General features: G+C 42.1%; 6 protein-coding genes and 1 long non-coding RNA gene across 14 annotated transcripts in view; 4 read left to right on the forward strand and 3 right to left on the reverse strand.

The window, feature by feature from the left end:
- Positions 1 to 6,139: 6,139 nt before the first annotated feature.
- On the forward strand, positions 6,140 to 12,231 carry LOC116044747 (L-threonine 3-dehydrogenase, mitochondrial-like). Of its 3 annotated transcripts, none has more exons than XM_031292198.2 (10): positions 6,140 to 6,277; positions 7,055 to 7,218; positions 7,345 to 7,387; positions 7,675 to 7,745; positions 8,030 to 8,179; positions 8,329 to 8,501; positions 8,659 to 8,749; positions 10,433 to 10,525; positions 10,692 to 10,868; positions 10,982 to 12,231. In XM_031292198.2, exons 2-10 carry the CDS (start codon positions 7,062 to 7,064, stop codon positions 11,119 to 11,121), a joined length of 1,095 nt encoding a protein of 364 aa, XP_031148058.1. In that variant the 5' UTR covers positions 6,140 to 6,277; positions 7,055 to 7,061; the 3' UTR covers positions 11,122 to 12,231. The 3 variants fall into 3 exon arrangements, with proteins under 3 accessions (XP_031148058.1, XP_031148059.1, XP_035854554.1); XM_035998661.1 differs by having other exon boundaries at positions 6,143 to 6,277; positions 7,058 to 7,218; XM_031292199.2 differs by lacking the exon at positions 10,433 to 10,525.
- Positions 12,119 to 15,589, reverse strand: c24h8orf74 (chromosome 24 C8orf74 homolog). Of its 3 annotated transcripts, none has more exons than XM_031292200.2 (5): positions 15,387 to 15,589; positions 14,250 to 14,436; positions 13,572 to 13,795; positions 13,324 to 13,500; positions 12,119 to 12,760 (listed from the first exon to the last, which is right to left on the reverse strand). In XM_031292200.2, exons 1-5 carry the CDS (start codon positions 15,441 to 15,443, stop codon positions 12,557 to 12,559), a joined length of 849 nt encoding a protein of 282 aa, XP_031148060.1. In that variant the 5' UTR covers positions 15,444 to 15,589; the 3' UTR covers positions 12,119 to 12,556. The 3 variants fall into 3 exon arrangements, with proteins under 3 accessions (XP_031148060.1, XP_031148061.1, XP_035854555.1); XM_031292201.2 differs by having other exon boundaries at positions 13,324 to 13,479; positions 15,387 to 15,588; XM_035998662.1 differs by lacking the exon at positions 15,387 to 15,589 and adding an exon at positions 14,760 to 15,089.
- A 2,131-nt stretch (positions 15,590 to 17,720) lies between these two features.
- Positions 17,721 to 34,191, forward strand: rp1l1a (rp1 like 1a). 3 transcript variants are annotated; one of them, XM_035998802.1, is made up of 10 exons: positions 20,496 to 20,853; positions 22,572 to 22,824; positions 23,469 to 23,861; positions 23,969 to 24,233; positions 24,359 to 26,611; positions 26,660 to 29,118; positions 29,641 to 30,027; positions 30,178 to 30,753; positions 30,836 to 32,047; positions 33,165 to 34,191. In XM_035998802.1, exons 2-10 carry the CDS (start codon positions 22,591 to 22,593, stop codon positions 33,606 to 33,608), a joined length of 8,223 nt encoding a protein of 2,740 aa, XP_035854695.1. In that variant the 5' UTR covers positions 20,496 to 20,853; positions 22,572 to 22,590; the 3' UTR covers positions 33,609 to 34,191. The 3 variants fall into 3 exon arrangements, with proteins under 3 accessions (XP_035854694.1, XP_035854695.1, XP_035854693.1); XM_035998801.1 differs by lacking the exon at positions 20,496 to 20,853 and adding an exon at positions 17,721 to 17,899 and having other exon boundaries at positions 24,359 to 29,118; XM_035998800.1 differs by having other exon boundaries at positions 24,359 to 29,118.
- Positions 34,192 to 35,789: 1,598 nt separating this feature from the next.
- Positions 35,790 to 44,470, reverse strand: gckr (glucokinase (hexokinase 4) regulator). Of its 2 annotated transcripts, XM_031291601.1 has the most exons (19): positions 44,022 to 44,470; positions 43,401 to 43,550; positions 42,988 to 43,056; positions 42,840 to 42,908; positions 42,660 to 42,733; positions 41,305 to 41,371; positions 41,157 to 41,210; positions 40,934 to 41,028; positions 40,695 to 40,800; positions 40,488 to 40,606; positions 39,811 to 39,909; positions 39,304 to 39,401; positions 39,068 to 39,135; positions 37,922 to 38,018; positions 37,741 to 37,850; positions 37,581 to 37,658; positions 37,133 to 37,276; positions 36,540 to 36,674; positions 35,790 to 36,455 (listed from the first exon to the last, which is right to left on the reverse strand). In XM_031291601.1, the coding sequence occupies exons 1-19, from the start codon at positions 44,061 to 44,063 to the stop codon at positions 36,342 to 36,344; spliced, it is 1,788 nt and encodes a 595-aa protein (XP_031147461.1). In that variant the 5' UTR covers positions 44,064 to 44,470; the 3' UTR covers positions 35,790 to 36,341. The 2 variants fall into 2 exon arrangements, with proteins under 2 accessions (XP_031147461.1, XP_035854696.1); XM_035998803.1 differs by lacking the exon at positions 37,581 to 37,658.
- Positions 44,471 to 48,709: 4,239 nt separating this feature from the next.
- On the forward strand, positions 48,710 to 56,337 carry LOC116044443 (XK-related protein 6). Its single transcript, XM_031291603.2, has 4 exons — positions 48,710 to 49,951; positions 53,634 to 53,830; positions 54,572 to 54,989; positions 55,588 to 56,337. The coding sequence occupies exons 1-4, from the start codon at positions 49,368 to 49,370 to the stop codon at positions 56,090 to 56,092; spliced, it is 1,704 nt and encodes a 567-aa protein (XP_031147463.1). The 5' UTR covers positions 48,710 to 49,367; the 3' UTR covers positions 56,093 to 56,337.
- Positions 56,338 to 57,516: 1,179 nt separating this feature from the next.
- LOC116044445 lies at positions 57,517 to 65,341 on the forward strand. Its single transcript, XR_004896667.1, has 3 exons — positions 57,517 to 58,965; positions 59,012 to 60,295; positions 65,229 to 65,341. It is a non-coding gene; the product is annotated as an uncharacterized LOC116044445 (long non-coding RNA).
- A 290-nt stretch (positions 65,342 to 65,631) lies between these two features.
- Positions 65,632 to 69,314, reverse strand: part of enpp4 (ectonucleotide pyrophosphatase/phosphodiesterase 4) — a 6,799-nt gene continuing 3,116 nt past the window's right edge. Inside the window, exons 4-8 of the mRNA XM_031291604.2 lie at positions 69,069 to 69,173; positions 67,808 to 68,006; positions 67,474 to 67,644; positions 67,072 to 67,341; positions 65,632 to 66,416 (exon numbers count right to left, since the gene is read on the reverse strand). Of these exons, the coding sequence (XP_031147464.1) occupies positions 66,316 to 66,416; positions 67,072 to 67,341; positions 67,474 to 67,644; positions 67,808 to 68,006; positions 69,069 to 69,173 (846 nt within the window). The 3' untranslated portion in view covers positions 65,632 to 66,315. The remainder of the gene's footprint in view (positions 66,417 to 67,071; positions 67,342 to 67,473; positions 67,645 to 67,807; positions 68,007 to 69,068; positions 69,174 to 69,314) is intronic.

Here is a 69,314-nt window from a genome sequence, read left to right on the forward strand (position 1 = left end):
GATTGTTCTTGCTCTGGCTTTAACTTCTGGATATTCGGCAGCGTTGCCACGACAATGGCTTCGCTCGCATCTTTCTCCACCGCCATTACGGAACTACAAACTAGCGCATGACCTCAAAGTCATCGTTCTCAGCCACTCCCTCTGTTCGCTGATTGGACCGCCAAAGATTTGGCCGGAGAAAACCCAAGAATATACCACAAACCCAGACAGTGTACTGAAGGGAAATGAAAATTAAGCGGAAGTGCATAGGAGAGCGGAGCCAGGCTAGGGTGTTGGTGCTTTCACAAAATATTTTCACAATGAGATTTTAGATAAATAATAATCAGTAATGTTGATATAATGGCTAAGTGGGTAAAAGCAAATTAAGTTCAGAAAATTACATTATTTTCCTGTGATGCAGCCTTCCCAACCAGGAAAAGACAACACTTATGCCATATTAGGATAGACCATATCTAGTCTCATATCACAATATCAATACAATACGGATATATTGTCCAGCTCTACTTTGAATGTTGAATTACAACATTCAGTTACAACCACACGATAACGAATATGCTAAAGGAAGTTTTGGTTCGAAATTAAGTCGAAATTAAGTGCCTGGGTTTAATCCTGTGGCTCTTTATGTGGTCAGAAAGGCCCAAAAAGTAAAGAAAAGAATTGGAAAGCTCCTTCGTATCTGTAAGAAAACCCCAACCATTCAGTGAGTGAGGGGAGTGAGTAGACTCAAGGACCAGCCCTGGACTGTGTGAGAGCAGACCATCAGCATAGGCTCTGATCCAGACTTCCTTTATTATCTCCTCATTTTGGAGCGACCGTCAGGGGACCTTGAAGCATTTATGCCAAAAAAAAAAAAACTCTGTAATAGCTCCCATTGTAGAAGTGTTGCTCCAGCATCAACTGTTGGCAGTGGCTAATGAATGCTATATAAACTGGAAAACTGAGTTCCTTAATCCACTTACACATTTCTTTAGATTCTATGGTGCAGTAAGCCTATTAGGCCATAGAGCTGTGGCGAATCGTGCAATAAGTGTTGAAAGTAACAGTGGTGGGAGACTGAGGAGGAAGGAACAACTGTGGCACAATTGTCATCTGAAAGTATGTAATGTGTGATCAAATCATGCGGAATACAAGCCGCAAAAAAGAAAGAAAAACTTGAGAAAGAAATCAAACTGATTTCTTCATTGCATATAGCCATATAGCAGTAAGCTCGGATTGGTCTCGAGGGTTCTTTCTACATTTATTGAGAAAAAAAAACGAGAGACCAAGGGAGACAGAAAGAGACTGAGAAGGATCAAGGTCTCTCCCTATAATTACAAAGATAGCACGGTCGCACTCTCTCCCCAGCGGAGCCGCCGAGGCGTCACTCCCCGTCCCTTCATATTGTATAAAGACTGTTCTATCAGCCCAGGAACGGCATCATTGCTTGTAAATTAATTTGGGGTTCCTGTCAGTCGGGGCCTTCTCCTCTCTTATCTGGCGGTGTAATATGGGAAGCTGAGAGGCTAGGGAGATACTGCTGAGAGTGCTGGAGGAGCGGAGGGGAGGGTAGAGGGGATGGGGAGAGGAGGTGAGGGGGTGGGGGGTGGAAGTGAGTATTAAAGAGAAGAGAGATAGATAGGAGGAAAGAGAGAGGCAGGGACAAAACAAGAGAGGCGAGTGAGAGAAGCGAATGAGTCCCTGCTGGATGTCAAGGAGCAGATTCAAGGAAGTACCTGACTCAGTGATAAGTGAATATGGTCTGGTATCCTATTACACACACACACACACACACACACACACATACACACACACACACACACAAAAAGCTATTTGTCATCCAGACTGGACTCTACACCGAGAGGCCTTCACCTATCAGCACTATTTGTCCCCGTGTCACAGCAGCCCGCAGATAAATCTTCTCCCGAGGATCCTTGTTTAAATCCACCCCCTATTACCAAAGGTCCAGCCCTCTCATATCCACATCTGCTCAACACACACACACACACACACACACACCTCTGACCCCTTCAGTTGTTTCTAATTAACCCCTCACACACTGTATGTCGCCTCAATTCCCTAATGGCAATAAATAGGCCTGACTACAATCCCATTAGTGGCCGGAGTCATGATGGCGAATTAGGAGAACATTGACTGAATGCTGGGACGGCACGGAGGCTGAGCTCATTCATGTACAATATGAGCACTGTTACTTAGTGACAGTATGTACCGAGAGAGTTTATTTGCAGAAATTGTCCTCTTTGTTACATAATTATAAACAACATCTATTTGTGAACATTCTTGTATCACAGGCTATGTTAATATATTAGGGTTTGTGATGAGGAGATTATGTTGGGCAGAAACCATTGTGGGTGGCTTAACAACGAGGAGGCATAATGCAAAGACAGCTTCTGGTTAATAGAGATGCGTTACATCTAGGAGGCTTTCATTTAGCTAATTTCAAACCCTCGGCATTGTTTTATTATAGTAAAGCCAAATGGTGTAGACTGTTTCAGGAAATTCATAACAGCGCCATTCATTTTAGAGAACATACAATACATAACAATACTCAACATTATGTACAATATTTATAATTAGCTCCACATTCACAACCTAAAAATGCTGCTTACATGTTCATGCATCAACAATAATACTTGAATAATATCTATTCGGACTGGGGCCATTTTGCGTAATGAGTGCTTTTGATAATGTAAGTAAATCATGCCACAAAAACCTTTGTATGTTTACATTAAGATTTTAGGATCAGGACGATTACTTGTGATGGACTAGTTGTACACTGCAGTTTTTACTCAAGTAAAAAGTTCTCAATACTTCTTCCAACCCTGCCAATTACAAAGGAGAAGATTTATGGGGCGCAACACCAACAACTACAACAACAATTAGCCTTGAATAAAATCAGCAGAGCTTGTATTAAATCAGACTGCATAATACAATTAGTTTTCCACTGCTGCTGTGTGGCCACTTTGCTTTAGGGGCAAACATTTTAGCAAATATACTGTAACTTTTCAGCGTAAATGCACTGTATGAGTATTCATGTGAATCTGTGTGATCAGGACGACCCCTCCGTAGCTATCAAAAGTTACTAAAAAAAATGCTGTTTTCCACCATAATACATTGTAGGGAAGCTAATAAGTTACTGTTAACTGTAACAGTGTATGTAAAAGTACTATAGGGTATCACTTCTTTATGTTATTGTAAGTGTAAAATCCTTCATTTCAACCAGGAGGTTCAAGTAATTACATTCATTTGTGTGTAAACAATAATTATTTTCACACTGCATTTCCACATTAAACAAAACATATCTTCTTTTTCAAGAAAAGCCTTGTATTATTTCAAGCATGTACACAAGGCAACAATGAAAAAAAACAAGCCTGGAATGTGTGCATACATCTTGAGATATTTGGCAGACCTCCAAAATGACAAAAACAACAGAGGCTTTTTAAGCAAATGAACAATAAGACATACATCATCTATTGTGGCCCATTCTGCTTGGTTGGAACGAAATCCACAAGAGAAACTGGTTCATATCCAAAAGCTTGGGAGTGCTGAGGTTACAACAGGATTGTTGTAACACTCCTGATGGATAAATCCTGCCCTATTTATTCCTCCAAAAAAAAACAATGTATTTAGGCATTTTTTTGAGTACACTTTTAAGTTCATCATCCAGTAGTTCCTGTAGGGACAGAGTATCAAGCAACTCCAAAAAATACACATGCAAATAACATAATTTGCTGTTAATTTTATTCAGTGGGTTATTTATCATTTTTGATAATTGATAAGTTTTGATAATTGCCTTTTGTGGTTCTCCTAACAACTGTTAGACATTATAGAAAATAAAAAGAACTGAAAGCATGGTACAGCAGACAATTATAAAAACAAATGATAAAATAATTAATTTTTTGCATTTGCTGGGCCAGCAGGCTGGATAAAACAGAGATGCAAGCCTTGGGATTTTTTGGTATGTAGTGCCACCTGGTGGTTTCCAGCAAACAGTGATGCACACTGTATCCAGTATGTACAATACAGAAAAGGCCTGCAGTTTGCTGTAATAAATGTATTTTCTGTGAATGTTTTTCTGCATGTATTATTTTTTCAAAAAGGGCCAATGCTTTCAACTGTGTCATCATTTAAGATTTAAGACTTAAAGACCATTTTATACCTGTACTAACAACTGTAGTAGGCCTGATCCCTCATTAAAAACTGTACTTTTTAAAAGACAACTGGGAGTGTTGATTAGAGCCACTGACACGTTGCTATACAATAAACTTTTCACATTTTCCAATTTCTTACTTTATCAAATATTCTTCTGGCAAATTAAAAGCTGACAATCAAGGACGGCAGGGGGACAGAATATTGAGTCAGAACAAAAGGCTTTTCTGCGCAAAATTATAATGAATTTCTCTGGTATTCTGGAGGCTATACCTCTACTACTGGGGGACCTGCAGGGCTACAGTTTAACATGTCAGACTTGTTTGATCTGCACTTCAATGGGCATGCATAGATGTTTGCATTAGTCTAAGAGGGCACGTATGCATGTGTGTGTACACACTTGTCCACCATTCAGTTAGCAATGCAAGACACAAATTAATCTCCCTGCGTGCAACAGAGTATAAATCACTTGTACATAATTAGCAGGGGCGAGGTTATGACTGACACTGAATTTCATCTTAATTACAGAAGGGAAATGTGTTCCATTAGTTTTATGGGGTGTGCCTGAACACATCTCAAATGAGTTAATCACACCTGTCATTGTTCTAGTAAATATTCACAACAACTGAACGGTCACTTAATTTATTCTTATGGCAACTTCTGATTTTAATAATTAGCATGCATTGTTTTGCATAAAATGAATGTATTGTTTAGCTGACTATTGATATAATGTTGGGCAGCATGTGCTGTGGTGGTTGTGGCATATTTCAATCATGGGGCCCAACTGTCAAGTCAGATACTACTGTAGGTCATCAGAATACGCTATACAGTAGGACCAAGTGTCATTTCACCAACAAAGCAATCATTGCATGTACTAAATACATGACTTACCCAGTCCTATCTATATTCTTGGCATACAAAAGATTGACAACAAGGCCAACAGTATTCTAGTTATTAAAACTAATGACTCATTATGGCACAGTTTAAGAACAAAATAATAAAGGGATTCTCACAAGCAGCTACCTGCCCAGGCTCGTTCACACATCACACAGTGATGCAAATGCAAAACAATCAATAAATCCAAATTATTCAAAGCCTCGGCGGGCTGACAGCAGCAACAACACACCAGCTTCAGTACAATACATAATATAACCTTCATAATTTCAACAACACAGCAGCAAAGAGTTAAATGTGAACAGACAGCCACAGAGAGACATTTAGCCATCAGGAAACAGCTAGCTAAGAGACAGATACAGACACATAGCGTAACAGAAACAAGGTGTAACGTTATCTGACTCACGTTTTTGACGTCCATTCGGCTTTCTTTCAATTAGACGAAGTTTCCATGTCATGTCCTGTCCCATTGCACTTGTTGCTGGTTGTCATATAGTTTTGTTGGTTGACAACGTCCTTATCTTCTCTCTCCATCGCTGCTAGCTTGACGTTACGTTGGTGTTAATGTTACAAACCGCGGTAACGTTAGCTGATATTATTAGCAACAATTTGACTCTGCCCATTCTGTAGTTTCGTTAAATAATGTTGATAAATGTCCATTGTTTGTTAAAAGACCAGAGTGTGGCTGGCTTCACAATTCACTTCAGGGTTTCTTTTTACAGAGACGTGCATTCATAATTTTAACGTCACACGAGACCATTGGGTTTGTACTAAACTTTTTAATGATACGTGATTTAAACAGCTTCGACTTCAACGAAGTAAAATTCTGTGAGGGTGCAATGCCGTCTTTAACCACATAGTGGGCGACATAAACCAGCTTTTACAACTCGGGGGGCGCTGTTTCATCCAGCGGAATGTGAAATATATATATATAAAAAAAAATGTTTGATTCAACTCAATGACAATTTTTAGACTGACGTAGGCGATTTTGCTTCTGAAGTGAAAACAATGTTTTAAATATCTTTCAATGTAGTAACAAAACTGTCTATGGTCAACATTCAAGCAACTAATACTTGTAATACGAATTTTATTTTGAAAGTATAAACAGGACGTTTGTATTTCTCGAGTTGTAAGCCAATCACAGTACAACGAACCATGTTTCATTACAAACATTGGCTGGGTGAAGGAGTTCCAAGCGGTTCCAGGTCGTCTTTTCATTTTACCGATTGACATTAAAGTAAGAAATACAATGTCATTATACTATAGCTAAGTGTTCGAGTGGTTAAGGTAAGATAGCCTATTGGTCAGGGGATAGGACCTGTACAAATGGGGTTACGTTACGGCGAATTTGGGACACTAAACTACACGTATATCGCTAAGTTTTATCTAGCCTGTTCTGCAACCGTTAAAGCCTGGTTTTAGCTAGCGTAGCTAGATAAAGCATAAAAGCTTCAGATCCCTTAAGTTCACGTCAGATGCTAGCTAACGTTAGGCTAACGTTCAGCAGCAGGAGATATCATTGATATCTAGGAGGAGAGATGATGTTACGTTGACCTGGCCCCACATAGTCACCCTATTAACTACTGATATATATAGTAACGTTAGGTTACATTAGCTTGGCACCCGATTAGGTCACTATCCATTGCAGGGCTGTTAACTTGTTAGATTGCATTATTTTTGTAAATATACAGGTCAATGTTGTGGTGTTGGGATTAGGCAAGATTTATTTATATATATATATATATATATATATATATATATATATATATATATATATAAATATATAAAGAAAGAAAAGTACACCCTGTTCTTTTATTAGGTAAACATCTAGAATGACACCTTCATGCTCTAAGCTCAGCCACCTAAATTGCCCTTGACAACACAAGTGCGTTTAGTAATTGTAATGTAACTTAACTGTTGTGCACCATGGTAGTAGATGAACTCACAGTATTTTAAAGTACTTCAGATAAGGACACCGGTCATTGTTGCCGTTAATGCATGCTTTTGTTTATAGGAGGTGGATGATGCTGGTGATGCAGTTGCTGAGGGGTACAGTGAAGCATGCTGGGAGCAGTCCCCAGTGCAGTGCTAAGCGATTAAGCTCAGCAGTACGTGGGATCAGTTCATCCTTACAACAGTCCTGCACTGATACTGACCACCCCAAAGTCCTCATCACTGGTTGTTTTTTTGCACTTTTTTGTTGTTTTTGTCATTGTCTGTTACTAATATAGCATTTTGTTTTTTAGGCAATGACATTTGATCTATATGGAAACTCATTTTTTTCTTTTCTTTTGATTGTTACAGGAGGGCTTGGACAGCTAGGGGTGGGGTTCGCCAAGTTGCTGAGGTACAGAGTTTACATTTACAATTTACAATTATTTATCTATTTCCAAAGGTGGAATAGTTGTTTTGTATTTGAGTTTAGAAGCAACGTCTTCTAGGTTAAGAGTTACCCTCAGAAGGTAACACCATTGCCTGTTGGCCAGACTGAATAATCTGGAATGTGATCAGTAGCTTGAAAATGCTTGTTGTTAAATATGTGACAAATGAAATCTTCTCTTCAGGGTTAATTGGTCCATGTTGTCCCTATGATTTCAGTTCCCAGAACTGACCGTATTGATGTTTCACCCTCAGGAGACAATTTGGAAAAAACAACGTGATCCTGTCTGACATCAGGAAACCTCCCAACCATGTCTACCATAATGGTGTGTATTTTTGTATATCCTACTCTGTGGAATTCAAAGTCAATTTAATTTTGTGTGTCTGTGCTATATTTTAGCACCTGTAAAAATCTATAAAATACCTGACTGATATTTACTTACCAGAAACACCAGTCGGGGTTTGTTATTAGGCCGTGTTCAAGTGAATTTGTCATTTGTCATTCTCATTTGGCCCAAGCAAATATAAAATACATGCATCTAAAGCTACGCTCTTGGGGTAAAAGTGTCTACAAACACGGTAACATTTTGTGTACATGTGTTCTCCACAGGTCCATTCATCTTCTCAGACATCCTGGACTTTAAGAACCTCCGGGAGATTGTGGTGAACAACAACATCAGCTGGCTAGTTCACTATTCAGCTGTGCTGTCCTCTGTGGGAGAGAACAACGTCGCTCTGGCCAAAGAGGTCAACATCACGGGTATATGCACATACATTTCTGTAATATTTATATTACTGTGGAACTACTAAAGATAAGACACTCTTTTTCAGATTTGAAGGGTATGTTACAACAGCATTTTAGAGTCATCTTAACACAGACACTTATGCACAGCCTCTCTCTCTTTGTAGGTCTCCATAACATATTAGACATAGCAACCGAACATGGTCTGCGTGTGTTTGTCCCCAGCACGATGGAGGCCTTCGGTCCATCCTCACCCGGTGACCCCACCCCTGAACTGTGTGTGCAGAGACCACGCACCATCTACGGTGTCTCCAAGGTCCACGCAGAGCTGATGGGTGAGGTGAGACACACACACACAGAGATATACAGATTCTGACAGACACACACAAAGACATCAAGTTTCTATATACATTCCTACGTTTTTTTCATCAGTGTTTTACCACAGATCCCTGTAAAGCCCTGTGTTTTTTAAAGCTTTGCCTGTCACCCTTTGTCAGTACTACCACCACAGGTTTGGGCTGGATTTCCGCTGTCTCAGGTATCCAGGCATCATTTCCGCTGACTGCCAGCCTGGAGGAGGAAGCACAGGTGAGCAGGTCTGAGGAGGAAGTGGTTAGGTGTAACCCCAACCTTTTTGGTCCAAGGTACAACCCACAGCCCTGTCGAGTGAACTGATGTACCCCGTCCTCGATTCCCAATGTATGTTCCAAATGTATAACGCTTATATAAATTATATAAAAGTGGATATTGTTAATTTTTACAATAATACAATGGAACTGTCAGTGTTAAGGTCGGTTTGTTCTGCAATCGTACTAATACTAACCGACTAGGCTACTACTACTTGTAGTAAAGCTGAATGTTTGAACCATTAGTCCATTACCATTACTAGCTAACTATTATAATCGTTTCCTCACTACTTTTAGCTAATCATTGAACTGTTAAGTCATTACGTTTGGCTACCTGTTTGAACTTCTGTGCTCTCTTGCTGACTAGTTTTCACACTCTTACATAACTGCAACATGCCGTGTTCAGGTGTTACAGCTGACTTAATGTTAATGTGTGGATTATATATTCTTTTAATCAAGTCATATTTTCAGTTATTCAATTTACTCTCTAATCTTTCCACATTACCCCCGGCAACTACAGAAGTACCCCCTGAGGCTACATTTACATTGCTACGTTTTCGTTTAAAAAACAAATATCTTTTGCTACGTTTACACCTCGCATTCACACTACTTGGCGTTTCAGAGCCCCTTAACCGGAGAAATTTGAAAACACTTCTGTCCCCGTTTTGGTTTGGAATCTGCATCATCGTGTTAAAGTCTCAACGGCCGCAATCAGAGACCTTTGGCAACACCGACACTAACGTTTAACCGCCTGATTGGGTCTTATCGGTCATGATGTCTCGTTCTCTCAGACTAATGCCGCGTTCTATTTACCTCGAAACTCGGAATCCGCAACTGGGAATGACGTCATACCCGAGTTGAATGCATTCTATTTAAAAGTCGGATTTTCATTGTTTTCATTAGCTCTAGCCCGGTTAGCTATTGTTAGCAATACCAGTTGATAATAACGCATTACGCCGTTTTTTGTGCATGCAAACAGCGTAACAATATGTCCACAGATATAAGTTGAACATGCCTGTGTGAACAACTGATTTAGTGAGACACAAATAAGACATAAGTGCTTATAACTTTATGTTACTGCAGCTTTCACAGCTGTTGATACAGCCATGTTGGATTTTGAACTCGGGCTACTGCGAGGTTGTACGAGTTCCGAGCTCGTAAATACGAGGTCAGGGGGCGTGTTTACGACTTTGACCTTGTAAAAAAAAAACGAGTTGCGAGGTAAATAGAATGCGGCATAAGCTACTAACGTTACCATGGCAACTACCAGCAACGGGCGGAGTGTACATGCTGCCTCCTGTTTACCCCGGCACATGCATGCCCAGTATACGAGAATGTTGATGAGATATGCGGTTTGGGCGTGTTAGTTTAAACGGAGATTAGTTCTTCTACTGGAGCTAAAAACACTGTGTGCACAGAGATCGTTTTTGGCTCAAAACTCTGCTTAGAAACCAAAATGCAGCAGTATAAATGTAGCCTGAGGTACAAGTACCCCTGGTTGGGAATCACGGATGAAACCTAGCTAAGAATGCGATAAAGATGGTGGACCAAGTAGTTGTAGTTGGCAATAGTTTGTACGGATTAAACAAAAGAGATATATTGTGCTGTGGTGTCGTCGGTCTTAATCTGTTTTTCCATTTCCCAGATTATGCTGTCCAGATCTTCCATGCAGCTGTAAAAACGGGTTGTTTTGAGTGTAACCTGCGCAGTGACACGCAGCTTCCTATGATGTACATTGGTAGTGCCAAATCTTTGCTATAGAATAGTGGGGTTTTCCCTGTCAACATTTTAACTCCTAAAGTGATATTCATCCTGTAATCCACCTCTTTGTCTTTCATCTCTTTGTTCTCTTGTCTTTTGCTTTCCTCTCTTCCTCTCCTACTCACCCATGACTTCCTGTTCAGATGACTGTCTCAGGGCTACTTTAGAGTTATTGGAGGCTCCGGCAGACACACTGGTCAGCCGCACCTACAATATCAACGCTATGAACTTTACACTGCATCACCTCATCCAGGAGATACAGAAAGTCCTGCCGGACCTTAAAGTCACCTACAATGTGGATCCTGTCCGGCAGGCTATAGGTGAGACTGCTGGCAGAACGGAGGGATGAGTGGTTTAATGATATCGCTACTTTACAGTCACAGAGTTTTGGCTTGATACCATAGCCACATCTCTCTTCTGTCTCTTTTTTTAGCCGACGGCTGGCCAATGGCATTAGAGGACAGCGCAGCGAGGCGGGACTGGGGCTGGAAGCACGAGTACGGCCTCTCCCAGTTGGTGCAGACCATGCTGACTCACATCACTACGGGCAACCAGCTGGCACAAGCCTACTGAGCCTTTTGTAGCAACTCCATACAAAGCGTAATTTGAAAGTATGTGACACTGAGGTTTTAAGAGAAACCTTTAGTACTTACACTTTAAAAAAAGTTGTCTTTACAAAAATCTCAAGATCCTAAATTATGTTCACACTTGGCGTCTTTTTTTAAGCTGCCAGCGTCTGTTTTACATTTTAATCCTATGGAGTAAACCGTGTTTTCAAAAAAGTCCTGAGCACTTTTTTAAACCCCACCGCAGACTTTTTTTCTGCAGCTCAGGGCTCCTCATCCTTTCCATCTCATCTCTCTTTTTCCTCTCTGTTCTACTCCATCCATTCAGCTTTTAGTGCAAAACTAATCTGATGCAAGAGCATGCTGGATACTATCACTAAGTTACTGAACTTTTAAGGAGTTGAGTTCTCTCTCTGAATGTATTTTATGTATGTATTTATGTGTCATGTTGTATCTGTAAGTATGCAGGTGACTTTTGCTAGCTTACTAAATGTGCATATGTCATCTGTAGCAGCTAAATGCTTGCCTTAAAACCAGAAAACCAGTTGGCTTTAAATAAGAGCTGCACTCCAACTGGTCACCAATATGTACTGTAACCATAAACACTGAAAGACTTTACCTTGGGTACTGTTACTATAGAAACTGATAATTCTAGCTAGTGGTACTGTAGTTAACAGGTGCTTTAACCGTAATTGCCTAGCAGGGCTGTAGGCTTAAAAATAAGTGTTTGAGTTAAAGAAGAATTGTTTTTAAAAAGGTACTTCACCTTTACACTAGGTGCTTTAAATATTTTTAATTTAATGTATTTAAATTATTTTCATTGCTTTCTGTTTTGGAGCTGCAGACTCTGTGCTCAATATATATATGAATGTTGAATCAGTGAATGCATTAGCAGTCATTTTCATGTATTGAGGGAAATAGAGCTCCTCAGTTGTGCAGCTGTACTTTAATGTCTTAAATCTGTGAATGAAATGCATAGAATGAAAGGGAGTGGGCATCAGAGCTCAAATCGTTTTTGTTTCTTTAATATGGATGTTATTTATAATGCTATTCTTTGCAGCTTTTTCTGTCAAATCAAAAGGACGACTTTTTTCTTTTAATAAATATTTGAATGAAACTAGCTCCTTTCCTTTGTAACCAATCACAAGTCTAGTACATTGAGTCTATTGTCATTGCATTTTGATGACAATACATTGACACAATGAATGCTTTTAAATGTCCAGTGCAGTAGCCCACAAATGGATAATTAGATGAACAGTAATCCCATACTGGACAATGAATTAGATCAGAAATGGCAAGAAATGCACACAAACAAAAACGTAAGCATCCACAAGCATGACAGTTGAACATTGTGACATTAAATAACTTGAGATTTTCAGTGTTTTCCTCCAATTAGCTTTACTCACTGAGGCCATGTCCTCACACTGCATTCCCAAAATCCCTCAGTCCTGTTTTTGCTGTGTGCAGCTTTGGCTTTGCGGGTGCGTCTGGATGTAAGCAGGGTTGTGGAGCCTTCTGGTGGCCAATGCTGCCCGCTGCAGTTTGAGCTGCAGGATGTCACTGAGCAGGGAGGCCTCTCGGTTCAGACTCGCCAGCATCTGGCCTTCTGTGGCCTTCACTGCTGCACGAACCAACGCCAAAACACCCTACAAATAGAGACAGAGCGCATCGCGTCATACTCTGAAAGCCACGCCCACCGGAGAGGAAAACAACTCTCCGCTCTCCCTTGACTTGTATTGCGTGGTGCCTCTGTCAATTTCGTCTGCTAGCAAACAACAGAAAATGCCTTAAAAGCTGCTGTGTGCTGATATTAACTACACATGTTGTTAGGTTGGTGTAAGGATCCTACAGTCTTCCCATTCTCTGCTGACTCCTCATGTCTGTATACACTTTTGTCTTCATAAAAGCTGTTTTTTTGGGGTCGGCAGCTTATAAAAACTTAAGTTCTGGGTTCTTTACATTGTTGGTAGTGAATAGCATCACACAGCAGCTTTTAGGTATTATCCTGTTGTTTGCTAGCAGACAGAATTGACGAGGAGGCACCTTCACGCAATACAAGTCAATGGAGAGCGGAGAGTTCTTTTCCCCTCCGGTGGGGGCGGGACTTAAATGCGCTCTGTCTCTATGGCAGACAAAATGCTAGTCAGCGCATGAACGAATGAAATTCCAGAATGCTTTCACTTGTTTTATATCCCTTTGTGAGTCTTACCTCTTCATCCAGTTGATTATCCTCAGGAACATCAACCTCCCCCAGAGTGACCCTTGACCCTTCTCGGAGACTCCGCAGCCTCTCCTCCATCTGTCGCAACGTAGACGTTAGCTCGGCTTGTTGGCGCTGATGCTCCCACTCATGCAGATCTGTGCCCTGCAGCGCATGTACAGTGCACTGATCAGATACATGATATGTTAATGGTAGCGGTGGGGTTTGCCCATCACTGATTACAAGGGCTTCATTACCTGTGCTAGAGGACAAGGTGTGGGCGGCAACTGCACCTCCAAGTGTAGCTGAGCGATGGACATGTTAGCAGCGCCACCCACCACCGCCTGGAGAAGCCTCCGCCGGGTGATGCAGGTGTCTGTGAGGAACTGGGTGAACTCACGTCGGTGGACAGAGGTGAGGTTTGGCAAACACTCAGACAGCGCATCTCTCAGCAAGGACAAAAGTTTGGGTACGTCGAGACCTGATGAATAGAAGACGTAGGAGGTTTATTAAACCTAGAGATGAAGGACAACAATATAACATAACATAAAAAAATAGGGCTCTGTGGGTTTGAATATTTTCATAAGGCACACAGGGAGTGAGTCACTGGAAATGACTCACTCGACTTTGGGTCATCTGTACTAGATGATCAACAATGACAGGCATTCATATGGGTTTTGTGTATTTCTTGTGCAGAAAAGTGCACTGCAATTAAAGCTTTTTCAAAACGGACAACAATGTTATAATGAATCTAAGCCTATTTACTTGTGTTGCCATGCAGGCATTCCAACAGCACTTATTGAAATGCAATGAAGCCTTTGCTGCGCTTTAAAATCTCTCAGGAAACACAGTGCTCTCTCTGACGGTCATGTTAAAGGCTCTTGATCACCGTGTCGCCGTCAAGAACTGTACAGTAAACTGCTGTTGGCTCGGACCTGCGTCCAGCTGTGGGAAGATGCCTTTGGCGATCACAGCTGCCCGGATCACGTTAAACCAGGGGAAGCCACGGGCGGTGGCGAACATAGCGACGTCATACACAAACTCCTGATGGAAGCACCGCCGTTCGTCACAGAACTCAGGCCATGAGAAGTGACAGCTGAGCCTCTGCACGCCAGCCTCTCTCTATCACAGACACAAGAACACACAACTATTATTACTGATGCATTGATGTACAGTATAAGCAGCATTTTAATGCTAGCACTGTTCAAGGTGGAGCGTTTACTTTTATCAATCACACAACTCAAATGTTCTGCAACTCTGTATTTGGATAATGATTGACTCACACAGTTGTGACACATTTTCTTTTGTTTCATGATTTATTTTGTATATGGTGATCTAATCATAGAGATATTTTATTTAAAACATTTTAAAAATAAATGTATTTATATGGTTGAAGCTTAGAAACACTGCAATTTCCTGTGTGGGATCATTAAAGTTTATTTTACCTTGTATAGTTGTGTAGTTTATTGAACGCATCAGATTACATGAGGCCATATTGTTTTGTATCTTAATTTTTCAAAGTAAAGTAGTAGTGGATTAGAACACGGAAACACTCAAGTACACATGCCTCAGAATTGTACTCAAGTAGGGCCTGCAGTATTTGAGTACTACTTAGGCGTAGGCCTGATGGATCTAACAGGTGCCTTGACGATTTACCTTCATTTTCAGAACTTCACAATGGTAAACATAAAGTATAAATGCATGGAAGCTATAATTGTGTAAAATATGAGTTCAGCTAGCTAAGTTAATAATGGTCTCTCTGTCCTGACAGTTTGTTGAGCTAGCTAGCTAACTAAATAACTATAGTAGGCTACAGCCAACAGTTTACATAGTTCTTTTTCTTGAATGTTTACAGTGAGTAGGCTACAGCCGTCAGTTTTAGGGGACAATAAGAGCCAAATTCTTTGCACCTGTGCTTTTTAATTAGGCTAGCTAGCTAGTTAACACTGTCGGTATTGGTAACTTCATGTTTGGGTCAATTTCCTAGCAGCATTTCAAAGCACCATGATAACACGACATTACTCTATATTAATTAAGTAAAAATTCCATGTGTTCATTCATTGCCCGCCTACCTGGTGTCTCGCTATCTGTGCTATTTCCCTCTCTGTAAGGGAATCCTTTGAATCCATCCTTGATAAGCGACAAAATTGCACTTGGTTGCCAATGGAGACGGACGCTGGCACGTGGGCGGGGCGTGCGACGCTGTACGGCGCGATTACGTCGCACGCACGTACGACGCGTAGCAGCTGGCGGAATGTTCGGATTCAGTATTGTTGTTGTTTATTTTGTATTGCATTCTGGAATAGCTTTGAAGATTATATGGTATCTAAAACAAAACATACAATCACACTTGAAGGGAAACATTATTACCTATTTTGAATGTAAAGATTATGTTAGATTATTATTAGAAAGTTATGTAATATTGTAAATCTCTTTATTTTGTTAGGTAAGTTCCATATCCATAAGGCAACATTTTCCAGATCAACACCGTGCTTCAGACTATTCCAGGTTGAATTTGACATGTACTTTGAGTCTCTTAAGTTGGTATCCAATAAGAAAGCTATCTTAATATCTGAATTTCTTTGTTTAAGTGCTCCTGCTGTCTATATTATTAACTAAGTTTGAAAGTCTGTCTCTTTTGTACCTTTGTATCCTTTATTTCCCTCTGTTTAGGTTATTACTTTAATATTTACTTTCATATTATATTATTTCTACATATTTTTGTATTTTATTTGATTACGTACTGTGATGACTGAATATCTGTAAACTATTTTTATTTTTTTGTTTAAAAAAAAAAAATTTTAAAAAAAGGATTCAATATTCTTTGTTGCAAGAACCTTTATTTTTAGGTTTCTGTCATATGACTAAATGTAAAAGGAAATTAACAGTATCATACTATATTTAATTAACTCATTAGTCACAAAATATTCTGAAATAGTCCTAATCACATTTATTCGCTTGAGTTGACAGCTGACAGCTGACACCTGTTGTTTCCGAGGTTTAATGGCGACTGTTCTGGTTGACAGCTCATTAGAATGTGATTGACAGAGGCTGCTGAAGGTAGAGAGAGCAGTAGGTTGGTGTCACCTCAGACACACTGTTATTGTTTTTGTCACTGAGGTTATTACCGGAGCCAGTAACTAGTCTGTCATGTAACGTGTAGGTTTATCAGTCCAGGACTACAGATGGCTCAGGCAGGGCTAATCCTCTTTGTCCCACTCCTCCTCTTCTTCTTCTTCTCCCCCGTCGTCCTCCTCCTCCTTTCTTCTCTTCTCTCTTCTTCTGTCTCTATTCTCCTCATTATATGGCTTTTTAAGAAATAAATCGGGGGAGAGAGGTTTTTCTGATGTAGAAATAACTAAATGAGATTATGTCAAGATAGCCATAACAGCGATATACCATTTCCGGTCATGCCTTTTAAAAAAATAAAAGTTGTATTAGTTGAATATCCCCCAAGCGTGATGTTGTTGTTGTTTGTATCGCTTTTGAAAAAAAATGGTTGTGTAGGCCTATTTATCGCATTAGTAAAGTGAATGTTATTTTAAAACAGATAAAATATAGTTTTTTGTTCCACATACAAACAGTAGTTTATGGAAATGCATCATGTCATCATGTGGAATGATAACTCTGCTAAATGTCAGGTAATTTAATTATAATATGACAGACCCAGACAGCTCTCTACTCTACCCAATCTTCGGATCAAATGTTTGGACTTTTTGCATGGAAAAGATGGAGATATATTCCACTAGGGTTTTGTTATAGAATATAGATTCAGATTTCAGTAGGAACAGTGCTCTTTCCGCATTTTGGAAACAGAAATCTTAGAACTTTTTTTTTGGAACACGTAATAGCCTAATGAAAGCTTTTTTTGGACATTGGGCAATTTACATCTGGTTTAAAGATGAATGGGGTCCCATTATTTGAAATTTCACACATTAAATTATTTTAAGACCATCTTCATTTTAATGTCTGATTTGGTTAATCTGATGTTATTGTATTAGAATAAGATAATGCCACATCCATAGGCCTACTTTAAAGTGGCATCAATCCCTCATGCAGTTTGTTTAATGATTGATTTTGTAAATTATTTGAAATCCCTTAAGTACTATAGTATAATATAGGCTACAGCCTAATGAGAACCAACACAACATGATTACGGTAATGTCTAAGTATTTAGACTTATATTTTAACTGAGAGCTGCTCAACATGACTTTACGATGGTGTTAATGATTACTCAAATGATGTCTAATTTTTTGGCGGTTTGTAAATAGCATACTATGCTCTAATGTTTCCGTTACAAACTAAAATTCACGGGCGCGACGCAATGACGATTTGAAAGTCAAAAATCAGTGTACTTCCGGTCTTTAAAGTGCTGACTTGACACATGTCTGAACATGCGCCTCGTGTCTAGGATCTCCGAGGATAAGTGAACGCGCAGCGCTACTCTGGCCGATGTGGGTGACGGAGCTGACCACTGCTGCTCGTGACTTCACCTGACTTTAATATCTGAAATCTAAATGTGTTCTTCTGGATCTATAATCGGCCATTGATCTTCTAACATCGCTGTCGGTATGCGTCCATAAAGGTAAGAGTAATCTCATTCTTTTCCCTAAAACTCCTGTTGCCTAACAAACAACATGCACCTTTAAACTCTTATAGATCTGGGCTATAAGATCTGGAATAGGTGCAAGTTGTTTATGCTCATTTTATAACTCGCTTCGTGTGTGTGTGTGTGTGTGTGTGTGCATTTGGTCTCACTCTTCTGTAGCAGACAGGCCCCTAGGGGGTTGGGGTGTGTGTGTGTGTGTGTGTGTGTGTGTGTGTGTGTGTGTGTGCGTGTGTGCGCGCAAGTGTGAGAGAGAGGAAGACAGAAAAAGACAGAGTTTGGGAGGAGGCAAGCCAAATAAATATACATATTATTAACATACAGTATGTTTGTTTGTGTAATCCAGTTGTGAGGATAAGGTGAGTCACACACATGCGCACGCACACACACACACACACACACACACACAGACACACCTGCTTATTGGATGAGAAACAGAGAGCAGGAGGGATTGAGCAGGTACAAAGAGGAGTTAGTGCACCTCCTAAAGTAGGCCAAACATTGATCTCTCCTTTGCTTTTTTTCTTCCTTTGTCCTGCTAGCTGAACCAATTCCACTTCAGCACTGACAATAGTTCACTTACTTTTTGGTCTGTCTTTGTATGTTGAATGTTGCGTAATAACAACAAGACAGAAGTGATTTCCTTGATTTATCCTCAAGGAATACTCATGAGCACCAAGAGTTTTCCAGAGATCAGCTGCCTGATGCTTACCTTTGACGCCTGGCTCCTGTCAGCACAGGACCTACTCATCCCTGACTTCCTGTCTACCCAGAATTCTCTGAGGCCCACCTACTCTTTCTCGCTCTCTCATTAAAGCTGTGAAGCAGATACAGGTTGACGAAGTGAGGGGTTATATAAATCTGAATTATGCAAGGATGTTTATATCCTAAATAATAATACAAATACTAGACTGTTATTTAAAACTGCCCTTGGTGTTCTCAAAAGCATAACAAGATTTTATTGTAGCCTATGGTATATATATTTTATTTTAGATTTGTTAAAGCTGCAATGAATGAACAGCTCAAGGGGCATTGCTCTGATCGAATTAGAAAAGTTTGAAGGACTTTCATGGCATTTTTCTGTAAAATAGTCCTTTAATGTGTTGCTTTTAAAAGAAAAAGTTTTTTTCAACCTGAGGCTTAGTTTGTAGGTTTACTTGAAAGAAATAAAACCTTGGGAAATTATTTTTTTTAGTAATTTTAAATTTAGGTTTGCAGAATCTAAAGCAAAAAAAAAATCTTGCATAATCCAGCTTTCGACATATAAGGCACGTGAACTATGTGCTTATTTTAAATGTATTTTGACTTCTAATATCAAATAATGAAACAGAGTTCATTACTGCAGTTACAGTTCAAGTTCTGTACTCAAAGCCGCTCTAATAATATTTTTATAACAATAGACCAAATGCCTACTTTTATGTGAAACCACAGAGATTTAGCACCAAACTCTGCAGTTCCCCTCAGTTTCACGGGGAGTTTGAGCAGCTCATTGTTTTGGTTTTAAGGCCCCCAACTTTATTGTATGGTTTACTCTCACCGCTCTTATCAGCATCGTGTCCAGACTCAGCTGTTCTCAAAGAAATTATGAAAACCCCACTACCTGCATGGCAGCAAACAGCAGCAGACCGAATTAGCAAGTAGCTGGTGAACATAGCGGAGCATTTAGCAGCTAAAGAGCTCGCTAGCTGGGGATGCTTCCTATCTTGAGGCACTTTCCTTCTTCCCTACTGTCCACAAGTTACATTACACAACATCTATACAGAAATAACTTAAACTTTACACCCAAACATAGCTCTTTGTTATATAACGTATGTTCATTCAAACGGGATCGAAGCGGTAAACTAAATAGGGACAAGTGAAAACATAAAGTCAAAATCAATTCTAAATGGTTCTTACTCGTAGTAATGGTGTTTTGTTGGTTGTGATGGCCGAAGCCTCCAATAATAATAACTGTTTTCCTCGACGCAGTTCAATAGGAGCAGTTAGTGTTTTCAGTGATTTCTAAACAGGAGGCACCCTGCTGTCTGACAGATTGTCTGTAATTACAATCCTCTTCGACTACAGCTGTGTGTGTGTATGTGTGTGTGTGTGTGTGTGTGTGTGTGTGTGTGTGTGTGTGAGTGAGAGAGGAAGACATAGAAAAAGACAGAGAACAAGATAAAGAGAGAAAGAGGGAGCAATATGTGCTGAGAGAAGATCCCTGATTTTAGAGTAAAAACTCTGACACCCAATCACACATACAGACTACAAACAGACCACTGGAGGCCACACCACCTAGGCACAGAAGAAGCGTAAAGTTGAGATGAAAATTCAATCCCTAAAAATGATAAAAATGCAAGTGGTTATTATTTGACAGTCAACTGTTTTCTTTCTTTCCACTCCCCTCACTAATATAACTCAAACTGTAGGCACCTTTCAGTTACACGCAAGTCTACCAAATGATCACTAAATAAATACTTTTTGCATCCATCTGATGCTAAGGTTTGACTAAAAGAAACCATCAAAGTTACAAATTAGTGCGACGTACAAAAGAACATCACTTGTCTTGGCCTCACCGTGGCAACCCCCTCCTTTCCCCCCCACACACACAGGTTCTTAAGCAGGCTTTTCTTTCTATCCTTAGCCTCCCCCCCCCCCTCCTCCCATCTCCTGTCTTCTCCTCTCTCTTCATTTCTCCTCCCTCTATCCGCCTCCTCACCCCCTCCGTGCACCGACTGCTACTTTACCCTGAGAGCTGTGGAACCGAGGGGTCTGCTGGGCATCTTAGTGCATGACTAAAGCTGCAGAAGTAGCCGCCACACACACACACACACACACACACACACACACACACACACAATTAAACACTTAGTGCTAATTCCTGGTCTGACTCAGCACGGACTGATTCCCCCTCCAGCTTTTTCTCATCTCTTTGGATCATGTTTCCTGAATATGTGAGTAGTGTACCTAATATACAGTATAGTTGCTAAAGTGAATGAATTGTGGTCAAATTAGTGATATAAGTTGTTCTTAAGTTCTTATGTAAGGATTTAAAAAGTCTTAAATTGGTGAATAGTGGTAAAAATGGTTCTTTAGTTGACGTTAAGGTTTTAAAGATGGGTCTGTAGTTAACGTATAGTGACAATGGCTTAGTGGTAAAGTAATCTGTGGCGATATTATCTGCTAAGAATAGTTCTACAGTTGATATATAGTGGCTCTAGTTATCTTAAAAAGTTTCTAACTTGTTGATGTTATGCTCAAAGGGCTAGTGCTAGAGCTATGTGGCTCATGATAAATGTCTTGTTAAAATGTTTTGTCAGTGTGCTATCAAGGGTGTTTTGTGTCATTTATTGTCTTTCAAATCATGTCAACAAGAAGTAAACTGGGCAACTAATACTGTCATTGAATGCAACTATTCTTTAAATGTATGTTTTCCGACATGTATTCAGGCCCCCAACCATTGGAAATGATTTAAAGTGTCACCTTGGAAACAAATGATTTGTAGCCATGGCTCATTTAAAATTCTTGTGTGGATGTTGTGATATTTTTGGAACAAAGTTGTTAAGAGACACAGAGCTGGAGAGGGATTAGGAAGCAGCGAGTCACGTCAGGTGTCTGCAGCTAAGAGCTGTGATTTGGCCCCGCAGTCTAACCTCATGGGACTTAAAAGCCTGCTAAGCCTGCTGATAACATTCACCTTTTTCATAGGTTATAAAAAGTCATCACAGTTAACAGTCATGACATTATTATCACTTTATTGAAAATAAGAAGCGAAGCAAGTGTTACTGTGCGCTGATCGCTGTAATCTCCTGTCCTGATTCAGGCTACACCTGTTCATATTGCAGTCGTTTATTATTATTGCTGCTCATATCAGGATATATGATTTGTTGGGTTTTTCGAAACCCATGTAAACCAAATAGAAAAGTTAACAAAAGTATCCCTCTGTCAGTCATTATTTATATTTATACATATTGTGAGCTTATAAAACAAAATTAAACCGTATAAATTACGTACTGTACATTATGCAAGCTGTTTTTACGTGCGTTCCAAATAGGATTTCTCAATGCGTGCTAGGCTGCTCCACTAAATATAGCAGGCTTTGGGAAGCTATATCTTTAACATGTAAAGCCTGTATATATATATATATATATATATATGTATATGTGGATGTAGCTGCATTTGATATAACATTATGTGACTATTTTCTGTTGAAATTGATGCCAATCCATTGGTCTTTTGTCCCAAATGATTTTGATAGAACAAAAATTGTAGGGAATCTTTAGGGAATCTGGGCATTTTTTTAAGACAGGTCAGTTATTAAATGCAGAAAAACAACAATTTTAAGTTCATGAGGCAACAAACTACCTGGCAGCTTACTGGTTTGATTTGGATGACTTTGTACAAAATGCTTGTATCCTGTGGAGCCAAATGACATACAGTATGTAACATTCTTATATGCCAGGTAGTCCTGTTAGTGGATGTCCTGTCCTAAATCCTCAGTCAAACAAACACCCTGATTAGGAGTTGTGATCTTGTGATTGGGAACAGAAGGCTACATAACACATCAATAAAATGAAAAATGCATCTCTTGAAAACGATGATAGATTACACTTTTTTTTGCTATTCAATAACTTCTTTATATTCTGTGTTGACGTTTGTGTCTATACCTCAGGTGTGTGTGAGATTGCAGCATGTACTCGGTCGAGGCAGGGATGTGGGACCCCCAGCCCCCGTCTAAACATGCCTCGTCCATCTCCCCGCGACCCCCCTCCAATTTACGCCCTGCCCATGTGATCGCAGCCCCCCCAGCCAAGAGGATCACCTTCTACAAAAGCGGCGACAGACAGTTCGGGGGCGTCAAGATGGCCATCCAAAAGCGCAGCTTCAAATGTTTCGATGCCCTGCTGGACGACCTTTCCCAAAAGGTTAGTGGGACAGGTATCAGAGCTGTGATGTAAAGATTTCTTTTGAAGCTGACTGTGTAGATGCCCCTGTACCGCACTTTAATCTTTTCAACTTGGCAACCGAAAGAACGAGATCCAGGGTACAAGCGGCCGAAATGGGTTTCCTCAGGAGGGTGGCTGGCGTCTCCCTTAGAGATAGGGTGAGAAGCTCAGTCATCCGTGAGGAGCTCGGAGTAGAGCCGCTGCTCCTTCGCGTCGAAAGGAGCCAGTTGAGGTGGTTCGGGCATCTGGTAAGGATGCCCCCTGGGCGCCTCCCTAGGGAGGTTTTCCAGGCACGTCCAGCTGGGAGGAGGCCTCGGGGAAGACCCAGGACTAGGTGGAGGGATTATATCTCCAACCTGGCCTGGGAACGCCTCGGGATCCCCCAGTCAGAGCTGGTTAATGTGGCTCGGGAAAGGGAAGTTTGGGGTCCCCTGCTGGAGCTGCTACCCCCGCGACCCGTTACCGGATAAGCGGAAGAAGATGGATGGATGGATGGAACTTGGCAACCGCATTAGCTCTACTTCGTTAAATGTTCACCTGCTGAATGAAATTTTATCTGAAGACACACTTGCAACAGATTTGTACCATATACAGTACATGTGCATATGTGTGTCCACATATAGGTGCCCTTGCCATTTGGCGTGCGGACTGTGACCACTCCCCGCGGCATCCATGCCATCAAACACCTGGAGCAGCTCCAGGACGGTGGCTGCTACCTCTGCTCTGACCGGCGCCAGGCTAAGCCAGTCAACATGGAGCTGGCCGGCAAACGCCCGACCATCTGGTACCATCACAGCCGGAGGCCCCAGCAGCCCGAATCCTCATCCACAACACCGCCCGGCCATCAGTCTAACAGGCAGCGGCGGATCCTGCTGGTGAAGAACAGCGAGCCGGGGATGAGGAGGAGCGTGGTGCTGAGCAGGAGGTCAACCAGGAGCCTGAAGTCCTTTCTTGATGAGGTGTCAGAGGTGATGCAGTTTCATGTCCGCAAGCTCTACACTGCTGAGGGACGAAGGGTAAGAATTAGCTCGCTTCTGAATGTTTGGTCATGGTTTAGAGTGTGTTTTTATTGCAGATGACAGCTTTTGTACTGGAAACTGACATTGTCTGATATTTTTCCCAGATTGACAGCGTACAAAACCTGATGACTTGTCCTGGTACGTTGGTGTGCGTTGGCCGGGAAGCCTTCAGCCCACTGTTGGTAAACTTCATCAGGAAGAGCTCAGAGGAAAAACTGCCTGGTCTGGGCAGCAGGGGCCCTGCTCTTGGCCCCAGGACTCCTGGAAATGGGGCCAGATCTCCTGCTACTCAAGGAGCAAGATCCCCACCTCGTGGAGCTCAGTCCAGAGCCAGCGAATACAGCGAAGGGCATGAAAGCAGGAAAAATGGTAAGTTGTTAGGGTGAATCCCCGAAACACAAACCAGAAATTTCAACAACAGATCTAAAGTAGTTTAAAGAGTAAGATAAAGTGAAATACTGGTTGCATTTACATTCCCTTTTCTCTCTCCTCAGTTAACTTTGGTCTGGAAACCAAAAAAAGCATAATCCATCCTCGTTCAGATTCCTCAAACCGCTCCACCCGTTTCTCCTTGTCTTCAGAGAAGTCATTCAGCAATGGTGTCAGCGCCTACTCCCAGGCCAGACCAGCTATTATGAACGATGACATTGAAAAGCGTGTCCTGGTCAATAAAGACGGCAGCCTGTCAGTTGAGATGAGGGTGCGTTTCCGACTACACAATGACGAGACCCTGCAGTGGTCTACACAAGTCAAAAAATCCCCATCTCTGACTAATGAATGTTGCCCCCTGAGCCAGGCCCAGCCCCATTACCTGCAGCAGGGCCAATCAGAGAGCTGCTCTGATTCCACATCCTTTGACCCAGAGGGTGTGGATTATTCTAACCAACCTGTGCAGCATGTATTGGAGGGGAACCAATGCCCCTGCTGTTACCAGAGACAGGAACAGCAATACGACTTATGGGAAAACCCAGCACACAGCCAAAAACAGCATCCTGTCCCTCCTCCACATCCACCCAGCCACGCCCACACTCTGTTGAGACATACACACTCTTCTAGCTCTTCCTCGTCATGTAATTCCAGGAGGGTGGTGCGCTGTCGAGCACGAGTCACGAACTGCGGAGCAGGTTCAAAGCAGAGCCAACTGGTCCAGGAGGAGATGTTTATGACGGAGCAGGTCGAGCGCAGAGTAGAGCTGGAGCAAGATGGAGATACCCAAGTCGAGGTGTGCAGGATGAGCCAATGCTGCAGCCGCAGTGAAGTAGTTGCCATTGACAGCAACCTACGACCACTTAGCAGGAAGTCAGCAGAGGATGAGCTAATGATGGAGGAAGAAGGGGAGCGTCCGCTGTCTGCAATCAGTAGCTCCTCACATATCCTTCAATCACTGCAAGAGGACCAGGATGATGACCTGCCACCCAGCGCCTCACAATGCTGTCATAGCAATGAACCATCTCCTTCCCCAACTTCCCAGACTCACCTGAGCGACAAACCAACAAGCAGTGTCGCGGCTGTTTATGTCCACTCTACAGAACACGAGACGCAAGAGGAAGACAGAGGAAGCAGAGCAGTATCTGTAGCCTCTTCCTGTCACTGTGGAGCAGCCACCCCACATTCAACAGCTGAAGCAGAGGAGATGGATCGAGCTCCCAGCTCCAAGTCCAAACCGAGCAGAGCCTCAAGCAGGTCCAGCAAAGTCCGGATCCCAAACTCAGAAGAAGAGGGGGCTGCAGATGATGAGGATGAAGATGTAAAGAGGGTTGTTAGTGGCTTGTCTGGTCATACAGGATGTTCTCTGCAGTCAAGGGGATCCAGTGTATGTCCCAATTGTGGCGGATGCAAACGTGGGGTCAACTCAGAATCCAATAGCAGAGCATCACAGAGGTCCCAGCATTCCCACCGAGCCTCTCCAAAGCAGGCGTCACCTCTTTCCAGCCAAGAGAATGCAAATAATGGCAGTGATGATGATGATGGCTCAGAAGGTTCAGATGGGTCCACAAAATCCAACAAGACCAACCTCACCAACAATGGCCGCTGCTCTGCAATATCAAACATCCTGGAGGACAGAGCATCTAGTGCCATGTCCAATCCTGATGAAGCAGGAAAAGAGGAAGAAAGGGCTCTGAGTGCCACCTCAGCCACAAGCCACAGGTCCAATAGATCACACAAGTCTGGCTATAATGGCAGCCCTTGTGGTATAGCACAAAAAGAGGAGGAGAGAAGCCCTAGTGCCATGTCGGCTCAGTCCAACATGTCTGCCAAGTCCAGCAAGTCACACAAGTCCAACTGCAGCTGCACCGCTGACGCTCCGGACATAAAGACAACAGAGGATGCAGAAGAAGAGAACAATGAAGAAAGAGCACTTAGCTCCTTGTCAGCCAAATCTGGTGCCTCGGCGGAGACCAGTGCTTCAGTCAAGAAAGGAACTAAGGTTGCCTCACCAACTGACAATACAGCTGTGGAGGAGAATGACACAAACAAAAGAACTCCCAGTGCCCTATCTGATAAGCCTGGCGAGGCAGAAAGACCAGATAGTGTCATGTCTGCTAAATCAGCTAAATCTAATGTGTCAGCAAAGTCCGGCACATCTCACAGGTCTACTTGCAGTCACTATGCATCTCGAGCTGATGGACCCGTTATCAAAGCAATAGAACAGGAAGAAGAAATGGAGTCAGAGGAGAGAGCAGCGAGTGCCATGTCAGACAAATCAAATCTTTCTGCCAAGTCTAATAAATCCCATAAGTCCATCAAAGCTGCAGAAACGTCACTTTCTCCTGGAGAAAATGAAGAAGATGGAGAAGATGGAGAAGATGGAGAAGAAAGGGCAGCGAGTCAAGTGTCAGGCAGATTAGTCAAATCTAACACGTCTAACTCTAATGACAATGAAACCGCTGCATCTCCAAGCTCCAAGGAAAAAGAAAATGAGCTGGGAGAAGATGAACAGCAGAGGCCTGAAAGTGTAATATCTGCTAAATCAGCTTCTTCTGCAAAGTCTCACCGCACAAATTGTGACACAAGTTCAAGAGTGGCTTCTCCAGCCAAAGACACAGCAAAGACAGAGGTAGACGGCATGGAGGACAGAACCCCCAGCGCCATGTCTAGTAAATCACACACCTCTGCAAAGTCCTCCAAGTCCCAGAAGTCAAATCAAACCACAGCATCTCCAAATCCAAATGAAGATGCTATGCCTTCTATTGAGATAAATGGAAAAGAGGAGCATAATGAAAATCGAGAGCGGGTGGCCAGTGCCATGTCTGTCAAGTCAAAATCTTCGATGAGGTCCCGTACTTCTCACAAGTCTAGCAAGAATCTCAAACTGGTGTCACCAAGTCCAAATGTTGTCACCTTTCAAACACCAGAGGGGGTTGATGAAGATGGAAATGAGACAACAGAGAGAGCACAAAGTGCTGCTTCTGCTAAATCAGGGAAATCTAATGTTTCGACTTTATCGCGTAAGTCTCATCATAAGAGAACAGCTGATGTTGCTGTTATTGAAACAGCAGATGCAGATGAAAACGTGGAAGACAATTCAACAAAAAGTAAATCTCACGGACAAACGCTCTCACCCAGGAGGTCGTGTTCCCCACTGACCCACTCACCCAAAGCTGCATCCCCCAGCAGATCTGGCAAATCAAAATGTGGCTGTGGAGCAGCTTCAGCACTTGAAAAGTCAAAGGAAGAAAAAGAGGGGGAGAAAAAGGAAAATCCTGAGGAACTTAAAAATGAGGAGGCTTCTGAGCGGGCCGCCAGCATCCTGTCGTCCTCAAGCAGAAGGCAGAGGAGAGAATCAGGAGGCACTGAGCAACCACTGAGTCGAAACTCATCAGGCTCAGTCTCTCTTGGGTTGCCAGAAGACCAGGAAATAGCCGACTCAGACAGTGGCAAGTCCTGTGTTTCTTTTCACACAAATACTGGGGAAAAGGACAGAGTGAAGACAGTTACTCCCCATGCCCCCAAAAGCTCAGAACAGTCCGCTTTGAAGGAAGAAAGGGGGGGAACGGGGTCCATCATGTCTCAAATGTCCAACAGTAAAAGCACTCACAATCATCCAGCAGTTGATATCCCTACTATTAAAACAACAGGGGGGAGCAGGGATAAAGGTGAAGAAGGTGGGGAGCAAACAACAGAGAGAGGAGCCAGTGCATTGTCAGCCAAAAGCAGCAGGTCTCACAAGTCTTCTTGTAGCTGTGGCGTCAAAGCACCTCGAATGCTTGACAGTAAGCCAAAGCAACACACTAGTGCCAGCCCAACCAAAGCAGGAAATGACCTTGAAACAGCAAGTTTGAAGTCAGCTTCGACGACAAAAGCTAGCAAAATGGACGCCAATGACAACAGGACATCATCTGCAATGTCAGCAGCAAGTGCTAAAGCTCGGAGCAAATCCCCTGCAAATGCTAGCGCTGAAAATGCCAATGTAGCTGGAGATTCAGGAGATAATCACACTGCAACTCAGGCCATCAGTAGACCAGCTAGTAAGGCCGAAGGGGAAGAAGATATCGCAGACAATAAGGCGGCGAGTGTCCAATCCAAGAGTCCCCATAGCCTCAGGCCTGATTCGGCAGCTTCAGCTCACTCAGGCTCAAAAATGAAAGCATCAAAGGAGATTAAATCCAATTCCAGACCAAGCAGCAAAGTGGAGACATCTAGTGGGAGCACTCTGCATCACTCTATGTCTGCTGCTGACATGCTGAAGAAAACCATGGCTGCTGCTGCTGCTGTACGTCCAAACAGCCAACAGTCGAAGGCCAGTAAAACCAGTGACAAGTCCAGGAGTAAAAAGTCTCAGAGGAGCAGGAACCAGACGGATCACGAGGAACTGGAACTGTCACCTGCCTGTCTGCCTAACGCTTCCCCCAATGAGGTTGTCAGTGACTGGCTGCGGAACATTCCCGCTAACAGCTGCATGCTCGCACTTGGTGATGGGCTGAATGAGGAGGAGCAGGAGAAGGTGGAGGAAGAGAAACCTGGAGAAGAGGAAGCAAAGGAGGAGGGAAGTCCAGAAGTGGGGAAAGTGGAAGACAAGGAGGAGGATGTTGAGGCTGACGAGGAAGAACAGAAAGAGGAGGAGGCTGAATGTGATGCAGCAGAGGAGGAGAAGAGTTCAGATCCAGCTCCAGTTGGTGGTGATGCAGTGGGGACTCGCCCAAAAACTCTGTTGTCAAGCAGTGACGCTCTGCCCAAGAGTTGGCATTCTTCAGTTGCAGTGATGAAAGTTCTTCTGAGCTCCTCTCCGGGTCGATGTCAGAGCATGCCTGAGGTAAGCCAATGACTTTATGTAACTGATTCGTTGTGTATGTGATTGTATAACATGGAATAAGCACAAAAAGCAATTAAGGTTCAGACTTAATTTCTTCAGTTCTCTTCATTTGTTGCTTCATTTCTGAGTCTTTAAGATGAAACTGTTAAGGCTGCATCTAACAGCTATTTGCAATATGTTTAATGTGCATTTTATCAAATAATCAATCCGTTTAGTCATAAAATGTCTTTTTGTCAAAGCAATAATCTAAAACCAAAAAAATATTGAAATTACCATTGTATAACAGGGAAAAGCAGCAAATCTTCCATTTTGGAAGCTGGAACAGAGAATGTTTGACATTTTTGTTGTATTTGAATAATTTTAGAAGCCTAAAGAGGTAATTCAGAAAGGGAAAAGCTTAGTAAGAGAAACAGCTTAAAATGAATAGACTCTTGTACAGTTTTTTAAGAATCCCTAATTTACCAGGATATACAATCGATTGTATGAATGTACATAATCCGTCTTCTCTGCTGTCATCTGTAGGTGTCTCCAGTTTATGGTCGTAGACTGAGCACATCAGCCAGGGGGTTTCTGGACTGTTTGGCCCAGCTCCAGCTCATTGAGCCTAAAGTGACCCCTGGCTTTGACCAACAGAAGGACCACAACCAGCAGTATGAGGACATTATGGCCATCCTTCAGTCTCTCTGGCTCACTTCACCCAGGGACATTGAAACCAAGGAGGGCAAGGACGTTGGCACAGAGCAGGTGACTCCACCGAGGTCCTCATCTGGGGTGGGAATGAGCAGTGGCTCTGGCGGATCAGGGAAGGAGAATGGAACTCAAGGTGGAGATGAAACAAATCAAAACAAAACAAAAGAGTCCTCTTTACATGAGGAGGAGGAGGGGGGAGCGGAGAAGGTTGGAGAAGAGGCAGAGGAAGGAAATGCAGAGGCAGAACACAAGAAAACTGAGGCAGAACCAGAGGAGACAGACATTGTAGAAGAGGAAGAGGAAGGAAATGCAGAGGCAGAGCTCAAGGAAACTGAGGCAGAACCAGAGGAGACAGACGTTGTAGAAGAGGAAGAGGAAGGAAATGCAGAGGCAGAACTCAAGGAAACTGAGGCAGAACCAGAGGAGACAGACGTTGCAGAGGAAGAGGTACAGAGTGAAGAACAAAGTCCAAGTCTGGACAGCCCAAAAGCCACTGAGAATCCCTCGTCATCGGACAAGAGCTCTGCCAACGACAGCTCCAAATCCCCCACCGATAACGAACACGAGACGGCGGAGGACTCAGGCAGCTCAGGCACGCCCCCGACTGTCCTGCGAGCACCATTGTCAAAACGACTATCCCAAGACCCTGATCCGGTGTGGGTCCTGCACCTTCTGAAGAAACTGGAGAAACAGTTCATGGACCACTACATTGACGCCATGGCGGAGTTCAAAGTTCGTTGGGACCTGGACGACAGCCTCATGTTGGACACCATGATCGGCGAGCTGAGGGAAGAGGTGAGCAGACGCATCCAGAGCAGCATCCAGCGCGAGGTGAGGAAGATTCAGAGTCGCGCCGGCAGAGGGGGGAAGTTGCCCCGGCCGCCGCAAAGTGCGAACCTCTCCAGGGAGTCCACCGTAACAGAGAAGAGGCGTCAAATATTGAAGGTAATGTCACCAAATCCTCTTTACAACATACAAGATGCTGCTGCTTCAAAGGCAGAAAGATAATGTTTGATTTATGTTTCAGGTCATGAAGAACCAGTCAGTAAAAACCGCTGATTGCCTGAGCGATGGAGAGATGACGGCTGAGTTCAGCGACCAGCGAAGCGATGACGAGTTCTGCCCCTGCGACGCTTGTGTTCGCAAGAAAATGGCTGCCCGGCCTCTCAAAGCTAACCCGCTTGCAGCCGAAGCACCAGTGATGATGGAGTTTGACCTCCTTAAGATTCTGCAGCTGAAGAAAACCCCATCGCCTGTGCCTGCAGTTGTGTCGCAATCTGCAGAGGTGGAAGGTGATAGCGAGGTAGCAGACGAGGAGGGGAGGAATTTAGAGGTAGTGCAGGAGGAAGAAGAGGAGGAGGAAACTAAAGAGGATATTAAAGCTGATGTTGTTTTAGAGGAGACGATCCCAGAGGAAGATGAGGAAATAGGGAAAGAAGAAGAAGATGGGGGTGAGGCAGGAGATGATGAGGAGGAAGAAGCTGAAAAGGAGGAAAGTATTGCAGGTGTTGAGGATCAGGAAGAGAAAGAAACAGGTGGTGAGGAAACTGGGGAAGAGGAGACATCAGGAAACGGAGTGGAAGAGGAAGAGGCAGAATGCCAATGCCAGTGTGCCAGAAATGAGGAGGAGAGCGACAAAGCAGAAGAGGGAGAGGAGGAAACAGCAGGAGAGGCTGCTGAGGAAACCAGCGACAACGCAGCTGAGGATGAGACAGGAGATGATGAAGAGAGAGCAGGGGAGGAAGAGGGGGAGAACGCAGAGGATGAAGAGGAGCCAGGGGGCAATGACGGAGAGACAGCAACCGAGAAAGAGGAGGAGGAGAGTGACAAGGAGACGGTAAAAGAGGCAACAGCGGGTGAAGGAGAGACCACTGAAAATGTCGAGGGTGAGGAGGAGGAAGCCGAGGTGGAAGAGTGTGAGGTGTCTGAATTTAAGGAAGAAGATGAAGAAAAGGAAGGAGAAGAAGAAGGAAAGGAAGGAGAAGAAGAAGAAGAAGTAAAGGAAGAAGTGACAGGCAAGGAAAGCGGAGAAGATGAGGATTCTGGGGAAACGGAGGATGACAGTGCTGCAAAAAATGAAGAATCCACGCCGCTGGAGGAGTTTGTGGAGGGTAACGTCAGCGCTTCGGCAGAAGGGGATGATGCTGCCGGAGAGGGGGAGTCACATGAAGACGAAAAGGAAGGAGAGAGTGAAGAGCCAGCAGACGAGGCATCGGAGGAGGAAAGAACCTCATCAAAGGTAGGATGAATTAAATGCAAAATAAATGTATTCAATTAGAAAAGTATTACCCAAACTGTCAGTTTTCTAGCTCAATTTTCACCTTTTGTTCTTGCCATAGTATAGCACACACATCGTTTTCCACGAGCACTTTAGTTAAACCCCTTTCTTTAACCCCCTTATTAGCATTTCAACGCATAAAGCAGATGTAATCAGATATAGCGACATTAAAGAAAGAACAAAAATTCCATCTGTGAAGCATTTGTATCTGGTGTATAGACAGATAATGAATAATTGATACTATAACACCGTATATATGGATATTAAATACATTTTATATATTTCTTTATTAACCAAAAACCCTAAACCCTCTGGTCCAAAAAGACCTTTTACCATAGACATGGCGAAAGAGACAGTTTTAAGTCAGTAGATACATACATGTATTTTGAGCGTCACAACCCCTGCAAGATGACTCGTTTCACTATCAGAATTTTATACATTCGGTCCGATAACATTCAAAAAGTCTAGAAGAGCCGCACAATTAAACCATTTAATCCCCATTCAAGTTAGTGGAGTGCTGAACCGAAAATAGCCGGCTCAGCAGCGCCGATCATTCAGGTATTTTTTTTTGGCTCCGTGATGGCTTCATGCGCCACTTGACTTCTTATTATACATCCACGTCTGCTTAACGACGCAACAACAATTTTTTGGTCTTTTAATTCTTTTAAAGTCAGTTGGATCACATAAGTGTTCCTGAACTGACATTCTAGTTATGAGTACCAAATTGAGCACCACCCATTTTTAAACCCTGAGTACCTGAACATGGACACCGAGTTCAAGTCTACTGCACTTTATAAAAGGAATCTGACCTACTGCAGCCACTAATTCTAACCCTGTGGGAAAAGATAAGCTCGCTATCCAATTAGATGCACTGAACAAATCTGTTTCGTTCCGCAGCAACACAGCGCTTCCACCGATGGACGACTACTGTTATTGTCAGTCTTTGCATTGCAGTCTACTTTTGCTGTACAACAAACATGTAGCTGTAATTATTAACACTTAGCTGCCTTAGTACTACCTAGTTTAGTTAATTACAACTACACAGAGTTAATGTCTTGTTATCTTGTTTGTCCCTCAGGGCCAGGGGGTGACTGTGACCGAGGGAGAGGAGGCCGACGCCGAAGAATCGGACACCGACAGCAAACGTCCAAGCAACACCAGCGTGGCGGAATCAGGGCGTGAGGGGGCCGGAGCCACAGAAGACGAGGAGGGGAGAGAGGGTGGAGAAGATGGAGATGAGGCGGATGATGCTGTTGAAGAATTCAAACCAGAGGAAGAGGAGGAGGAGGATGGAGAGGTGGACAAAAGGGAGAACGGTGCTCTCTTCCATCAGTTCACCAGGACCTCTGTGGAGTCCCAGCCCGGCTCTTTGGAGGACATTGGCACAGAGTCACCCCATAACCTTGTCAGCTCCATAGAAGTGCCCAAAAGGGCTGCTTGTGTATGTGGCCAGAGGAGGAGCCGCTCGCCGGGCAGGGTCAAACGGTCCAAACCCAAAGAGTGTGACGTTGAATTGAATTGACTTTTAACTCACACGGAAACCAAACTTATGGTCACAGACTCCCATAAACCCTTGCTCTGTCAGTGACTCCATGGATAGAGTTATGTAGGTAAAAACAAAAAAAACTGCAAACAGAAACTTGAACACTTGAAGCACTTTATCACTCCAGATCCGATGTAGAATATTGAAACTTGAAACCACCATATTATCCTATTTAATTATATGAATTATATTTGTATATTTTGTAAGTTAACTGGATGTACGAAGGGATATGTTTATTTCTGTACGTGTCTGAATAAGGTATATTTTTGAAATATTTTTGACACCCCTGGGTGTATGATGTAAACTTGATTTTTTGTGTAGTGGACTACAGGTTTAATGATTTATTGAATCATATAGCCATTAATATACCAAGTACCTCAGAGATATCTGATCTATTTATTGCCTGTTTCAATAGTGTGACAGACCCAGTGTATTGATACTTGGTTCGTGAATCAGTTTAATTCTTTGTCTATTTTTTTGGGCTCATCTTATTAAGTCTGTATTCTCAGGGGTTTGGGAGGTAATCTCCAAGATATTACATAACTAGCTGCTTAAATCTGTAGTCTGTAAAAAAAAAAAAAAAAAGCCCTCTGTTTTAATCTTATAACCTTCTGTGATGTAAACGGATTACCTTAAAGGAATAGTTTGACATTTTGGGAAAATGTTTTGCTGAGAGTTAGACGAGAGGATCAATACCACTCGTGTCTGTATGCTAAATATGAAGCTAAAGCCAAGAGACGACAGTTAGCTTAGCTTAGCACAAAGACAGGGAGCAGGGGGAAGCAGCTAACCTGGTGCTTGAGCTATACTTTTAATTTCTTTTTGGATTACTGTCCATTTAAAAAATGACTGATTTTATTCAGAATCACAAACAGTATTTCAGTAGCTTTAATGTATATGATTTGAATTTTTGACATTCATAATGTGTTTCCCTTTAAACATGCTAAAGTGTAAACTGTACCTCATATTTATGTAGTCCAATTACTGTGATCATTTATTTTGCGTAAGTTTTCTTTCCCAGTTACAAAACGTTCACAACGAAGCACACTGAGCATAACTGAGGCCGAGTCTGATTTTCAGGTTGATGTAAACCTTTCTCTGCTGCTTAAATATAAGAGCGTTTCTTAGTGTGTGTAACATGCTGTAGACTCAGGTGGGGTTTGCATAACCAGCCGTGTGGAACAACAGCTTGAAGCGTGTTACTGATGCCTTACTGTATCCATGGTTATACGAAGGTAGATCAACAGAAACGGAGGGGGAGATCATGGTTAAGTGTCCGTCTTTTGTTTCCTGACACCCTCCCTCTGTTAGTGGCTCTCCAGCAGAATCAGAGAGCCTGTTAAGGAGACTGGAATGGATCAAAGCTGCTCTTTAAAATGCTGGAAAATATACTTTTAAAAACCCCTAAGGGCAATTTTCTCTCGTTTTAACTTCTCTCGTTTAACCCTAGGTGAGTGAGCTGGGCTCCAGGTTTAAAGCGGAGATATTCTGTGTGTGTTCAGGACAGTTTGAACGAGGCAAAACGTGCATCTCTTATTGCATAGTTTTACAAAATCCTCCTGTTTGTGGTACACAGAGGGTGTGTGTGTGTGTGTGTGTGTGCCTATGCTGTTATTGGTTTGGCTGTCCGTCAGTCAGTCTGTGACATCACAAAGTAAACATCATGTACCTAGAGCAAATGAATACACAAACATAATGACTAAATAAAAAATAAATAAAAAAGGAAGGGGATTCTTGTGTTCTTTTCCTAATTGGAGCACTGCATGCTTCGTGTTAACTTCAAGTGAATTCCAGAGCAGTATACTGCATTGACTATCAAATGGTTCAGTGGCAGTCCTTGTACTGTATAAGCACTAAGAATGATGTGCTTATACTTCCAGATCTAATGTGCTCTGTGCTCTTCCCTAGCGCATTTGGCTCTGCTCCAAAGGTTTCCAAAGCTGCTCAACTGCTCTCAAGATTCACACACACGTCATGCTAATCCAGCACCTGTGTGTGTGTGTGTGTGTGTGTGTGTGTGTGTGTGTGTGTGTGTGTGTTCAGCCACAGAGGGATTGAGGCTGATTTACATCACATGGACCAACACGGTCTGCACCTGCAGGAAACTGTTACAGCACACAGGGTGAAAATGTCAGTGAAACAATAAACATCACTCCAGTATACATTTTAAACAGTTTATAACATAATTCAGTTATGCAATGCACTGTATTTGTCTGATTATTATATAAACAATCAGGAAAACACAGATTTTTGTGTTTGCTGATCACTGAAAAAGGTGCATAAAATTGAATATTTATTACTATATTTTCCTGATTTTATTGCGCACACTATATTCTAACATCTTTTATCTACATATTTAAAACAACTTTTTTCAAAACACTGTCTCTTCTAAGAACAGTAGAAATTGACAGTACATTTGCAGGTTATTATGCTTGTGTTGAGGTGTCAAGTCTGCCCCTTAGTGTTATAACATGGTGTTGCATGGTGCAGGTGACAAAATCCAAACTATTTTCAGTGTAGTCAATATTAGCTCATAATCAAAGCAAGAACCAACAAAGCATGACCTTTAATTAATAATTACACTAAATATAGTAGTGATCAGTTGATCTGCTGACCTGTCACCTCTCTGTAGAGGGAAAATAGAGGATTGATTGAATACATGAATGAAGTGTATTTGTGTAGGGACTTGACGATGACATCATGCCATGTCAATTATGACAGGCACGCCTCCACAGCCTCCCTTACGATTGGCTGTTGCTCCAAATGAGTCTCTGCCTCCATGAGAGAGCAACCGGTCAGCAAACAGACCAAAGCCAGAGGGACCACCTTCACACAGAGAGAAAACATATAATACAGCCAGCCACCACCATACATTCCTCCAGTGCTTCATGCACCCTACAGTCTCCTCACCTTGGTCCTGTTTCTGGCAGTGCGCGTGTGTGTGGCAATGTCGGAGGACGTAATGTCCGCCGTCAGCTTGTCCACACGGTAGATGGTCTTCAGGAGAGCTTCCTCACATTGGGACTCAGGACAGCCAGACATTTTCTGGAAGGAGACAGCTCTAATTTAGCACCAAAATCTACTGATTCTTCTGTCTGGGATTACTTTTTTGCACCACTAAATAACAATATCAATCGAGACATGTCCTGCATTATTACATAATCTCGTGGCTCTATCTTTGGGAGGGAACGTGGGTCAAAATGGAAATCTAAAACCTGAATTGTTTCAGTTTATTTAGGAAAACGCACCATGAGAGCACAATATAACGCTGTGTCATCACATTACCACAAACAGACTGACACACAGAAAACCTGTGGTCAGACAGTATTCATAATAGGTCTCTTTGCAAAATATATAATTAAGCTGTCATCATTTTTGTGCTGTGCGTGCACTGTCCTAAATGGGAACACAGAGGCAAAAGGGGCCCAAAAAGCATTTTATTTTGGTGGAGTTGTCAGGTTTAAATCCTGTTGATCGCACATGAATGGTGTCATTGCATATACCTGGAGTAAACGTGCGGCTCTGCAGTAGAGTTTGCTGTTGGTGACCTGCACGTCGATCATGTAGTTCTGGTAAATCTTCCCCTTTAAGACGTGAGCGCCGGTGCTCACAGCGTTCAGCAGCAGCTTAGTGGACAGCTCCCACTGCTGAGAGAGAGGCAGAATTGATTTTTTCATCTTCTCTGCATTTACATAATCTAGACTGAAAGGAAACAATGCATACACAAATAATAATAACCTGTCATCTAAAATAAGACCTATAGAACATGAGGATTAAGAAAAACTGAAAATCGATAAAGACTGCATTAGTGGAGGGTGGGGGACAAAGAAAAATGGAGTAAATGAGGAAAAACAGTTATTTATCATGCTCCAATGAGTCACCGAATCAATGTGTGTGTCCGTGTGTGTGTGTGTGTGTGTGTGTGTGTGTGTGTGTGTGTGTGTGCTGTACCAGGTGTGCTAAGATCCCTGAAGCAGGTGATGACCAAGTGATTTCTAATGAGGATAAACACAGCTTATTGATGTCCTCCTGCAAAAAAAACAAAACATGCAGACTTTATTAGATGGATGAATGGACAGACGGACAGACAGAGAGATAGACAGATAGATACTTGTTGTACAGCAGCTTCATTGTCTCCATCAACCCGGTGATAAACAGCGTGGAGGTTGGACGTCTTTTCTCTCACTCTGCGCGCCAACTTTGCCACTTCACTGACATCGTCTGTGGAGAGAAGCCGTCAAGACCCACGTGTTGATTTGGGACAGAATCCAAACACGAGAAAGATATCTCACCGGAGTGTGTGTAGATAAGAAGAACGATGTCCTGGTCATTGAAAAAGGGCAAAACTAGATGCAAAAAATCCTCATGTGCTATGCAAAAGTCAGGACCCTAAAGGAAAGTAGAAACATTATATGTCTAAAAATCTCCTTAAAGTATACACCATGTATTTTTGGAACGTGTACAGTAGTTTTTGTAGCAGTTGTTAACCTCCTGTGTTGAAATACAAAACTTTATCTTTGATTGTTAGTTCTTGAGTCATGGATATTAATGTTGTCAAGAGAAGAAAATGTTGAATTATAGGGCTTTAAAGTTAAAATTATCAATATTTTCATATTAAACCCACTTTTTAAAGCTTTTTATGGCTGGCATCATTTGTTTCCTTTATGTAACATAGATTGCATCGTCAGTGGCGGAGTCCGCCATTCCTGTGCTGAAATAGTGTGCACATGCACAATGGATTCACAGGAAATGACACATGCACATACAAATTGAACTCTGGGAGTATTATTAAGAAGTTCTCAGCATTACCACGTGTTGTCAAATCAACCAGAATTGAAATCTTAAACATTATAACTTTTAAAACAGTAAATAATAATAATAATAATAATAATAATACATTTAAAAAAAAAAATCTCAATCCACAAAGTGGATATCAATAGCACTTGCAAATCCAAGTAGTAGCCCTTGACTGAATGAAGACCACCCAGCAGTATAATCAAAAGATTAAAGCAGATTAATTGAAAACAGACAAGTCCTACTGGGTTTCATAAAGCAGGTACAGGATGTATTTCTTGTTAATCCTGCTCTGGGTTAATCTACAAGTCAGACACAGCAGAGACAGATGTGTCATTACATGCTGCAAAATAAGAGCTGGATTTCACTTAATTGGATTTTACTGGATTTCAGTCATATTCATATTTTGTAAGGCCTTCTAAGGATTTCTCAGACTTGTTGAACACCCATAGACAAGCCGGAACAGAAATCTCCATCTTTGGTGTCAGCGTGTACTGTACTGACAGCACGAGTGTAGTTCAGAAAAATGTTCAATCTCCTGTACAGTGGCATTGTACTTTGTTAACAAGATTTACTTGCTCATTCATTCTAATTTTTTCTCTTTTGTTTAAATAGATGTTATTCCATTGTTTCCTTTCACATACCAGTGGACCCTCATTGTTGTTTAGCTCTCTGTATCCTCCGCTGATGAAGCCCCGAACATCTTCGTAGTCTTACACACACACACGCACGCACGCACGCACGCACACACACACACACACACACACACACAGTTTTGGTGTATTCACACTTTGTGATTTTGCACAGTATAATCTCATTCATTCCGGTGCAAATGAAGCCGTGTTGTTTGCTGCTAATGAGTGCATCACACTCCTCTCACCTGCTCCAAACGTGGGGATACACTCGCTGGCGTCAATGAGGCCCAGCGTGGCCAGGGAGCCCCAGCCCAGGTAACACACACGCCTACCACACTGCAAACTGAAACATAGAGTAGCAGATAGTTCGGTTCCAAATAGATCAAATCTTTGCAGAATAGTTTGTATTGCTTAAAACACAAATTATATCATCTTATATAGTTTAAATGTCTGCAGTACTGTCTGTTAAATGAGATGCATCTGTGTGGGCTGCCAACATGGTCATTTTCTCTACCAGTGGATGTCATTATTCAATGGAGAGATTCAATGCATTTCCACCATGCAACAAATACACTTGGGTATACTGGGTTTTGGGTTCTTTATTTCAGTGTATTTGTGAGATGTTTTGATGAACCACTAGCAAACTGGCAGCTTAAGAGAGCCAGGATGCTGCTCTGAATCAGAATGAGTCTGTTTGCCTTGTTAAATAAAATCCAAGGTTACAGTGAAAGGTGTAAGACAGGATGTTTCACCTCTTTCCAGCTGCCTCCAACAGAGCACCTATCCCCTCTTTCTGAGCAAAAGTGACATCCAGAGTTTTCTCGTATGCTCTCATGTGCTGCAGGATGCCCCTGTTGGAAAGAAACACAAAGGAGCAAACAACTGCTGTGTTTTACTTGTGGGTGCAGAGTAGGGCTGTGCTATTCATCAAAAAACATTGTAATCGAGAAAAACAGTTATTTTGCACATTACGTTTTGCAAGTAAAACTCTTATTTTGTCTTGTGTTCTGAGTGGGGAAAAAAGTAAAACAACGGGAAAAGTAGTAAAGGGAAATTTCACTGTTCTAACCCTTTTCACTGTTGATTTTGTCTAACTGTTTTACTGATTTTTAATTTCAATAAAAGCAACATCTTTCCAAAAGTCTATGAGTAATCGTGTTAAATAATCGGGATTTCAATATTGACCAAAATAATTGTAATTATGATTTTTTTCCATAATCGAGCAGCCCTAGTACAGAGTAGGAGACTAGAGGACCTAAAGTGTGTAAGATGGAGTTTCATTATAATCTTAGAGTCTCTCTAAGATCTTAGAGTCTCTCTAGTCAGCGTATACTGTCCAGATGTGTGAATAAGTAAATCAACTACACCAAGATATTCAGGTAACTGCAGACAAAGCCTGAGATCATTTAGCAAGCCTTTTCATGCTTACTTGTAAGTGATGGGTGTGTTTGTGAAGGTGGCAGCATGAGCAGCAGACAGGATAACCTCCAGGAGAATCTTAGTGGCACTGCCTCCTTTCATCCTGGAGGAGCCACTGATGGCCTCCGGCTGAACACATTCACACACACAGTCACTGGCCAAAGCATAGACACACTGGTCTCTTGAATCACACAAGAGTACAAGTAGAGGTTCTTACCCCAACCGCTGGATTGATGAGGAAAGCCTTTTGACTTTTGGAAAGCTCCTGCATCCTTTGCACCACACTGCGAAATGTGAACGTGCAGCCTGGAATGGACTCATCCCTACACATTGTTATTTTGGATGTTAAATAAGCTTTACTTTTAAATCAGAATGGACATTTCATAGAAAATTATCCCCGATTTACCAACATCATAATGTTGAAGGAATAATAGTGAAGTACACACAATCACACACCTGGCCTGATGTGTAGGATTGAAGCCAACCAGTACAGGAGTGTAGACCTCAGGGTGCTGCAGGCAGAGGTCCAACTGACCCGCCACAAATGGAGCCTACGCAGCCAAAAATCAAATATACACAAGCTAGCTTAAGTTATATGCATGTTTGCAAGGTCCTGACTCATAAATTAATATTCTGTCCCAACATTGAATTCAGATTCTGGCCAATTAGAGTGGCTTACAGATAGTCCACAGGAAATACCAATGAACAAGACACGCTTCTTTCCCTCACAGACCTGCAGGGCGCCAAAAACATGAAGTGGTCAAATGCATGTTTTGCTTTAAAAAACATCTTCGTGCACACGCAGACGCACACGCAATGTCCCTGACCTTCTTTAGACTGAGCATGCCTTGTTCGGGGTCATCTTCAGGTGCTTCTTGAGAGGATAACAGAGCCCTGTGGAAAATGAGAGAAAGAAAAAGTAGAAGAAATAACACATTCTTCCTCTTACAAATGAAAAGATGAATTCATGAGCCATAAAACACGCCCTTGTTTACCTCATTACACTCAGGCGTTTGGCTGCTACAGCTTTATTTGGTCTGGTATGACCAGTAGCTTATGGTGGCTAACGTTAGCAAACTTCAGCTAGATATTTCTGATTATCACTGATATTACTGAATTAGTTTGCTGACGTTATTACTCTTCTTTGCTTGTGCCATTATTGCAGTATGTTTAGTATGTCATAGATACAATTTTAATAAACACGGTGTGTTTACTGTTGTATGTTTGTGATTGTTTTAAATGTTCAAATGCTAAAACATAGTGTAGCACAAGAAAGATTATAAAATCAGGAACTGCCTCAGTAATGTAGTAAAGGTTTTCTTGCTTACTGTGATGGCCTAGGCCACACAGGGTAAAACAGCCAGCAATGGTAATATAGTACACAATTTCACCCCATGCTGTTTAGTACACATATTAATTTAGTGTGCAGTCAGACACACCGCAAACAATTCAGGCATCAAAACAAACACATTACACTATTTGGTTAATTCATAATCCACATTTATTTCATTTAGCTTTACATGGTTTAAATGGAGTGCACTCTCTTCTACATTGTAAGGTTCTCTGTTATATTAATCATTATTTTCTGTCTTTGTTACCATGCTGGTGGTGAGGTCCTTCCCTTTGCAGTAAAGGGCCAAGGGTGAAGGACTGTTATATACTATTGCCTGCCAATTGGGCCGTACCATTGGCTACCATGCTGGAGGGGGGATTTAGGTTTAGGTTGGGTTTATTTGTATTAGTTGCAATAATGTCCATTTTGGTTTTCCCCGTGTGTGTAATTTGGTTTGGCCAAGTCGGTATATATGTCCCCTTTTTGTCTCATTCAGGAGGTCAGTTTTGGTGAGTTCATATCTTGTTTTGTTGTTGCTAGTTTTGGTTAAGTTATATTGTGTTGGCCTCTTTTATAGGCCTAAATATTAAGTTCTTAGTTTATATTGTTTTTTGCATTTCTTTGGGTAAATAAAAACCCACTTTACAACAAACTCCTGTTTTTCCTCATTGCTTTACTGCTTGGTCTCTGACACTTACAATAGCTAACATTAGCCACCATAAGCTAAAGCTAAACTAGTTTTATTACGTACAATTTACCTTTTTATTTTTAAGTGGAAGAGTGTATTAAAAAGTTACATGTATGTTTGAAGCATGTTTCTTGTTCAATGTAACAAAAAACCCAGCATACCTGTCTCCTCCTGCAATGATGTACGAATAAACTGAACTCTGGTTCAGCTCCCTCAGCGCTCTGTTAAAAGTCGACTAACAACACAAACACACAACACAGGTCATCACTTTTCATTCTTGAAAAAAATTGTTTGCTTCCTGGCGTGCAGTGGGTTAAATCACATTTCAGGACAGCTTTTACCGTGATGAGGAAAGCCAGTCGACCAGAAGTTCCACAACCACTCAGTACAACGACACTGTCCCGAGGATCCTGTAAAAGAAACAGAAGACAGGCTTTAACAACATACCTGACTGAGCAACAGAAACACAGACAGTCACAGAGTACATACCTTGAGAATGCGCTCCACTTTCTTAGCAACCTCCATCAATGTTTCCACCACTTGTTTACTCAAAAGCCTCTAAAAATGACAATTTAAATAAATCACTTCCTTAAAAGAAAAATTTCAGAATAAAGTTTTGTAACAGGCTACTCATTGTTTATCATATACCTGTACCTGGTTATTATTGAACCCATGCAACTTCTAGGCAAGACCCGCCCTTCAATAGCATTCACACGCTACTATTGGCCAGGCGTCCATGCTTACGCTAGGTAACGTAACCTGATTTGTTCAGGTCCTATCCACTGACCAATCAGCTATCCTAACCTTAACCACTCGAGGCCAATGCCTAACCCCAACCAATCGGCCTGCTTCGTAGGGTGGGACTTGCCTAAAAGTTACGTGGGATCCATAATAACGTGTACCTGGTAGGTGGCTCCTGTCTCTTCCTGAAACATCTGGGCGTCACAGGCCTGCAACATCCTAACAATACAATTGGCTGAAGCCTGGTCGATGTCACGCGTCAGGGGGTTGGACTTCTCTGAAACAGGAAGTGACGGTTCATAATCTGGGGACTGAGAAGCATAAAATGTAAATTTTAAGAATAATTCAAGGTATTTGCTGCATTCAAACACTGTTCTACCAGCCAATCCAAGAATTAGTCAAATGTAAATTGAAACTACATATTCAAATAATTTATTTATTCATTTATGTTTTTTATGACAAGCAGGATATAATAATATAGCTTCATTTGGAGGAATAGTTTGATATTTTTGTGACATACATTTGTTTGCTTTCTTGCTGAGAGATGAGAAAATTGATGCCAATCTACGCTAAGCTAGAGACAGCATCGGGTTAGCTTAGTTTAGCATAAAGATGGGAAATTTATGAAACAGCTAGCCTAACTCCAGTCTTTATGCTAGCTAAGCTAACCAGTTTCCTGTCATGTTGCTTCATATTTAGAGTTATATTAGTTTTGTCATCTAATTCGCAGCAAGAAAGGAAATATGTATTTCCCTAAATGTCAAATTATTCCTTTAACTCACCTCCCATTCATGCATTGTGGCGAGACAGGCAGATTCTGCCATTGTGCAAGAGTCTGTCCTTTTCTGCCAAAAACAGTTTGTCACAAGAAATGTCCCTCCGTGCAGCCAGTTTCCTTTTTGTCAGTCACAGGATGTGAAATGAAAACCACAAAGTGTTTGACTTTATCTGTGGTGACAAAGTTCACTTAAGGACCTTTGTGACTGAGGAGTGAAAGGAAGTAGCCTACTATGGTTTCCTCTGTCGCACACCAACACAAATGCCCAGTATATCTGTGGATTAATAGCAGCCAGGTTCATTCTTGCAACTATTTTATAAGAAACAAGAAAGAAATAAACTGCAGTCACTCAAAATGTATCACCGCAAAAAGATTTGGAACACGGAGATCAAAGTCAGCAACAGAATTCTTTTTTTAAAGTGCTCATATTATGGTCATTTTTCAGGTTCATAATTGTATTTAATTAAAAAAAAAACACCATATTTTTGTTGTAGTAGTAGCAGTTTGTGAACAGTGTTTTCTCTGGAAGATGGTAAGTCCCTTTGGGGTGGACTTTGGGCTTTTTCACTTGGTAAACCTATAACATGCACAAAGAAGATATATAACACAATAAAGGAAAGGGAAAAAGCCAAAAAGAATAATAGTAGCACTTCAAAGAAAATCATCCGCACTGCCTCACAAAAAAAAACTCAAACAGTGAATGTGCTCCATCCTTCTCAAACGTGCTTTCAGCTCCACAGTGTACAAAAGATCCAACTAATTATCAGCAGTGCAAAAATATTTACACCCCAGCAGATTGTGGAGTCTAACATTTCATCGCTTTCAGAAACTGTTTGCTGCAGCGTGCCTCACTCCTCCAAACTCCCACCACTGTCTGTCATAACTGCCGGCTAATTACTGTCAGTGACACAGCATCTGACATTTTTCATGTTCCATCAACGAAGACTAATATTATTTCTCCACACAGTTTATATATAACTCCCTGTCACCTCTTTGTTTTCTTTTACACAAAATATATTTCATATAGATGTACACTGGAAAGGTCAGAGACTAGAGTGATGCATGTGTATAGCCTCCTACTCATTACTAGCTCACGCTGAGTATTAGACATCTGAAGTACATTTGGTGTTAACCTCTCTGAGTCAGTCCAACACCACACCTGCATAGAGCTGAGTGAGAAGTCAAAGCCAGGATAGAGTGCCTCCATGGTTTTTTTTTTTTTCAAAGATTATTTTTATTTTTTTTTATTTTGGCATTTTAGGCATTTATTGGATAGGACAGCTTAGACATGAGAGAGAGGGGGACTGACATGCAGAAAGGGCCGCAGGTCGGAACCGAACCCGCCACCACTGCGTCGAGGATTGAGCCTCTGTATATAGGCGAAGGCTCTACTCTATGTTTTTATTTTCAGGCAATATCAGTAGATATACATTGTTTTTTTCTTGTTTTGACTTTTACAGAAATCTAACGAGCCATTTAAGATGTGGAGCAAGTGTCTTGTTCCTTTTGCTTCTCAGTAACTGTGTTTAGGTGCCTTTGAAATACAACCGATTCAACCCATGTAGCTCTTCATAAATAATAAATTCCTGACCTGAGTGGACCCTTGTGTCTCGACTCATTCAAAACCTGCTGCAGCGCTGCACTGCACATTGAATTTGGCACCAAACCATGAAAGGTCCTTTCGATTTAGAGCAAGCCGCAGTTCTAAGTTTCTAATTCCTAATTCTCCTCCCCAAAGGAGCAAGAAAGTCACCAACACTTAAGTGGCTCTTCTCATAATCAGCCATAAAACCCTGGAACAGGAAATAGTTCATTCAGGGTGCAGAGGGAAAAGACGGTCAGAATTTTTTTTGTCAAAAACTGTTGTGAGCTCTGCAGTAATTCTCTGTCTGACTCTAAGTCAACTCCAAACCAACTCGTTTGATCACTGATATCTCAGATTCTTCACTTTCTGCTGATCACTTATTACTATCTGCATTTGTGTGCCTTCAAATAAACTCCAAACATGCCAAAGCCCCCCCTGGTTTTGACTTCAAATGAGCTCTAACAGCTTGAAATGATATTTCTTAGACTGCCAACACATTTAGATGGCGTCACATCAATTTTCCATTGAAAAAAAGGTATACGAGTGCCTCTGTGAGCTGAATGAAATGAACATGGAATATACAGTATATATAATAATATATATATAATAATAATTTTTTTTATAGCTTTAGTCTGTTTGCATCCCTAGGTTTTGGTATACATTCACATATTCTGCTGCACAAAATGTATTATCATCTACATTTTTCAAAGACTGTCTCTTCTTCATGAATCAATAAGCTCATGATAAATATTCAATTAGTCCCACCATAGCAGGTACAATTAATGATGTCAATTAAGCACAGTCTGGTGTGAGGTCTAATCAGCCAAAATAAGTGAAATCAAATGTGTATGTGTGCAGGGCTTTACATTTAGCTGATAATACTTCTGTGATGTAAGTGGGGGTGAAGGTAAATAATAAAGAAAGGAAAAACATGGAAGGAAAATTGCTATGAAAACCCCACTTACTTTTACTTTTGTAAAAAAAAAAAAAAAAACTTACATAGTGGGATTACTACTGATTCGGAATGCCTTTTCCACCACTGTCAGACTCTATTTAGCGGTTGGAAGTAATCTGTGTCCTCTCCAGTTATCCTCCCTACTGTGCTCACATTATCTTTAACTGTGGTATCTCTATTCAATAAAATAAGCCACATAAAGCTCCAGTTAACCTTGTGTTTTGGTTGTATTTTGTTCATTGTTAGTGCTCCCCTAATTCCCTAATCTCCCATAATTAGTCTCTGAATGATGACAGGCTGGTAGGGTTTGTTAATAAACTGAAACTCAGGACTTTTCCACAAAGCCCTTGTGGCACATTTCTGCATATTTGTGGTGTTCTTATCTCGCTTTGTCCTCACAGTCATTCACTGCTTGATTAAAACTGTCATTTTGTGCCTGTCTGGTTCCATTCATTTCAGAACAAGATCATTGTTCTGATGTTTTGAGGTTTGCAGGAGCTGCTGCCGCTGCATACTTTTGTCTTGAACAGCACGGCCAAATCATCAACACGCAGGAAGTATTTGATCTCAAGTCCTCTGGCTTTTTTATAATTCATTTGGATTACTATTGTATAGTGGAGAGACTGCAACTGCAACCTTCACAAAAAGAGGGTTGTTTTTATTGCATATACATTATTTTCATACATTAATTCTTTAAGTTTTTTCTTGCATTACTGTTTATCAAGAGCTTTTTGTGGCATATTGAGCCTCATACTTTCAATAAAACAGAAGAAAAGTTTCAATTTCTTTACTAGGAGTGTAGATGTGACACATTTTTTAATTCATGAAAAGCTATACAGTCATTTGTGGACAGTAGTGTCAAACATCTACCATACATATGCCTCTGCAGGGTATATTTCTCTGCATTCTTGAAATATTTGGTGTAATTAGCCATTAGTTCAAGTGTTAATGATGTCACTCACTATAATTGTCTCTTGCTCACAGACAAACAAACATACACACACAGGCATATATACCACCATCGACTCTCTCTCCCTGTCTTTAAGCTGCACAGCTACAGTCGTCATGACAACAGAGAGGCTAATCTCCAGTGGACAGAGAGATAGAGAGAAAGTGCAAGTGCTTGCACAGAAACGTGTTTTTGAGAACGAGGAGCAAGTGTGTGTGCCATGGAGATATGCAGTGCATGCTTGCATATTTCTGATTATATGTGCATTTTGGAAAAATAAATGAAGGGTGTGTGTGTGTGTGTGTGTAAGCGCACTTGTGAGAGGGTGGCTGAGTATGCACGTTTGTGATGTAGTCTGTGTGTGCATGTATTTCTACTTCCATTAAATTACATTACTGAATACATTTTTACAAGAGGAATCACACAATCGTTCATCATTCTTACAAAATCCTTATTTAGTCCGCCCTTCTACTCCTTAAAACTCCTAAATCCACCCCTTCTTCTTTTGTTTGTCCTTCATGCCATTTATCAGGCTTTTCTCATCTTTCCTTCTCTCTTCATCTCTTTTTTGTGGCTCCATCCCTCAAAAATGGCTTCCCTAAATCTTCCAGTCATCCTCTCATGCATTCTTCCTGTCAATCTTGTCATGCTTTGGAACAGCTTCAGCTTGAATAATCTTTTCTCTTTTGCTCTCTCTGTTTCTCTCACATCACCCTTTTCATCCCTCCTCTAATTCCTAAATCCATCCCTCTTCTCTATCCACGGCCTCTTAGCTTTCAGCTCCCTCAGTCCCTACTAGTTTCTCTCACACACAGTGTCCATCCCAGTTTCTCACATTCCTAAATCCTCGCCTCTATATCTCCCTGCTAGGTAAGCAGGGATCACACACACTGCAAACACACATTATGTTTTGGCTGATTAGGCTGGCAGAGCCACAGGGCAGTAAGCCCACTGTAGGGAATGATGGGGTGGGTGGATGGAGAGTGTGAGGGAGAAAGAGAGAGGTGGGAAGTGCAGAATAAGCATTGGGTGGAGGGGAATATGAAAAGAGGATGATGATTGAGGGAGTGATGAATGCCACACGGTGGGAATCTCATTTGTGAAACTGATTTCACAGCTCCTATAGGCTACTAAGTATTGCAAAACCAAAAATATTTGAATGCGCGTGCACGTGCGCATGCCCGCGTGCAGATGTGAATTCGGGGTTGAGGTTCTTATCCGGTAGAGGGCGGAGTATGAGAGAGAAGTGAAGATCGGGGAATCTGGAGCTGCAGAGGGCTGGAGCTGCGGAAAGGAGCGGATAGGCTGCAGCGGATGCCGGGTACCTGCAGCCTGAGTGCGGTCGGGATGAAAGGCAGGAGTCGGGGGTCCACCGGTTGACTGAACAGGAAGGCTTGTATTAGCACGAGTCGTGGTTTGAGAGACTAGTCTGGTGTCCGGTGCGCGCCCACACACACACACACACACACACACACGCATCCACACTCTCAGTAGCCTACGTCTTAAGAACAGCGGGAGATGCATTACGTCATAGCCTCCCGTTGCCCTAGATGACCGCGCGCGCAGGACGGGATGATGCAGGGCTGCTGGACTAGAACAGGAAAGGATTCCACTGCTGCTCGCGAGCGCCCGGTGGCTGTGTCTCTACTGGACGAGGAAGAAGGGGAGCCGCCGTCGCGTGGCCGCTGGCGCTGATGGCTCCCCGCGCCCCAAGCGGGAAAGAGACACAGCAGTCGTCGCGGCGCGAGAGGGAAGGGGACAGCAGGTATCTGGGAAGTGACGTGGTATCCGCGCCCCACGAGAAAGCACAACGGTGCGGTTGTCGTGCATTTCGCAGGAGGGCAGGAGCGGGAAGGGGAACATGGCCGCGCAGTCGGACGGCGGGAAAGCCGGTGTCGGGTGCGGCGGCGGTTTCGCCCAGCTGTACGATGTTGACGGCGAGGAGCCGATGGACTCTGCCGCGATCCACATCTGTCAGTGCTGCCGCACCTCCGCTTGCTACTGGGGCTGCCGCTCAGCCTGCCTCGGCTCTCTGCTCGGCGGGGGCCAGCCTATCGGAGGGGTCGGCATCCGGGAGACTCACTGCCCGCCCCGGGAGCAGCTGTGGCTGGACTGCCTCTGGATCATCCTCGCCCTCCTCGTCTTCTTCTGGGACGTTGGCACGGATCTGTGCCTGGCGATGGACTACTATCAGAGACAGGACTACCTCTGGTTCGGCCTCACTCTCTTCTTCGTGCTGGTGCCGTCTGTGCTGGTCCAGATTCTGAGTTTCCGCTGGTTCGTGCAGGACTACACCGGTGGGGGGCTCGGCGAAGTGGAGGGGCTGACCAAGCGGGGCGCGGTGGCGCTGGGGTGCCTTTATCCCGGCAGGGACCGCCTGCAGCTGGCCACCATCTGGCTGTGGCAGGCCACCATACACATCCTCCAGCTGGGACAAGTGTGGAGGTAGGGTGGGGGGCACAAACAACAACACACACTTGATCCTAACCTGTCACCACACTCCCTCCCTTTATCTCCCAATTTAATTCAAAGGGACTTTATTGGCATGAAAGTTTCAATAACAATGTGGTCAAAGCATCAAAATACAATGTATCCAAATATTCGGACAATAGCCTATACAATAGGCTACACCAGTAGGCCTAATATGACAATTATAACAATTAGGCTCAATTAGTTAATGAAATAAACTCAATTTAATCTTCCTCTTTTTCACACAATATGTTTCTTACACACACACTTAATGTTGCTAATGGGTAGAGTGGCATGTCTACTCAATGTAGCTAGAAGAAAGCTAAGCCCACTTCACACTGACAGGCAGAGGAAGAGTAAGAGAAAAACAGCGAAAGGCCTCCCCAGCACTTCAGTTACTATCTGGGACTGACAGACCTATATTAAGAGAGACAGTCCGGCAGTGAGAGGGACACAGAAAGAAAGACAGACAGAGAGACAGTGATCCCACTTTCAAAGAATGTGACTTTCACACTCCATAGCTCTGGTATATTAACTAAAGATAATATATTAGACACATCCACAGCGTGTTTTAAGGACCGACCGAAACGCTGTCCATGGTGCTGAAAATATGTTCAGCACCATGGACAGCGTCTCAGTCGGAGTCCTTTACTTTAGTTGAAGAACAGAGAAATCAGGGCTGTGTGTGTGCACATTTGGTTATGCACATGTGCGTGTGTGCTCATGTGTCCGTGTCAGCGTGTGTGTGACCAGTGGAAAAACGGTGTCATGGCCCTTCTCATGGGAGTCAGCATGCATGGAGAGTACAAAGAGGAAAAGCATCTGTGTTTCTGGCAACACCTCTCCCTTTCTATCTCACTCTCTATCTCCCTCTCTCCCTCTCTTTCTCTCTCTTTCTTTCTCTCTCTCTCTCTCTCTCTCTCTCTCTCTCTCTCTCTCTCTCTCTCTCTCTCTCTCTCTCTCACACACACACACACACACACACACACACACACACACACACACACACACTTGGTCAAGGGTAGGTGCTAATTGTAGTGCTAAAAGCACTGCTGGGAAAAAACAGAAACACACATGGACCCTTTTGCTCCTATGCGCACACACACACACACACACACACACACACACACTTTGTATTGCAACTGTAGGCTTTTGTGTGTGCTAGCTTGTCTCCAGCCTCCTAGCCCTCTATGCAAGGACAGTGTTCACTCTCATTCCCTCCCCCTCTCTCCAAGAAGACTCCTTAATGGTGTCCACTTGCCTCAAGCCGGGTGAGCAGCAGGGAGAGTAGAGTGATGATTGTGTGTGTGAGTGTGTTTACATCCTGCTGTGCTACTCAGCTCCTCTGCTTTGGCCTCTCTGTGGTTGTAGGGTTAAATCAACCCTTACACACACACATACTCACAGACACACACATAGACTCTACCTCCATGCACCCCACCCAGTAATCACCCCCTCAGCCAGCAGAATGGACTCTCCCACCTGGAGGAAGTGGAGAGGCAAGATAAGGAAGAAGAAGAAGGGGAGGGGGTGAGGATGTTTGTAGTTGAGGAAATGGTACAGCCTGATTGAGACAGATCGCTTAGAGATGGAGAGGCTGTGAAGTGAAGTAGGGGTGGGGAAGGAGAAGGAGGGGGAAGAAAAGGTTGCACATACACAATGTGTAAATGGGGGGAGGGGAGTAGAAAAGAGCGAAAGCAGAGAGGGAAAAGAAGGAGTGGGAGTGAGAGTGGTGGGGGTAGGGTGGAGGGGTGTAAGATCTTCTGAATGCAGTACAATACATATGGTTGGTATCCCTCCGTGTTAAGGCATTAAGTGGCTCTCAGGGCCGCCTGCCACGCTGCACAGTAAAGCCTCAATCCCTAACCTGAACGTAAATGCAAGGACTTCCTGTTTACAGATTTTAAAAAAGCCAATCAAATTGTGCCGGTTATTTATCCTTTATTGTTCTGAGTCAAGGACAAACAGCATTTTGCTGTTTGTATCTTATTGTAAAGCTACATAATCCATTCATTTGGCTTGAAATGGTTTGTTCAGAAGCATTAACATATTTGAAGAATAGGACAATTACTGGAATTGTTGGGTCTTTGTAAATTATAGTGTATGGTCTAGACCGATCCTGTCTGTAAAGTGTCTTGAGATAACTCTTGTTATGATTTGATAATATATATAAAATTGAATTGAATTGACAATAAGGATAGGTTGGAATATATGGGATGGCCCTCACCCCAGAGTGTCCATCAAAACACAGGATGTCAGGGTGGATAACTTTCACTCTTCAAGTCAATAGCATACAGCAAAGCAAGCCCACGTGTATTATCTCTACAAAAGGAAAATATGAAAAAAACATTAACAATGCAGTGAAAATTCTAGAAATTGTCAGCATACTGTATGACCATAACTAGTTAACCCTGTTAACAGTCCACTTTCCTCTATCCTCACCGTGCCACTAGATCGTTAATTTGCCAGAAGCCCTCCCATGACTGGTAGCCCACGTGCCTGCTCAATCCCAGCATCTGCATTAAGCCAGACATGATGTGAACATAAAGTGGTGTGCATGCACACGTAGGCATGTTCCTATGGATGGTGCATAATTTATGTTTTGTGAATTAAGCTTGTATGTTTCAAACCAGATGGCTGTAATAGCCGTACATGCAGAGTCATGCATAATGTAGGAACACATGCACACATGCCATGACACCGATGAACGTGTAATAGTAGCAATGCATCTCACAGGGAAGCAGGAGGATATCGTTAGAGTACATTTGCATACATGTAGATATACACATAGATGCACACGCACGCACGCACACACACACACACACACACACACACACACACACACACACACACTCTGTGAGTGCCCTTAGGTATTTTAATTGCAATCACTGCCTACATCCCACCCACATGTACTGTAGTTTTGCACATCTAGAAATTCACTCAGTATGTATGGATCAGAATTTTGTCATGGCTGTTTTTTCATAAAGAGGTTCTATCAACAATCAGACCAACCTAAAAATATTTGTATAAGTTCAGTAGGGCTATATATTGATATTTGTCAATTCATAATCATCCAGATATCTGTCATTGTACCATGTGCATTAGGGCTACAACTATTGACTATTGCTATCATTAATTAATCTGTTGATCGTTTTCCTGAAAATAGTGAAAATGGCCCCTGGCTATAGCCAATGGCTATAATTTATAGAGGTAAGATATTAAAATTGCTTTTTTGTAATCCAACAAACATGCCAAATCAAAAGATATTCAGGTAAATATCATATATGATGACGAAAAGCAAATGTTCAGTATTAATGTTTGAGAAAATGACTGAAACGATCGATTATTAAAACAGTAGCCGATAGTAGCCAATTCATTTTCTGCCAATCGACTAATCGATTAATCAACTAATCGTTTCAAACCCATTTTGCATCGCTGTTTATCAGGTGAAGTTAATCTATCAGATTATTATTTTATGAAGGATTAATGATAGTAGTAGAATCAGTGATCTTTTTAAAACAAAAGTTACAAGCAGGCAAAAGACAGAATTAGTGAGAAAGAAAATAATCAAAAAATGGCATTGAGGATAAAAACAAAGAGACTCAAAAAATGTATAGTGTTTTTATTAATCAGCGCTCTTACATCTGACCCCCTGCAGGTACATCAGGACGCTGTACCTGGGCATCATGTCGCGTCGGCAGAAGGAGCACCAGCGCCGCTGGTACTGGGCCATGATGTTCGAGTACGCAGACGTCAACATGCTGCGGCTGCTGGAGACTTTCCTGGAGTCTGCACCTCAGCTGGTCCTGCAGCTCTGCATCATGATCCAGGAGAACCGAGCAGAGACGCTGCAGTGTAGGTGGAGCACGGACTATACTGGATGGACTGACTTCAGTTCTTCAGACTAACAACAGCTACATGCCACATTAACAAACATAAAGCCATGGTTTCATGGAGCCCACAAAGCACATACAAATCCACAACTGCACACATAGTAATTAGCAATTTGCACACATCATGCTCAGTAATTTGTGGCTGCAAATGGTGCTGCATTTGGATTTCCACAGTGCTTTTTTTGTTCAGGAAGTCCTAGAAAGAAAGCACAATCACAGGTGTCAGGGAGATGTGCTAGCCAAACTCCATCAGCCTCCTCTTCCTTATTCATCCATGAAATGTATCATCTAGGCGGCCACCCACTGGTGTTATTCATCTCTATCACTCTGGAGTTTTGGGACACATTCTACTTGTACTATTCTAATGCAAATATGTGACTAGTGCAGTGCAGGGGGTGGATGCGCACAGCAGCTGGGACATTAAAAATAACTTCATATTTCAGACTCATACGATTAGGCATCATTACTAAATGCTTCTGTCGTGTCACACATTACTTCTTACTTAAGGATGTGCTCACATGATTACACAAAACACCCCCATTGACTCATAATAATCTTGTGCCCATGTACTTTTTGTTTCACGAACCTCGTTTCTACTTTGTTCTGATTGATTCACTCAGAGAAAAAAAAAATGCATCCACATCATCATCCGCCTCTGTTCTTTTTTTCGCCTCCTGTTACTCTCCTGTGACTCTCTCTGTAGGCATCTCCTCCCTCGGCTCCCTCTTGTCTCTCGCCTGGGTTCTGGCCTCCTACCACAAATTGCTGCGAGATTCTCGTGACGACCAGCGCAGCATGAGCTACCGCGGGGCGCTGCTGCACCTCTTCTGGCGCCTCTTCACCATCTCGTCCCGCGTCCTCTCGCTTGCCCTCTTCGCCTCCCTCTTCCACATTTACTTTGGCATCTTTGTAGTGGTTCACTGGTGCGCCATGGCCTTCTGGGTGGTGCACGGAGGCACCGACTTCTGTATGTCCAAGTGGGAGGAGGTGCTCTTCAACATGGTGGTTGGCATCGTCTACATCTTCTGCTGGTTTAATGTGAAGGAGGGCCGGACGCGGTACAGAATGGTGACGTACTACATCGTGGTGTTGGCCGAGAACACCATCCTCACTGGGCTGTGGTGAGTTAGGTAGCTACATTGGCATTTCTTTGCATCTTGAACCGGGATGCAACTAATGTCATGTTTAATCAAAATTAGAAAGAGAGGTGGAGGTAAAATAACATTTTAAATCAAACTCTTGATAAAAAGCCAGTGCAGAGAGGAATTGGCTAAAACACAGAATGTAGGTATACTGTCGCTGTCGGGCGGAAATCTCATACCCCCATATTTTGTCTTTTTTTATTTTTTTTTCATAAATTAATGCTATTGATCACCCTTTACATCTGTCTGTGGGTTTTACACCTATTTAACCAATGAAAAGTATTAAAAAGAGCTCTTGACTAAATCTCTTAACTCCATTGGATCCTCAAATTGTTGGCAAAGAGTCATAACTCCTCTCCGCCTCCATCTTGCATGAAGTGAACACAGCAGTATATACATACATACAGTATACAATAGCTCAATAAAATGTTTTCAAAATCGCCTTTTTCATTAACAATTTTGGACATACAAGGTTTCCGCCCGACAGCGACAACATGCACTCTAGTCTACACAGAGCACACACACTTAAGTGCACATGCGCACACACACTCACATTAAATTGAACCCCATTCTGCAGGTACGCCTACAGGGACCCAGTGTTGACTGACTCCTATGCTGTCCCAGCGCTGTGCGGCGTCTACCTGACGTTCGCCGGCGGTGTCCTGGTCATGCTGTTGTACTACGGCTTCCTGCACCCTGCCACTGCCCACCTCCAACCAAGCCCTGCCTCGTCCTGCTGCGCCCAGCTGCTCTGGGGTCTCCCCCTCCCCCCGTCAGCCCCGCCAACCGCCCCACCCACCCCCGCCCACATGACCAAGTCACAGACGGAAGAGGATGTGGCCGAGACGTGTCTTCCCGTCTTCCAGGTGAGGTCGGCGCCCATCACCTCCAAGCCAGAGGGCCCACTGATAAAGATCGACATGCCCAGGAAGCGTTATCCGGCATGGGACGCCCACTATGTAGACAGGCGCCTGCGGAGGACTATAAACATCCTGCAGTACATAACGCCGGCCGCTGTGGGCATCCGCTACCGTGACGGACCCCTGCTGTATGAACTGTTGCAGTATGAGTCCTCACTCTGACACACACACACACACACACACACACACACACACACACACACACACACACACAAACATCAGTACAGCTAAGCACATATGCACCATCAAAAAAGACATGTATGTACACATGGATGTTCAGATTTAGAAACACATTCTCACACCACACAATGTCGCACTTGATGTAAGCACACAGACACAAAAGCAATCTGTCACAATTTTATGCGCGCGTGCACACGCACACACACGCACGCGCGCGCGCACACACACACACACACACACACACACACACACACACACACACACACACACACACACACACACACCTTGCGGGCACCTACAACCTGTGAGTCCCATGGCCATGACTCAACAAGCTGCTTCAGCGCGAGTCCATCTCTTTCTCTCCTCTATCTTTCTAACTCCTCTGATCACTCGTCATCTGTTCTCATTGATTTAATATCACACGTTTGCTCTCCGCTGTGAAGAAAAAACAAAATATTGAAAAAGGAGCGCAGTTTTACTTCGGAGTCTTTGACCACCGCATGCCGTTTATGTTGCGTCGCTCACACTTTCACGGGTTTCAGTAGAATAAAAAGAAGTGACACAAAGAAAGAACAAATGTCACTTTTAATAAAAGGAGTTCGTGAACGTGTTGTCGTTAGTCTTGTCAAAAGGTAGTGTATATATTTTCTATGTACAGAAAGGATGTTTTTTATGTACCGTTACGTTGTTGCCGAATGGGGACAAAGCAGTTGGACACATCGGTTTTGGGGGTTGGTTGACAAGGTTACCAGGGAGAGTAGCAGAGCATGATGGGAAAGATGGAGACAGAGAGGGTATGGTATTTAATGAGCACTCAAACAATTTCACTTAAAGTTAAAGTTGCGCTACAGAAATAGTTTCACATTTTGGGAAATATACATATTCGTTTTCTTGCCAGAGTTAGATGAGAAGATCTTTCTCTCTTGTGTCTATACACTAAATATGAAGCTAGAGCCAGGAGTAGATTAGCTTAGCTTAGATGCTAGCCTGTCTACGTTCAAAGTTAAAGAAAGGAGAGATGAAAGACTGGTATCTAGGGCTGCAACTAACGATTATTTTCATAGTCGATTAATCTGTTGATTATTTTCTCGATTAATCGATTAGTTGTTTGGTCTCTAAAATGTCAGAAAATGGTGAAAAATGTAGATCTGTGTTTCCCAAAAGCCCAAGATGACGTCCTCAAATGTCTTGTTTTGTCCACAACTCAAAGATATTCAGTTTACTGTCACAGAGGAGAGAAGAAACTAGAAAATATTCACATTTAAGAAGCTGGAATCAAAGAATTTTTACTTTTGTCTTAAAAAAAAATTACTCAAACCGACTAATCAATTATCAAAATAGTTGGCGATTAATTTAAAAGTTGACAACTAATCGATTAAATCGATTAATCTTTGCAGCTCTACTGGTATCAATCCTCATCTAACTCTCAGCCAGAAAGCCAATAAGCATATTTCCCAAAATGTCAAACTATTTCTGTAAGCATGCCAACAATTAAGCATACACTGTGTTATGTGACAGCTGCAACATTAACGCTAAAAGTGAGAACATGAGAAGTTGTAGCAAGACCCAATACCTCCTGAATGGCTGCCAATGTGCAACTAAAAGATTACTGTGCCAAAATGAAAATGTGCATTGGAAGAATTAATTTCCTGTCTGAAATATACTTCAAAACAAAACTAGCTACATCGGTTATGCTGTTTTGTAAACATTACAAATCTACAGGCCATATACTTAAAAAAAATATTTTTATTGGTAAGAGGCCTGTCTGTTGTAGTCCCTTTCTCTCACTCAACACCTTGTATGCTTAGGTGTTAGCATGAAGCTAGAGCTGAAGATCTACTGAGGACAGATGGATGATTTTAATGCTACAGTTCTTATTGCTAAACATGTACACTAGTCAATGTGCCAATCTCTTTCCATCTCCAAAATTGTAAAGTCAAACAGAAGAATCCAAAACACAGTGGCACCATCATCTTATAGATAAACGCCCATGTTAGTGGAATAAGTGTTAACTGTCTGCTGTATGGTTATATCATAAATATCAGCGAATACAGGAAGGAACATAAGGCAGTACATGCTGTTCACACTGTTTTTCTACATGTGTATGCTGTTTAGGGTTCCAGTAGTTCATCTCCATCATTTTCTGCTATCCTGTGGGTTAGATTTTCTTTAGTTATTCTGTTGGTTTACCTTGCTAGGCAATGACAAAAATGAGAAATCGTCTCCAAATTTTCAACTGAAAGAGCGAATGCATTTTGCAGTTATTTTTGTCTATGTCTAATACTACATTTTCCTGTGTGTGATTTCTAAATCATGTTGATCCCACACTAACAGGGTGCTGCCACTGAAGCTGATATAAAACAGTTTTGGACTTTAATCGTCACAACCCTCTCAATGACTTGTCTCCTCCTGTAACGAGTCCAATACCAACTCCTCCAAATCCACCCACGGCTGAGCTATGAGCTCAGTATTTATTTTTTTGGTTTGTTTATCCCTTTAATCCAAGCTGTTACATTGGCAGGCGACAACAAATTAGGCGAGATATCAGTCATCAGCCCGTCGACACGCCATCAGGGGGCCACCTAACACCGTGTTGCGAGTGTTTGCAAGGTAGTGAAAGTGTTTTTGCTGTCCTACCTTTTCTCCCGTCCCACGTCAGCGGTACAGCAGGCGAAACCCAGCCATTAGACATTTCCGATGGTGCGGTTACAAAAGATGAACACAAACACACACATGCTTCTTATTATAGCTGCTTTCCAAGAGCATCGAGCAGGTGAACGAGAAAGATATTGCATTTGTTAAAAAGGGGTACGTCAACATTTTGGGGGGGCAATTTTTGCCTCTCATTTTTCCTTGTGCAGGTGTGTCAAATTGTAGGAAAAAAAAAATCTTTTATCAAAGGCCATTGAAACTAAGGTTGAAAGCAAGCTTGTTTTCAATGAGTACAATTGGCCATCAAATGAGCAGATCCATCAGTGCTTGAAAGCAAATGGCAAGAAACAACAAAGCAACTTTGATGGTCTGGCAGGGAATGAATGGAACTGGGCCAGTATATAAACTGAGAGGCTGATGAGGTGTGGGAGTGGGAACAGGTGTGTAGATGGCTGGGGCAGTCAGGTGATGGGGAAAGGAGGGAAAGTCTAAATCTGGTGATGGATGAAGAGGCCTAAGGAATAGGGAATGTGGCTGGAGAGGAGGGAGAGAGATATGTTGTTTTCTATCATTATGAATATATTGAATCCTTATTTTGGGATTTTTAACTGTTATAGACCAGTGGTTGTCTTTTTGGCTTGTGATCCCCTAAAAGAGTACTCTCTACCAATTTAGCTTTACACTCCTTTAACATTGTTGGACTCACAATAGACAGTTAAAAAACAAACATCTAAATCGATGCAGCAGAATCAGACATATTGTCTATTTTGTTACACGTATTGTATGTATGTCTGGTGAGCCAAAGAAAAATTTCCACCTTGGTGGACATTAAAGATTTATTCTATTCTATTCTATTCTATTCTTCTTCTCCCTAAGATTTATCTTGTGACCCTTACTGGCGTCTCTACCCCCTGGTTGGCAACCACTGTAATAGACTAAATAATGAATCCATTGATCTAAAAAATGATCAACTGATTAAATAATCATGATAATAATTTTTAAAACATTTTTCAGCCAAATGTGGCAGGTGAAAAAGGAGACTACAACACCAAAAATGTTGACGTATCCCTTAAAGTTTGACCAACGTGAACAAAGAGTAAGCTTACATTACTTTTCCGTGGTGCTAGCCGATAAAAAAAAAAAAAGAGAACATCTGTTACTTTGCTGCAAGCTAAATTCAGAAGGTGCAAACGCGCAACAGAAGCAGCAGCATCGGTGTTCATATGGTGCAACGCGCTCAAGTTACGGAGTCAATTGGTTGCTAATCCTACTTCATATGGTGCAAATATGAAACACACATGTACTTATGGTGCAATAAGGGCAGATTGTCTCTTTAAATTCTATGGTGCATCTTGAGTACTGCCTTCAGTTGCCGGCCAAGGCTGTGCCAAAGGCTCCGTCCAAATGGACAACTGCTCTTCCTGTCCTGCAAGAGCTATGCAAGTCTCCAACGCAAGGAGATGTGCTTAGTGTACATGCTCACAACACGCATACACACACACACACACACACACACACACACACACACACATGGTTTTCCTCCACAGCAGGGAGATATGCTTAGTACACACAGTGAAAAGTAGTCTAACATGGGTAGTATAATATGGGTTGTGTCCCTACCTCACTACTTGAACACACACACACACACACATACAATCACACACTAATGTCCAATAATCCCTTACCCCTTTATAATTTGGGAACAATATTCATATGGTGCTATTATGCTGGATGGGTTTTGTATTGTCGTGGTGACAGTGGAATGAAGAATTTAGCCAAATATGTTTCGAGTGTTTCACATTCAGATTGATTGAATCGTGTAATTCAATCAATCTGGGTTTCCTCAAGTAGAGAGTGAACATAAAAACAGCAACACCTTCTGTCTCTGAGAGTGACACATAAAAGCAACAATGCCTTATCTGCTCGACAGAACTGGAGGTGGACTATTATTTATTTTTTTAGATATCCGAGTCATGGTTAAAGATAAACTTTAGGACTTTAGGAATTTTATGGTTTCCTCTAATGTGGATGTGAACATTCACTGTACATTAAGCATGGGTTAGAGCGTGTCAGAGCACAGAAATCGAAGAACAGCATACTGTGTTAGCACGAAAAAAACGAATATGTGACATTTAGAGAATACAGTCAAACATTTTCTGTTCTGATCGTGCTCGTGAATTTCTTGCATGAATGTTTAAGATTTGATGGCACACGTGCTAAGGAAAACAAGTGGTTACTGCAGAGGCTTAAAATGTAGAGTCACAGCTTCGTATGTGCTTCTGGGTTGTTAAAGGGAGATTTACGTTGAGCTCCAGAGCAGCTGTCCCACTAGCTTCTCCCTTGTACTGACCTTTGACCTTTTGACCCAAACCATGGCCCCTTTGCACCTAGCGCTCCAGCCAACCAGAGATCAGGTTTAACACAAATCAGGTCTGACACAACCAAAAAAAATACAGTTCCTTCTTTATACAGAAGTATTCATGTGTGGCAGTCAGACTCGGCTGTAGCCTCATTATCCAACTGCAGGTATCATACCTTCTTACCATCTCCATTTTGTTTTTTAATTCAGACTACCCTTCATATTTGGATCCACACTCTACAGTTGAGTCCGCATGCTACAAATGTAACTTCTTCCTTCACCCAAAAACCCATAGCCTTAGCCAGGCCCACTCTGTATAGACAAATCCAGTCAGTGTTATTGTATGGCTACACATTCACAGCTATGCAAGGTTACAGACAGAAAGGTTCTGGGCTTGGATAACCTTTACAAAAAAAATACCACATCACTGTTCTAATGTGTTGCTTGTTCTTATTTCATTGCCTTTTTTTTCTTTGTTTGCAAACCGTAAAGTGTTAATGTGCAACAATGCAAACTTTTTTCAAACCATTTGTTTACTTTTTGCAACTGTTTCTAATAATTTGGTAATCGTGCACGTCATTTCTATGGACTTAATTTACATTTTTCTCTATCATGTTTGTCTGTTGGTGGGTTCAAATTGGTCGGGAGGGGAGGAAGGGGGGGCAGTGTAATGCATCTTTAGGGAATAATCAGGATGGATGCAACCTCCCGACAAAGGAATGTGGATCTGATTGTGAAAAGTAACACCAGAAAGTTATCTTTTTGTTCTTTGTATAAACACATACATGTTCCACTATCAGGGTCTGCAAAGCATATGAGGCCAGTGGTTAGGCTGCGTGTATGTGTGTGTGTTTGTGTGTGTGTGTGTGTGCACTGTGTGTGTGTCAGTAATGCTTCATATGCTTTTTTTAGCCAAAGGTTTACTTGCTTGGTCCAGAGCTGTGAAATTATCATTACTCGTCATGGTTTCATAGAACTGGAGGCCATACACTAAGCTGTTTCTGATCTCAGACCAGTTTCTACCAGATCTGAGTCCAACGAATTGAAATTGAAATCCTTTTCTTTTAGAAGCGAAGAGTTTTTATTTTTTTATTTTGGCACAAATGTTTAAATTTAAGTCGGAGGAATTTCAGTGGTTTGACTCAGGTGCACAGGGCAGGGTCAAAACTAAACGTTAATGTGGATGTATCTATAAGCTGTACCATGAGCTTTTATTTTGTCGGGGTCATGCTTTTCTACTGTGTTCTTCAGCTTGGAAAAAAAAAAAAGTAGCTTTAGAGATTTCGATGTGCAAAAGTACCTTTTATTTTCTCGTGGTTGGCATTTTGATTGTAAATACCTTTTTCTGGTAATCCTCCTCTGTTGGATCTATGTTCGATGAGTTGGTTAGATGGCTCTTACAAATGTACTGATAGTAAATGTTCTTTATAAATATCCAGAATGTAAGACGAGAGAAGAAAAATACGGCTTCACTGAGACTGTGTTTTCGTAAGAGTCTGTGCCATCGTGTTGTCTCAAGTATAAGCACACTGATATTAGATCTGTAGGCAGGATGAAGCTTTGGGAATGATTCGCCAGACAGCCACAACCAAGCATTAGACCTTTGGACAGAGCCAAGCTAGCCGTTTCCCCCTACTTCCAGTCATTATGCTAAGCTAAGATAACCGCCTCTAGCATCCAATTGAGTGTACATTATTGACAGTGGTATCAATCTTCTCATCTAACTCTCAGCAAGAAAGCAAGTAAGAGTTTTTTTTCCCCAATTCGTCTGACTTTTCTTAATTAGAATGTATTATTTTTAATGCTGTGAGCTCCACAGATGAAATTCCATTCACCTCCTGTATCGGGCGGAGGCAGAAATCTCAGAGACAAATATCTCAAAACCTTGACAAACCAAACCTATCTACATGGCTTTGTACCACTAGATATGTGAGAAATCTGATATTGTCATTTTTGGAAACCAACCCTTTAAGGAAAAATAAGTAAAAGAGCAATTTAGGAGTTGTGTTTGTTAAAATGGACATTTTTGCCTTTGAATGTGAATTAAATAGCTTGACATGATGGTCATATTTGCAGCATGCAGCTACATGTCATTGTCAAACAGTTCAATACATAAGCACATATTTCAAACTTGAGGAAGAAAATGTTCAAAGAGGAACACAAGTTTTGAATCTAATAAAAACAGGGGCTGTCTGGCTGACGTCTCCCGTCTTCACTGTAGAAATGATGGCTGCTGCCATCGACCGTGTTCAAACCGCTCCTGCGTCAGTTCATAAAAACACCATTCAGGAATCTTCTGGTCTTTGGGGGATTTCCAAATTCTCACCGAATGTTTCTGACCAACCACAAAAGAAACGGGAGAGAAACAAGACGAAACATTGTGTATCTCTTGTTTGTCCGTGTATTCTGTGTCTACAATAGTGTTAAAGCATTCTGGGAAAGAGTTGAATGATATTTTCAATGGCTCTACGTGGCCAGCATTAGGAAATGTGTTATTTTTGTTACAATACCTTCTGAAAATAAAGTCTATTTATCTGTGAAGAGACAGAGATTTACAATACAGATGACTACATAGAAATTATGACAGATTTTAAATGATGTAAAAGAGATATAAATGAAAACATGTACAGTTCACTTGGTTTTGAACACAATACAGAAATGTATATGCGTCAGTATTGAGTTTGATTTTATATATTTATCATTTTATTACATTGTAATGTTGTGACTGCAATGGAGAAAAAAAAATTATAAAGGAATATAAATTAATTTTTTCAAATGTGTGTCGCTTTTCCTTTACATCTGGGGACACTTAATGTGAGGTTTTTTTTTTTTTTTTTTTTTTTACATTCTTTTGAATCACAACATAAAAACTCAGATTTTCAAACAACTTTATTTTTTAAAAAAAGTCATTAAACCCCAGGAATCTCTATACAGGCCATGGAGGATTTGCATAGTGCCATTTTTTACACCTCTCAAAACTAGAAAACTCAAAACAGTAACTTTATGGATCAAACACAAATACAGTGGTACAAAGATGCAGTTTACATGCAGCATTTAAAATCACAAACACACATAAATATGATGTTTCTGGGTGTGGAATTGTTCCTCTTCTTGTTTCAGCAGCAAAATGCATACTCACACACACGTGAATAGATGCATGAACACTATATACAGTGCATATCACTAGTACATATATAGTTGGAAGCATGCATGCAGCACTGCATTAAAAGATAAGGCTTTCGATATGAAAAGACCATCCCTATCCTGTTGTGGCACACAGCCTGGAGACCATTGGTTCCTACTGTAGATGTTAACCTTAAAAAACAGGTTGTATCATTCTCAAAAAAAACCTAAATCATTTCCTGAAAAAGCTGGGCACTGTAGTTTTTAGCAAACATTACTCAAAAATGAGGAAATGTGCATTTGCTGGAGACTACTTTTAGCTGTGGATGAATACACATTTGGTGCTCTTGTGCTCTAGTGAGCATGTGGGGCAGCAGGACGGTGTATGGTGGATTGAGTCAATATAAACTACAGTGCCCATGTTACTTATAGTGAAGGAACATGTCACCCAGTGCACCAGTGTGGCTCATTGATGTGTTTTTAATAATTTAATAACTTTTTAACAATGGTGCTCTGGCGCAGAGGAATAAGATATATCAGGCTTTTATACACACACACACACACACACACACACACACACACATACGTTTGTTTCACTATCTTTATGGGGACCCGCCATTGACATAATGCATTCCCTAGCCCCTTACCCTAACCATCACAACTAAATGCCTAACCTTAACCCTTACCCTCACCCTAACCATAACCTAATTCTAACCCTAAAACCAAGTCTTAACCCTCAAACAGCCCTTTAACCTTGTGAGGTCCAGCATTTTGGGCCCCACAAGGCTGTGCAGACCCCACAAGTATACTGTATTCCGGCTTTTGGACCCCACGAATATAGTCACACACACACACACACACACACACACACACACACACACACACACACACACACACACACACACACACACACACACACACACACACACAATTTGTTTGCAGATACATTCATTGTTGGTTTTGGTCTTTTCATAAAGAAAAGAGGCATCAGTAAAAACCTACTCCTAAATGTTTCTTCTATTTTCAAAAACTAGGTGATCCAGTAAGTTACTGTCCTACCCGATGCTAATAATAAACATTATATTGCTTTAATTTTAGGATACAAATCCCAATGTAAAGAAATGTATCTTAAATATCTCATGGAGCATTTGGTGCATCTTAATAATAGTCTTTGGTATCATTTATACTCATGCTGTAAGTACAGAAGGGATACCGTACACACCTTCTTACTGAATAATTTTCATAGAAATCATCCTCTTCCAAACACCATTTCACTTTACTGTAGCATTTATAGTTATTTTAACCTATCCAACTACAATTCAACAGTAAAAATGTATCAATTCAGATGTCAAATTTTAGTTTTTCAGCATGCAAGTATGGATAAAAGGACATTTAAAGCACTGTTTACTTCAGACTCGGGTATCAGTGTAACAAACAAACCAAAATGGTAACAGTACACACAGGAAGACAATCAAAACTTAAAAATCTTAAAAGCTTTCCTGTTCAAGACACACAGGATCTCAGTGAAATACATATGAATCTTAAATGAGCTACTGGCTCCCTCTTCTGACAAAATGTAACACTACAAATACAGAAAAAATAAATAGAATACAGACAAAATAAAGTATTCTATAAACACAATTCCTGCAGAAAAATACAAAATAAATCTCTCAAGTCAGTATCTTAAACAAAAGTCTTTTTTAAACTTTAAATTTCCCAGAATTAAATTATTAATCTCAAATGGACTTAAATATTTCCTCACAATAAGTAACATTCCACAACAAAACACACCACTGGCTTCTTGTCACCTGTTCAAGTCTATCGTAACAGTAGCATTAGGGAAAGTCAGTAACAACAACAGTATTCACTATTTATAGACGTAAAAAAAAAACAGGTCTTTCTACTGCGTGTGTGTGTGTATGTGCACATGAACAACACGCATACAGCGCACACACAGGCCAGAGTGAAAGCTAGGGCAGCGGCCTCTGTGAGTAAAGTGCAACATTTAAACTACCTCTTTGAGCACAAACGGGTGACACAGATTAGTGTGGCGTAACCGGCTCGGAATGGTTTACTCCAACAGGGGGTCGTCGTCGTCATCGTAGTCAACCTGTAGCCTCTGGAAGGGCCGGGGGCCTGACGAGCGCCGTTGGCTCAGCAACCTGAACAGAACTGAAGACAGACAAGTACTGTTAGTTTGTTGATCGGTTGGAGACACACGGGGCATGTCACGGATTTAGCTAAAAATCCTGAAAACTAGGGACAGACCGATTATTGGGACGTTTTTTTTGGCAGTTTGCAGATTATCTGCATCAGCGTTTCATTTGACTGATAACGCTGATAAAGTTCATGAATTAAAAAGTGCGCTACTTTGGCTCCACTACAGCTGTGTCTGTCCCTCTGCTTTGTTTTCACTCACCACTGAGTCTGACTTAATGTCCCGCCCACAACACTGTCTGACTATCTTTTACTGTCTATTATGTTGAAAGTTTCTAATTTATGAAATCATTGCTTTAAGCATTAAAACAAACGTTTTGTGTTGGAGTTTGTAACATTCCAAAATCTTAATTTTGACTTAAAGATTTTCATTTTCACTGTATATGCATATTGTTTCAAAAAATCGGTTTAAATAACTACTGATAATCGGTATCGGTATCTGCCTTGAAAAACCAGAAGAGGTCGATCCCCAGATTCCCTACTGAAAACCCTGGTTCTCCAGTGGTCTATCCTGGGTCCCCTTTTTATTCTCTATCTAACATGCTATCCCCTGGGGCATATATTGCATGGACCTAACACATGTTCATATGTTGCAATCATTCAGACTTACCAGTGATTGCACTGAGTACCAGTAGGACGCCCACCACCAGGCCGATCACCAGAGGGGCATCCCAGCAGGTCTCAGCAGCCAGCAGGCACCTAGCCTGGGTCAGCGTGCCGTTGTTGGGCTGTGGGGGCACCGACAGCAGGCGGCACATGAGTGGGTAAATGTCCACGCTCTCTAAACTGCTGATTTGATAACCCTGACGAAAGCTGGGCCCCGACGCTGCCATGAAGGGGTGCATGCTGGACAGGGAGTTGTCGTAGCCGTGATCGCCCACTGAGGGAGGGAGGGAGGGAGGGAGGGAGAATGAGAGCTAGTGGGTGGAGGCGATTACAGATGACTTTGTAGTTAACCAAATGTCTGGCTATCACAGTATCACGGTATAGAGAAATCAATTAAGAGACGTACATCTTGGCAGCTTCCCTCGCTGCACTATAGTCCAGCCTTCGTCAGCAATTAGTATGATTGGCTGGATGCGCTCATTGTTCCGGTAGTGCAGCCTATCAGGGATGGCTGATTTCAAATAGGCTGTCATATGGGCGTGGCACTTACTCAGCAGGGCGAAGATAGCCTCTGGGTCTGCAAAGCACAGAAATAGGCATTTGTGTGAGCAATGGCCTAAAAAAAAAAAAAAAAAAAAACACTAGAGAAAAGAGTTTCAAATTTTGACTGATGTACTTATTGTAGTTATGTTTGTATGCAGGCTCTTCTATCTCATGTTAGCTGAAGTAAACCTGGTTACCTTTATGTGGAATGAGGGCTGTGACAGGTGAGAGATCCACCAGTGTGTAGTTGTCGGGGTGGAGGCAGTCGTCAAGCTGTATGAGGCGCTCAGCCGAGCACTGAGCCATGCCGTGGTCACTGGTTACCAGGATGTTGACGCGACCCCAGAGGCCGGTCCGCTTCAGCTCGGAAACCAGCAGGCCTATGTTGTCGTCAACCTGATCACATACCAAGTGACACGGCCATCAATAACTGTTTACATCAAGCAAATGTGAAGTGACAGGAGTTCTGTCCAAATATAATTAACCCTCAAATGTGCTGAGACAATAGATCATGCCAAGCGTATGTAAATTTACATATTTATTGCATCTTTATCAAAATAAGCATCTGCCAAGCAAGAACACAGACTTAACTGCACTGAGGAAATATTACGAAAACCTCCTGCTTCCATCAAGCTTTTCTATTTCAATAATGTTATTTAATAAAAATATGTGGATGGAAACTCTACTGCAGGTCAACTCAAAATTCTCTACCATGTTACTCAGAGTTAACTAGATGAGTGGATATTCTTTTTGATATTAAAACGTACACATACGTATTTGTTCAAACAAGATGTGTGGTTATTTTTTTGTTACAGCAGGCTCCAAGAGTCCTGTGCCAAGATCCATTTCTATTCATAATTTGTCAAAACGTTGATGATTCTAGTTTTTGAAAATGTGAATACCTAAAATGAATACAGACCATGATTAATTAAGGCAACAATACAATACGACCTCCATAAAGTATTCTCAAAAACCTGGGGGCAGTCATACTTGTCACAAGCAGGAAAAGCTCAGGTGTAAATAGTAACCAGCCATGGCATTATGAATGCTGGCTCACTGCTGCTCATTAAAAACAAAACCGTTTCTGATTCTCTCGTCTAGGTATCTGTTAAAAATTGTAAAACAGGACAACCCAAACTAATTTCTGGCCAACAGTTAAACCACTGTTAGAAATAAATGCACAGGCTTTATTTACTTGCAGGTAATTTCCACTATATAACCTGCTAGGCCACTGGTGAAAATGACCTAGCTTCAGGTTAAACTGTCTACAAATTAACTGGGTACTTTCTTTCTGTGGTAGGTGACCATAGCATAAGCACATTATACGCATGAGAGACTAATGGAAACACTGCTTGCTTCCAGCAAATGTATTTGTCTTCAGAGCAGAAGATTTCAGGAACTTTTTGTGTCAGGATCTAGTGAACTCTGAGATTTTTAAGCATAACCAAATTGCTGTACCTCCTTCAGCACACTGCTCATGGCAGTGACGTTGTCCGGGCCGAATTTGTGACCTGACCGGTCTGGCTCTTCCCAGTAGAGAGCTGCGAACATCACCCCTTGCTCCTGGTGGAATAGTGGGGATGGTACAGATGTCAGACAATGGCTACTAACCCTTCCAGACTTCTCAAATGTTACTGCTTTGTGCAATAAAGTGCCATAAACAAGTAGTTAGTCCAGTGATAGAGCAAAATGGGAGTGGAAACG

The sequence above is a fragment of the Sander lucioperca genome, chromosome 24, assembly GCF_008315115.2.
Source record: "Sander lucioperca isolate FBNREF2018 chromosome 24, SLUC_FBN_1.2, whole genome shotgun sequence".
NCBI classification, from domain to species: domain Eukaryota; kingdom Metazoa; phylum Chordata; class Actinopteri; order Perciformes; family Percidae; genus Sander; species Sander lucioperca.

What these genes read in the sequence shown, in the direction of transcription:
- LOC116044747 (XM_031292198.2), top strand. Translation starts at nt 7,062, where the DNA reads ATGATGCTGGTGATGCAGTTGCTGAGGGGTACAGTGAAGCATGCTGGG. An exon ending in CAACCATGTCTACCATAATG is followed by an intron (nt 7,746 to 8,029) that starts GTGTGTATTTTT and finishes TGTTCTCCACAG; the next exon opens with GTCCATTCATCTTCTCAGAC. An exon ending in GCTTCCTATGATGTACATTG is followed by an intron (nt 10,526 to 10,691) that starts GTAGTGCCAAAT and finishes CTTCCTGTTCAG; the next exon opens with ATGACTGTCTCAGGGCTACT.
- c24h8orf74 (XM_031292200.2), bottom strand. Translation starts at nt 15,443, where the DNA reads ATGGATTCAAAGGATTCCCTTACAGAGAGGGAAATAGCACAGATAGCG. An exon ending in CACAGATAGCGAGACACCAG is followed by an intron (nt 14,437 to 15,386) that starts GTAGGCGGGCAA and finishes TGTCTGTGATAG; the next exon opens with AGAGAGGCTGGCGTGCAGAG. An exon ending in CACCTTGTCCTCTAGCACAG is followed by an intron (nt 13,501 to 13,571) that starts GTAATGAAGCCC and finishes GTATCTGATCAG; the next exon opens with TGCACTGTACATGCGCTGCA.
- rp1l1a (XM_035998801.1), top strand. Translation starts at nt 22,591, where the DNA reads ATGTACTCGGTCGAGGCAGGGATGTGGGACCCCCAGCCCCCGTCTAAA. An exon ending in GATGTCAGAGCATGCCTGAG is followed by an intron (nt 29,119 to 29,640) that starts GTAAGCCAATGA and finishes TGTCATCTGTAG; the next exon opens with GTGTCTCCAGTTTATGGTCG. An exon ending in AGAGGCGTCAAATATTGAAG is followed by an intron (nt 30,754 to 30,835) that starts GTAATGTCACCA and finishes TTTATGTTTCAG; the next exon opens with GTCATGAAGAACCAGTCAGT.
- gckr (XM_031291601.1), bottom strand. Translation starts at nt 44,063, where the DNA reads ATGGCAGAATCTGCCTGTCTCGCCACAATGCATGAATGGGAG. An exon ending in GCATGCTCAGTCTAAAGAAG is followed by an intron (nt 41,211 to 41,304) that starts GTCAGGGACATT and finishes GGCGCCCTGCAG; the next exon opens with GTCTGTGAGGGAAAGAAGCG. An exon ending in TCTTATCTACACACACTCCG is followed by an intron (nt 37,851 to 37,921) that starts GTGAGATATCTT and finishes TTCTCTCCACAG; the next exon opens with ACGATGTCAGTGAAGTGGCA.
- LOC116044443 (XM_031291603.2), top strand. Translation starts at nt 49,368, where the DNA reads ATGGCCGCGCAGTCGGACGGCGGGAAAGCCGGTGTCGGGTGCGGCGGC. An exon ending in CAGCTGGGACAAGTGTGGAG is followed by an intron (nt 49,952 to 53,633) that starts GTAGGGTGGGGG and finishes GACCCCCTGCAG; the next exon opens with GTACATCAGGACGCTGTACC. An exon ending in CCGAGCAGAGACGCTGCAGT is followed by an intron (nt 53,831 to 54,571) that starts GTAGGTGGAGCA and finishes CTCTCTCTGTAG; the next exon opens with GCATCTCCTCCCTCGGCTCC.